General features: G+C 35.4%; 2 protein-coding genes across 5 annotated transcripts; one reads left to right on the forward strand and one right to left on the reverse strand.

Moving 5' to 3' along the window:
- Positions 1–11444: 11444 nt before the first annotated feature.
- Positions 11445–20810, forward strand: LOC120075478 (GATA transcription factor 24-like). Of its 4 annotated transcripts, none has more exons than XM_039028901.2 (12): positions 11445–11594; positions 11766–12076; positions 13171–13257; positions 13334–13467; positions 14013–14120; positions 14524–14638; positions 15699–15758; positions 17084–17149; positions 17234–17311; positions 17941–18021; positions 19807–19875; positions 19949–20394. In XM_039028901.2, exons 2-11 carry the CDS (start codon positions 11786–11788, stop codon positions 19870–19872), a joined length of 1086 nt encoding a protein of 361 aa, XP_038884829.1. In that variant the 5' UTR covers positions 11445–11594; positions 11766–11785; the 3' UTR covers positions 19873–19875; positions 19949–20394. The 4 variants fall into 4 exon arrangements, with proteins under 4 accessions (XP_038884829.1, XP_090168926.1, XP_090168927.1 ...); XM_090312800.1 differs by lacking the exon at positions 19949–20394 and adding an exon at positions 20585–20810 and having other exon boundaries at positions 11461–11594; XM_090312801.1 differs by lacking the exon at positions 17234–17311 and having other exon boundaries at positions 11461–11594.
- A 7044-nt stretch (positions 20811–27854) lies between these two features.
- On the reverse strand, positions 27855–59107 carry SAB (HYPERSENSITIVE TO PI STARVATION 4). The gene is made up of 23 exons (XM_039029102.2): positions 58667–59107; positions 57309–57420; positions 56072–56335; positions 55580–55845; positions 55110–55329; positions 52887–53057; positions 52706–52783; positions 48262–48510; positions 45541–47643; positions 41378–43217; positions 41044–41144; positions 39512–39868; positions 34632–34750; positions 33615–33864; positions 32943–33167; positions 31862–32001; positions 31273–31345; positions 30377–30478; positions 30109–30267; positions 29560–29883; positions 29294–29461; positions 28621–29002; positions 27855–28330 (listed from the first exon to the last, which is right to left on the reverse strand). The coding sequence occupies exons 1-23, from the start codon at positions 58735–58737 to the stop codon at positions 28179–28181; spliced, it is 7926 nt and encodes a 2641-aa protein (XP_038885030.1). The 5' UTR covers positions 58738–59107; the 3' UTR covers positions 27855–28178.
- Between the last annotated feature and the right edge of the window lie 12982 nt (positions 59108–72089).

Raw genomic sequence — 72089 nt, forward strand, 5'->3', positions numbered from 1 at the left:
GTTCAAATTAATTAAAGGAAATTAGTTGCATAAGATACAATTAAATAATGTATATTAATACATTACATAATTTTATGAGAGAAATAAATATTTGAATTTGATTCAAATATTAATTGTATGAATATGATTCAAATATTAATTGTATGAATATGATTCAAATATTAATTATATGAATATGATTCATATAAAATCTGTATGTCAAAATTTAATGTGAATATGATTCAAATTACATTTATATAATCTTATGAGAAAAATAAATATTTGAATATGATTCAAATATTAATTATATGAATATGATTCATATAAAATCTATATGTTAAAATTTAATGTGAATATGATTCATATTAAATTTATATAGTTTTATGAGAGAAATAAATATTTGAATATGATTCAAATATTAATTATGTGAATATGATTCACATAGAAATTATATGTTATAATTAATATGAAGATGATTCATATTAAATTTATATAGTTTAATGAGAGGGGTTGTTATTTGAATGTGATTCAAATATTAAATTATATGAATGTGATTTATATAAAAACTATAGGTTATGTTATATGTGACATAATGTAAACTATAGGTTGTATGTTATATGTGATATAATATATAGTTTAATATTTATATATATTAAATTAGTTAATATATATATATTTATCATATATTATTATTATTATTATTATTATTATTCAAAATTCAAATTATTTGAATTTTATATTTAAAATTAAAGGGGAGGGAGTTAACTCCTTCAACCCTTCGACTCCTAATCTCACATAAAGAAAGGAGAGAGGAAAAGAAAAAAGGTTCTCTTATCTTCATCAACTTCCTTTAGATTCTCTTTAGTAGAAGGGGAACTCTCCTAGATCTTTAATCAATCTCTCATACTCCTCCCTATGCCAAAATTGAGTGCAAGCACACACCTCTGCATGATTCTCGTCCTTGAGAATAACGGGGAAGACCTCGTGGTAGTGTCTGGTTGTGGTGTTTGTGAGATCGAGAGAAGATGATGTGAATTGGAGAGGAATACGAAGAATTGTTCTTCAAGGATATGTGATTCCCTTTATATTTTTTCTTCTCTGTTTGATTAACATAGTAGTTAGCATGCTTAGGTTTATGTTTTTTCATGGTTTCTGTCATTCTGAATTATGTTGCATGTTCTGTAAAACGAAATCTAGAGACCGATGCATCCAATTGCTTTCGCTGCAGGGAATTTCAATCCTTACAATTGGTATCAGAGCCAGGTTGAATAAGAGTTTTAATTCATTATATTTGTAATCACCACCATCTTTGCCACTTCATTTCCACGCCTCATACTATTCAAGGCATCATCATCCACTATCACTCACACAACCACCACCATCCACTTCCACCACACTTGTAACTAGTTATTTAGTTAGTTATACGAACAATTCTCAATGCATATTTGAAAAACTCATTGCGTTAAGATCAAGTATTAATTTCAATGCATCTTAGCCGATAGTTCTTGTATTCGACCCTGGACTCATTAAGACTCTGTTTAGGCGTACACTTGAGTATGGATAGAAAAACAATGCGCATAAGGTTCACCATTTATTCTATTTAGAGATTAAGGTACGACACAAGGTTCTAAAATTACATATCATTCTAAAGCACAACAAGCACCTCCGAGTTGTGTTACAAACATTACGTGACAAGAAACTATATGCCAAATTTGGTAAATGTGAGTTTTGACTTGATCACCTCCGAATTTTCTGGGTTTAACAGGTTATTACCGATGATTTATGGAAGGCTTCTCAAAGATAGTGCTTCCTTTGACAAGTTCAACAAAGAAGAATGTTAAGTTTGAATGGTTTGAAAGAATGAGTAAAACTTTCAGGAATTGAAGAAGAGGCTTGTGACAACACTTATATTAACTCTTCCAATTCCAAGGAAAGAGTTTGAAATTTATTGTAGTGCTTCACGAAAGGGTTTAGGTCGTGTTTTGATGCAAGAAGGAAAAGTGGTTGCATATGCTTCGAGACAACTAAAAAAGTATACAACTACTCGACACATGACCTAGAGCTAGCAGCAGTAGTTTTAGCCCTGAAAATCTGGAGACATTATCTGTTTGGTGAGAAGTATCACATCTGCATAAACCATAAGAGTTTAAAGTATATTTATAACCTATAGTTTTAATATTTCATCTTATGAAACATATAAATTATAACTCTTTTTCTATTTCATGGTACTTAATGTAAATCTCATTTACATTAATCCTCCACTTGATGTATCTTATACATCACACATATCATATCATATATAATCGAATTACCTCTTGTCAATTTGAACATTTCAAACCAACACAAAAAATTGATTCTCAACTTGAATCCATTGAGCTACCAAATGGACCTTATGAACCTGTAGCTCAAAGCTCCAATGGTACGTGAATAACTGACTAAACTCTTTAGTCACGGGATCCACCATCCATTAATTGCCGGACACTTCACTAAAGACCGACAACTGAACTCTCCCAAATATATTATGTGTCCATATCAATCAATCAACAGTGCGATAACCCTTCACAGATCGCTCGTAAGTACAATTGAGCCAATAACCGTTATTCCCCTATAGTTACATCTAATTCCTTAAGTACCACTGATCCCTCTAATAAACATAAGTCATAGTTCTACTATGATTGAGTTCTCTCTTCCAAAGAGAAGTTGTGGCCACTATGTTGAAGACCCGGAATAGTCCTTAAGGGAGCAATCTATCTACTTACTCCTATGTCGAGGAATGAGTGAATTCCATCTTGTGTAACTGAGTTCCCAGCTCCCAAATCAGACAAGTCTCCAAAAAGATAGGCATGTTAAGTTGGCAATCTGGCCACTCTCACCCATACTAATTAAAGGACCGCCTTCAAAGGCAGGAGTTCCCAAAACACTCAGGATTGAGGTCATGTTACCTATGGTCGTTTAGGTGAGATGTAAGTCTCCAGTATCAACGATGTTATATATAGAGACTAGTCATCTCGTGGTCCGATCTTATACAAACTCTTTGTATAGGATACCCCCGCTCGCATGTCTCCACATGAATGGTCAGGATCTACTATTTGTAGTAGTTTATGACACTTGCAAACCTCTACAAAGCGGGTCATATCTGTAGCGTCACTAGGATCAGGTATCCCTCTTTAATCCTTATACTACTGACCTATTTAGGTTATCACTTAAGGCATGATCCACTTATATATCTCATATACATGCTTAAGTTTACATACAATAACCATGGAGCTTTGTTTATTGGATATGAGTAAATGCCAAATAAAATAACTCTTATTTCATTCATAACAATGTGTATATATTACAAACTACGAGACTTCGGGGGAATTAAGACACTAATCCCAACACAAAGATTATGATTGTGTGATAGAATATCATCCAGGAAATACTAACGTGGTAGCTGATGCATTGAGTAGAAAGTTTAGACATTCTATGGCTTCACTTAATACTATTAGGGTGTCTCTATTGAGAGAGCTAAGGAGTTCTAATGTTGTTTTAACAATAGGAAGCCTAGGAGGCCTACTTGCTCATTTTTAGGTGAAGCCTACTCTAGTGGATGATATTATTAAAAGACAACTAGGAGATCTAGTTTTTAGGAAGCTAGAAGAAGTGGCGAGCTTGAACTAGAGATTAAGTTATGTGTTCAGGCAAAATGAAGCCCTGGTGTGTGTTCCTAACAACTTGACTCTGAAGAATGAAATCCTAAAAGAAGTCCATAGTTCGGTTTATGCTATGCATCCAGGAAACACAAAGATGAATAAGTCTTATTGGTGGCTGGGAATAAAATACAAGATTGTTGAATATATAGATAAATGTTTGATTTGCCTATAGGTTAAGCCTGAATGTCAGAAACCGTCCCGAACCCACTTCCTGTGCCTGATTGGAAGTGGGAACATGTGACGATGGATTTCTTATTTGGTTTGCCCCAAACTCCTAGTGGATTTGATAGTATATGGGTGATCATAGACAAACTCACTAAGACAGTTCAGTTCTTGTCAGTCAAGATAACATTTACTCTTGACAAGTTGGCCAAACTTTATATGGACATAATTGTGAGTCAATATGGAGCACCAATGTCAATAGTGTCAGGTAGAGACTCAAGGTTTACTTTGAAGTTTTGGCCTAGTTTGCAGGAAGCCCTTGAAACTAAGCTATATTTCAGCACAACTTTTCATCCTCAGACAAATGGTCAATCAGAAAGGACCATACAAACATTGGAAGACATGTTATGAGCATGTGTGCTACAGTTTAAAAGAAGTTGGGACGTACACTTATCTTTGATGGAGTTCGCCTATAACAACAGTTATTATTCAAGTATTGGAATGGCACCCTATGAGGCATTGTATGAGAGATACTGTAGAACTCTTGTGTGCTAGAATGAAGTGGGAGAAAGGAAGTTGATAGGACCACAAGTTACTTCCGAGAATGTTAAGCTGATCAGAGAAAATCTAAAGATAGCTCAAGACCGGTAGAAAATTTATGCAGACAAGCGATGTAGAGAATTGGAGTTTGAAGTTAGAGACCAAGTCTTTCTCAAGCTATCCTCGTGGAAGAGTGCGTTACGTTTCGATAGAAAAGGGAAGCTGAGTCATACGTTGAACCCTACGAGATTAATGAACGAATTGGATCGTTAGCTTACAGATTGGCTTTACTGATGGAGTTGGCCAGAATACATGATGTATTTTATGTTTCAATGTTGAGGAAGCATGTTTCAGACCCATCCCATATTCTTGGAGCATAGCCAGTACAGTTAAAAGAGAATTTGCCGTATGAAAAGGAATCGGTACAAATCCTATACAGGAAAGAACAAGTGTTATAGAACAAACCATTCCATTAATAAAGGTGTTATGGAAGAACCATGGAGTGGAATAGGTCACATGAGAGTTTGAGGACCTAATGAGAAGTAAGTAGCCACATTTTTTCTTTTAAGGATGTTCGACTAAATTTTGAGGACGACATTCTTTTAAGGGGAAGGTAATTTGTAAGCCCTACACCTTTTTCTCTAAATTTTTAAGTTGGAGTTAACTTTGATGTATTTATGCCTTATGATCCTTAGTGAGTTTAACATTTGTTTTGTTTGGGCTTGAGGTAAGAAAAGGAAAGAAGAAAATTGTCTAAGTGTTAAGCTTGAAAACAACCTAAGTAAAACTATGTGGAGGTTGCTTTATGTGTTCTTAAACACTTAGTAAGAATTTAAGCATGGTTGGGAAAGGAAGGTTAAGCGTGGAGCTTGGGAAGAGCAGAAAAGGGTGTGAAGTATGACCTAAGTATAGGAGATTTTGGGTAAGTGTTGGAAAAGAGGACAACCTATGCGATTGAAGGGCATAGGACAAGGAGTTTGGCGTTGAGAGGTTGATCAAGCCAAGCATTGGGTCATGAGGTGATGAAGTTGAAGCATGAGGCAATGAAATGTGGTTGAACATGGCGATGAGAAGGGTTGTGTTGGCCGAGAGAGGTGTTTGAGGTGAAAGGCATTTCCATTGGGGTTATTTGTTAAGAATTAGGAAATAATTTCTTAATTTTAATTAGTGGGCTAAATTGAAAGATCTCATATCTAATAGTTCCATGAGCGTGTTCCGATCGCTCTGATTTCACCGTGACTGAAATACATATAATACATTCAAACATACAGTTATGCAATCAAATCTTAATTAACGGCATGCTAAGAACAAGATAAATAACAAGGGAGAGAGTTCCATACCAGTTGAAGACGTTCTTCACACTTCGGAACTCAACGCAGCGGAACACTCCAAGCGATCTATCAACGCCTAGCAGAAGCGTCGACTGCAGCAGCACGAACAACCGCGAACACGAACACCATGGGGATGACACCACCATTAAAGAGCCCCGAGTATTCTCGGAGTGAAAACCCAAAGGGTGGTCTTTGGTGAATTTGGTAGAGGAAGGAGGAAACACGAATCGTGTAGGCAATAAGCAAGTGGGAGGAAAAAAGACGCTATCGTATAGCAGACTGCTTATCATTTAAGAGAAGCTACACGATTGTGTAGGATTTACTGAACGATTGCTTAGGAAAAGGTATACGATCATTTAGCTAAATCGGCACACTATACGATCGTTTATAGAAGCTATGCGATCGTGTAAGAAACAGTGTACGATCGTTTAGGCGCGAGGTAGACGATCGTCTAGACGAAGAGGACTATCGTATAGGCTCTCGTTTTATGTAAGTGATCGTTTAGATTTCTACCAATGCGCACTCTCACGAATTCTTTGGATGATCGATCAAAATGAAAACCATTTTCATTTTAACTCATTGGTTACAATAATCGACGTTGCTCCACTAACCCACGTTCAAACGTGAATTTTGGATTAATTATCATATAATTAGCCAACTAATTAATTAATAAATATAATCATATTATATTTTTATCCTATAGTTTGATATCACATATCTACTATAGTATTTTCTTCTCTACTTGATATAAATCATATTTATATCTAATTTCCTCCATAATAATGTATCTCATACATTTAGCCAATTATATCATATATAATTAACCAGTCCAATTATATCATATATAATCGAACTTCCTCTTGTCAATTTGAACATTTCAAATTAACCCAAACACTGGTTCTTGACTTTATCCAAGCTACCCAGGAGACCTAAGTGACCAGTGGCTCGAAGCTCCAATGGTCCGTGAATAGCTGACCAAACTCTTTAGCCACGAGATCCACCATCCGTTAACTGTCAGAAATTCCACTAAAGACCAACAACTGAACTCTTCTTACTATAGATATATTTCTGTGTCCATCGGATATAACTAATCATGAGTACGATGACCTTTCACAGATGCTCGTAAGTACAGCTGGGCCAAATTAACGTTATGCCCACGTAGTTACATCTCACTCCTTAAGTACCACTGATTCCTCTAATAAACAATACAACATAGTCCAACTATGTGTGAAAACCTCTCGGGCCAAGAGAAGGTGTGTGGCGCCACATCGTTCAAACCCCGGAATCAGCCCTTAAGGGAGTTATCTATCTATTTACCCTTGCCTCGGGGAAGGAGTGAATTCCATCTTGTGTAGCTAGTTCCCAGCTCCCAAATCAGACGAATCCCCAAAATGATAAGTTTGAATTGGCGACCTGACCACTCGCACCCATACAAATCAAAGGACCGCCCTCAATGGTAGGAGTTCTCAACTCACTCAGGATTGAGGTCATGTTACATATAGTCATCCTAGTGAAGTGAAGTCTCTGTCATGAATGGTGTTATATAACGAGACGTTAACACTTCGTGGTCAAGTCTTATATAAACTCTTTGTATAGGACGCCCCCGCTCGCATGTCCCAAATATGAATGATTAGGATTAGATCATCTATGACAAGTCACAACACTTGTGACCATTCCACAAAGCGGGCCGCATCCGTAGCGTTGCCAGGATAAGGTTTCCCTCCTAGATCCATATACTAGACCATTTTGGTTATCACCCAAGACATGATCCACTTGTATGTCACCACATACATGCTTGAGTCACATACAGATAATCAGGGATTTTATGTTTATTGGTTTGTGGTAAAGCAAATAAAACAAGTAACCGAGCAAAATACAAGATGTGAAAGTAAATATCATATATTAACAACACAAGCGTTCGTACAAACTATTTACAAACTATAGGACATGAGACTTTAGGACATCAACCCCAACATAAATGACATGATTTTGGACTTAAACACAAAATTTAGTGGCATGAGCTGTCAAAGTAGACATGCAATGAAAAGTATAAATAGAGGGACAGAAGGGGGTTGGTTTGCCCAAATTACTTGTGCAAAGAGAATATTTTTGCAGCCAAATTGAAGCTTGATCTATAAAGAAGAAGCAAGGGTTGCTGTGGAGAAATTCAATTGGAAAGTTGCTAAATTTGGAGAGAGCTCGAGGTTGTATGTGTTTTAAGCAAAGCCGAGCAAACTGTGAAGTTGGTGAATATTGAGCTATTTTGGAGGAATTAGAAGCTCAAATTGGAGGTAAATAAATTTAAAGGTTATTCAAGAGGTTTATGGAAAGAAAATTTGAATTAAATTGGTTGGAAATAGTGTTTTGGAGTACTGAAAGTGAAATCTGGAAATTAGGTGTTTGAAGGAGAGGCTACTAGCTAGAGGTTATAGAAGCTAGGCGGGGAGTTGGCCTGTCGGTAGTCTATTGGTGAAGTGCCTTGTGTTCGCACTAGCCATGCACAACATATCCACTATGCATGCAACAAAGTCCGACTGTGCAACAGTGGCCACGCTTGACACCCAGTTACTCGCCCGCTCGACGTCCAGATGCACGTTTGTTCGACGCTCAGTTTGCGCGCCCTCGACACCTAGCACACGCATGTGTGTTGCTAGCCTTGGCATCCATCCAGATGCCCCTGTGTGCAAGCCTAGGCACGGTGTGCGGGTCCCAGTGCTCACATCTGCCCTAATCGTGCGTCTAGTTGCCATGGGCTTGGCATTGGACTAATTTGGGAAGTTTGGAGTTGGTAAGCAATATTTTACTCCATTAAGAAGTGTTTTGGATTTTAAGCAATAAAAATGACGAAGTATGGACTCAAATAGGAATCTAAGGATTAATTAGGAATTGAGAGAATAGGCTTAAATGGTTGGAATATTCATAAGTTGTTAAGTGTTTAAGGTTGTCCAAAAGTTAACAAAGGGATATTAATTCAATTTTTTAGGCCAAACGGAAATTGGAAGAACCTACGAACCCTTGGGAGCTAACCAATAACATTGAGTGACAAAATATTTTTCAAATGAGTTCTTTGAATGTTCAAAGCATGCCTTTCTTTGGTATGAAGTATTTATTCAAAGCTATGATGAGAATGCTTTGATTAATACATGTTTTATGATTTATACTTCCAAAAGGCCACATCTGAAGCATGTTATGAAACTTGTAATTTATTAGCATGATTTGAACCCATATATTTTTTTTTTACGAAAACTAGTTATTATACATGCTTGGATGTTTTTAATGTATTTACAAGTACTCTGATATTAAAGCATAGTTTTATAAACTCTTGAATGATGTACCTTGATTTTAGAGGCTCCAGGTGCTTAACCTTTTGGGGAATTTTTACGTGCATGTATAAGAGTTATCAACGCTGATGGTATTGAGAGTACTCTACATCAGCTAAGGTTTTGACGTGGAAAGTATTGAGCTTGCTTTACCTCAACTAAGGTTTTGGGTACAAGTTGACGAACTAGTTTTGAGTAATGAGATTTAAGCATGTTTTCCAGAACTCAAGTTTCTATATATCTCTATCTTAAAGATATGAAAATGTTCCCTTGAATGTTTATGCAATTAAAGTGCTGAAGCATGTTTGATTCCAGTTTTAATTATTTCTTCAAGCATGTTTTTGTTTAACTAATCACTCACTGGGCTTCCCAGTTGACCTTTTTAAATGTTCTCTCCCAGGTAATGATCGAGTTCCTAGCGCCTCGCTTACTACAGTCAGTTTGTCACTACCTTAGATTGTAGATAGATTAGAGACTTTTTGAAGTCCTGAGTTTATGTTTTATTTGTCCTGGTGTTTTATAATCATACTAGGGAGAGTTGAGAGAGACTTTTGTATATGTAAATGTTGTGAATATTTCTGTATGTTGGACTCAAACATGTGATGAATGGAGTTTTTGTTGCCTTAAAGACTGATCTATGAGATTATGTATGTTGTTAAATATACAATTGCTTATTAGGCAAAACAGGTGAACAAGTTGAGCCGGTTACAAGTGGGCAATGAATGTCATAAGAGGGTTGACATTCGCTGTCTTCACATCCTTTTTCAGATTAAGAGGATAACCTGAGAGGGGGTGTGACAGTAAAGTTGTGGCTGTACAAGGATGTGATGTATTAGTTTGGTACAATATGTAATAGTGTTTTTAATTGTATTTTTCTTGCGCCTAGTACATTTCATACAAAATCTTATTATTACTAATTATGTAACATTTGACCTTGTTTTGGGTATTATAGACCTAACAATTTTTGTGTTGTATCCAACGAAGTCATCTAGACTTACTTAAACTTGAGAGTTTCACCTTGTCTCGTTAGGATAAGATTAGATTCATCTATTGATTTCTCGTATAGACTAGACTACTAAACAATTAATCTTGATGTCACATTAGTCTATGGCCTTTGAAGACTTGCATCAAACGGTTCTCTAATTTCAATTGACCAAGCTACAAAAGACTTTGACTCATGTGGATTTTCTTCCAACTCAACATATTTGGTAGGTTAGTAGTACTTAACTAATGATTTACTAGAACAAGGATTACACGGTAAAAAGTTTCAAACTAATTGATAACGATGTTTGTTGTTTGGGTTGAGTTGGATTGGATTGAAACACATTTTAAAGTTAACCTAATTGTTTGGGGTACAAGTTTTTTCAACCCAAACAATTCTCATTAAACAATAAACTCAACTCAATCCAACCACAAAAAAAATTTGGCTTCAATTGATTTGAGTTACTTGGCTCATTTATTTAAATTTTTGTTCTAAAAAGAAATAAAATAATATGTAATTTTTTTTTTAAAATTAATTTTAAATGTTGGATTGAGATTAACAACTTAATTTTAATGTATATTATAAATTTCTTTTTTCCAAAGTACAAAAAAAAATATTTTTTTAGAGTTGTTAGAAAATAAATGATTAGAAAAATATGTAATTATATATTTATATATATAAACAATTTTTAAACTTATAATAATTTTGGGTTAATTTGAATTATTATGGGTGAACCCTATGAACCAACTCAATCTATAAAAATTTTGTTTATTTAAATTCAACCCAATCTAAATGAGTCGTTAATAATAGTAACAACAGTGATATTTTTAGATAGACAAGAATAGAAAAAGGGGCCTAAAAGTGCCTTTGAATAAAAAGTTTACGAGAATCTCCAGAGACAAAAAGAGGAAGAGGGGAGATGGGGATGGGGATGGGATGAGGGGGTAAAATTCATGAATTTAAAACATATATATTGAGTAAATTTAAATTATATATGACTAAAATTGAAAATGGCAAAATATATTACTTAAAAAGTTTTTTTTTAAAAAAGGCAAAATATATATTACTCAAAAGTGAAAATGGCAAAATGTAGTCAACGTTAACCAAACATAGCAAAGTCGTTATTTTATCAAAGAACAGGGCCCACTTGTATATCCTAAATAATTTCAGAAACATTATCCCATGACTTTAGTAGTTGTTACCAGCCGTTGGATCTGATTATAAAAAGAGCAATCCTGAGGTGGGATTCCACTTGGCCGGCGCTTCAGTCCATTGACCTTGACACCCGCTGACCAATATGAACCGTCAAATCATGTGGGTCCCATTGTACATCAGATTTCCTAATCAAACAAACGGCTGGAGATGAGGTCGCCACAGAATTTTGCATCTATGCGTCGTAGAGAATAATACCTCCAGTATCTATGTTTATTAACTTGAAAAATCTCCGTCCCCGGCACTATTTCTCGTTATTATTATTTTTTTAAAAAAGAAAAACAAATAAAAGACTGAAAATTTGAAAATTACCCGTTTGAGTCTCTCCAAGGAAACACAAGGGCACATCTTGCAAATCCTTTAACCATTTCTGGTAGCCTTTTTTTTAATTTTAATTTTAATTTAATTTTTCTATCTTCTTGGTTTCTGAAGCTTTGTTCGAGCTCGAATTTTCGATTTGAGTATGGATTTTCAGAATTTCATGGAATTGTTCACCTTTGACACATGAAGGTGGTTGACGGTTAGGGCTTGGTTTCTGGTGCAGTTAGGGCTTTCATAAAGTTGATGGCGGCTGCAAATCCTCAGCCTTTGCAAGCGCGTCCCTTCCAGGGGCATGTCCAAGTTCCTACAATGATGGGGGATGATGACGCTGAATATGAAGATGGTGGTGGTGGCGGCGGCGGCGGCGGCGGCGGCGGCGGCGGCGGTGATGTTATGGATGATGTCGAAGAAGCTCATATGACTTCAGTAAGCGTAGCGAATCATGGAGGGTTGGTCATGGCGTCTAGAACTAGTGAACTTACGCTTTCTTTTGAGGGCGAGGTTTATGTGTTCCCCGCAGTTACTCCCGAAAAGGTACCTATTAGCCTGTTGTCTGGCATTTTTGTTATAAGTATATGCTTCTATTCTCGCAGTTATGTTTACTTTGAACAAGCTGGAGTTGTTAAGACTTTTCATGAACCCGAACTCGTGTCTTTATGCTACTTTGAGGGCCTGAAATTATTCAAAATAGGCTATAGTAGTTAAAAAGGAGTCTCAGTCTTGATTTTCTGGAGGATTGTGTTGGAATGAAATTCTTATTATCTCTCTCTCTATATTTTCTGAGAGAGAGACAGACAGACACGCAGAGACAGAGAGGCAGAGACTTTGGGTAGACTATATTAATGTTTTTGTTCAAATTGTCTGACTTGTTAGAATATTCGTACTTTTTTCAATGGATATATAGAACATTCATGTGCAGATCTCAGAATTTTAGTTTCTCTCTCTGTTTTCCTGGTTATGTCATTTTTTTTTCTATCATTGAGTTGTTGCATGAAGTTCTGTTGTAACTTGTAAGATGCTTTATCTACAGAGCTTTATGCTGTGGCAGTCAGATATTTTTCATGATGATTCCCAATTTTTAGGGGCAACCGCTCATGTGTTTCATTGGGATATCCAATGAAAGGTGTCGCACATCTGGTGCCTGCCCACAGAATTGTGGGCTGCCTTCACGATCACATGGTTGACGCCTATTACACCAGGAAATGAGATAACTGCCATACCGTTGTCAATTAGTCAACCTAGCCTATTTCTTTTCATTGAAATTTGGGAGGATTGGTTTTGTTCTCTAGGTCTATTTGAGTATGTTTGATCTCCCAGATTTCTTTTGGAATAGCCTGTCAATCTTCTTCTTCTTTTTGACTAAGCACAACAATGATGGGGTATGTTGGCAGTACTTCCTTATTGGGACTTGTCTCATGCATGTATCTTTCTCTCTTTGCGTGACTGTTGTATTAGAGCAGCTGATCTGTACATTTTTTTAAAGAACTATTTGTTTTCCATCTTAAAGAAAACAATTTGGTTAAGATAAGGAATTCTTGCCTTTCTTTGAGCAGGGTTTATTAGTTTTGGAATCCAGTCTACTTTGGAGTTTTTTTCTTTAGAAGAATTACAGGGTTTTGATGTGACAGGTACAAGCCGTGCTCTTACTTCTTGGAGGGCGTGATGTGCCAACAGGTGTACCTACAATGGAAGTGCCATATGATCATAATAACAGGGTAATGCAAATTGTGGAAATTTTACTCCATATTATGTGGGTTTGTTCATATATTCGATCTTGCCTACCGTCTTCAGGGTATAGTTGACACCCCAAAGCGCTCCAACTTATCACGGAGAATAGCCTCCCTGGTTAGGTTTCGTGAAAAACGGAAGGAGAGATGTTTTGACAAGAAAATTAGGTACACTGTACGGAAAGAGGTTGCACAGAGGTAAGATCACTTAGGCTACTATGACATGGAAGTAAAAGTTTAGTGAGAATATTTTACTTTGCGCATTAGCATTGGCATCTGTGGTTAATTCAATCCTCTTCTTCTCTCATCGTTTGATACAAGATGCTTATGGATATAGTGTACAAAATTCTAGGTCTCAGCTGCAGGATGACTTAGCTCATAGCCTCATATTATTAAGGCAACCAATTTTGCCTCTAAATAGTAATAGCTAGTACACTATCTTTGTTTCTGTTCTGCTGAATAAGTTTGAGGCCCTTGGACTTTTGTTCTGCTTCTGTTAGAATTCGCTCATTTGAACCAACTTGATAATTTAAATTTAAAGTAATTTTTATGTAGCAGACATTTATATACTCTAATAAAAATGAGAGGTATGTTGATAACTTCTTTTTTTTTTTTTTTTTTTTTGAGAAACTAATGTTACTCTTGTCTTTTGGGAAGTGAAAGTAGATCTCACTTCTTTATGGAAACAGTTTTTATAGCTATGCACGTTTAATTATTATTTTTACTTTTCATTGTTGTTTTAGGATGCACCGTAAGAATGGCCAATTTGCATCCTTAAAAGAAAGTTCAGGTGCTTCAAGTTGGGAATCAGCTCATAGTTGCCTCCAAGATGGGACTCGTTCAGAAACTGTGTGAGTTCATGGTTTTAGTCTGTTGTTTGAAATTATTTTTCAACAATATATTGTTTGGATACATACATACATACATACATACATATACACACATATATATATACACACACACATACATACATACATACATACATACACACACATACATATATATATATATATATACACACACACACACACATACATACATACATACATACATATATATATATACACACACATACATACATACATACATACACACATACATACACACATACACACATACATACACACACACATACATACATACATACATACATACATACATACATACATACATACATACATATATATATATATATATATTATTGCTGTTATATACCTCTATCAATAATAATATTCCTTCTAAAATATTTTTCAGTTTGCGGAAATGTCAACATTGTGGTGTTAGTGAGAACAATACACCTGCAATGCGTCGTGGGCCTGCTGGACCGAGGACTTTATGTAATGCATGTGGTTTGATGTGGGCGAACAAGGTTTTTATTCTAAGAATTATCAACATAAATTTTAACTTAAGACGTCCTCTTACATCTTGAATATCTTTTCCTATTATTATTACTTTTAGTATAATGTTAACAGAATAAGATATTAACAACTGGAGAAAACTGTGTGCCAAGAAAGATGTCTTTTAGTTAGTGCAGTAGAGATATTGCTGTATTTACCAAAAGGCTTAAAGTGTTTACACCAAGAATCAGACATTATATATATTCTTCAAAGGAATTCAAAAGGTAATATTGTCAGGCATAAGGACAAGGGAAAAGTAGTTGGCTCTGTGCTTCTCCATAAGACATGCCAAGGTGGCACCATTTTGGGGATGGGCACAAGTGTTAATGCTTCCCGACAAGAGTTTTCCTGAGAACACCTTAACTTTCTTCCGGTATCTTCCAAATTACCTCACAGAGATGAAAATCAATGATAACATCACTCTTTTTTGAGATCTAGGAAAAGATTTATTGGTAAAAGAGCTGTTTTTACATGCCCACAGTCATTATCTTCTGGCCAAGCAAGGAGATTTTCAGCTAGCACAGAAGGGCATAGCCATAGCCGTGGTTGAAATGCGTCACTATTCGGACTCCTCCTTGATTTAAGTGGCCAGCTGGAGTCCCCAAATCTGATCTACAGTGAGGTTTCACTTTTAAGAGAAGCTGTAAAGTCTTGGAAAGGTCACTGGGAAAGGAGGAATTAACTTTCTAAAATGTTCCTGGGATTTGACATTAGATCCATTTTCTATACGGAATGAAACATGATCATTCATAAAATTTTGAAGCTTATTATTTTGTTTTTCACTTTGCTCCAATGAGAAACCCCTTCCCGAAGAACAGCCTCCCTAAATTAAGCATTGGTCTATTTTTCATTACTTCAATGAAATTTAAGAAGAAACATGGAGAGCAGGTACCAGGTTTATGTCCAAGAATATCTTATGGATTTAAATTTTTAATATATTCTATTTTTTCATGCAGTATCTGTTGGTATTTTTCTTCTGCAACATTTCCTTTAGCATTTTGCCTTTCTTTTATTGGCTTATTGGTTGTACAGGGCACGTTGAGAGATCTCAGCAAGGGAGGGAGAAATGTATCTCTGGATCATATGGAACCTGTATGTTGAAGAAAGCACTGTTTTTCATTTTGAAATTGTTCGTCTCATTGTTTAAGGCTTACTGTACTCTGATATTGATCAAACTTGTTAGAATGCATTTTCTGGTGGGTACTGGCTTAGGATACCCACTTTTTCATTTTTTAAGTAGAAGTTTTAGATGGATGAGGGAAAAAAGAAAGTACAACTAAGATGGGCAATGCCTTTTCTCTAGATAAGAGGCCCATGTATGGAGAGACAGATGGCACACAACTGTGGGACTGGATGATCATCCCTTACCCAAGAGGATTAGGAAATAACCAAAAATTCTCAAATCAGCCATATTAGGGGAATTTCAAGAAAAGGAAAAGAAAAAGGCAAATGGGAAATCTCTTTGGTGGTGGCATCTTGAGCGATTTGATTTTTCTTCTAACAATGACCACATTCCAACCGAAGTAATGAGTCATTAGGGCAAGAGGGAAATATTACATATCCCATTCATATCTACTAAGAAAGCAATGAATACATTTTGTACTTCCACACATAATAGATGGTAGATTCCTTGGCTTATAATCTTATGTTTTTATGTGTTTTGAGTATTGACCCATCTTTTGGTTTAGGGTACTGGCATCATGTTATTCTTAGTGTATGTATGCCAACTTTTCCTTGAGAACCAAAATTTCCGTCTTAATATGATCTCCTTCTCTCTACTTATAAATTATGTTTTATTATGTAATGTAAATTGTTAAATAAACATATTGTATCCCCTTTACTATGCTATGATAACACCATTTAAATGTGTTCAAGCTCTTAACTTCCTGAATGGTTGACATTCTATTGTTCTGATCCTTTTCGCCTCTTATTGTAGACTGCTTTTCAAAATTATACTCCTATAGCTTCTGTTCATCTCTAGTACCTTCTCACAGTAAATATTTCCTAAAAACCGAATATGAAACTAATATTTTGATAGGCTGTTTCTGGCTGTTGTGTGAAACGTGAATGTGTTCACTACATGATCTTCTACTCTGACATCAATTTGTTAGTGATTGAAGTCTTGCATTATTTCAGTTTAGAATATAGATCGAGGTTGAGGGGTTATGCATGTCTGTCAGTCTGTATGTGTACATTTTTTAGTTATTTCTCAATAATACATATATTTCCCAAAAAAAGAAAAATCAATGATACATATTTATTTTCATCTCACGTCTTTTCTTTGCATGCCTAGTTTTTCTTCTTTCCCAGTTACTAGAACTACAGTTCGTGACGATTCATGGAAAGTTTGTATGCTTTTATTCATGTTGATGTATTGACCTACATTGTTTTTTCCAATGACCTCAATGGCTTTGCAGGAAACTCCAATGGATGTCAAGCCCACAATCATGGAGGGAGAATTTTCAGGCATCCAGGATGAACATGTACTACTTTTTTCCCCTATTAAAATAATTTCCATTTAGCTACCTTGTGTTATCTGGAAGCCAATGCATACTATATGCATGCAGGGAACTCCCGAGGATCCTAGTAAAACCATGACTGAAGGCTCCAGTAATCCTTCCATTGACCCTGACCCAGATGAGGAAGTATGCCCGTATCTTAGTGGATTTTAAGCCTCCTATTTTTATATAACTCTTTTTCACCTGCAGCTGAGTTTCTCTGTTGGATCTTTATGTACCCTTGTTTTCTTTTACCTTGGAGTAGGTAGCTCCGTCCATTCACTTAGATATCCTAAATTACCGAACCCCCGTTGTGAAAATCGGCATTTTCACTAAGTTACTCGTGTTGATAAATTGGTTCGTGCCAGATTGGTGCTCTTATATCTGTTCACTGTGCTTTTGTCAATGAAGGTGCTTGGCAGATGCATTCCACTTGAAAAAACTTATCCTAGATTTGCAGTTCATTTGTTTATCTTAGTCACCCTATTGCATAATTTCATGAGCTAGTTTGCTCTTGAATTGAATGCTCGATCAATAAATCGAGGATGCTTGATCGATGAGAATCTTGTTAACCTGCACATGTTATACTGCGTCACTCTGTCCATTTGCTATTCTTGAAGCCTGAGAGTATCATTGATTACCCTCAGAGTTTAGTTTTTGTAGTGATTTTAAAGGCTACATAGTTGAAAACGAAATAAATCCTTGAGCACTTTGTTTCATACTTGACAAGAAAAAGTGTGCAATTCCAAAGTAACTTGATGTTCCTTGTGGCGCAGGACATAAATGAAACCACTGGAGACCTTACAAATTCATTGCCCATGCGAATTGTCAATCATTCAACAAATGATGATGAGCAGGTATTGCTTATTTTTATTTCAAAATAATAAATGTGAATTATCTTTTATTTCAATGACTTTATTTTGGGAAGGGCAAAGCTATTTTAATTTTTCCTTGGGATATAATTTGAAAAATAAAAATCTCATTGTGTATTAACTTGAAACACTTCCTCAAACCCTAGTCAAACGCTTTAGATATCTCATCCAGGTTGCTTTCATGTTTGAAATTGTAAATCTTTTGTCATCCTGATTCCTGTATAAGTTATAAACATCAGTTAAATAATTCTTCATTTGTTAATAAAACGGCATATGGATTATGTCAAAATAATAGGCTGAAAAGAAGCTAAATTTATTCACAATAAAAAAATTAAATTAAATTATTAAATCTCTCATCAACTCCAAAGCTTGCATGTAGGTCGTGGTAAATTGAAATTTATATCAAAACTTAACACTCCTCACTTGAGCGGGAAGATTTGTGAATGACCCAACCAGTAGAAATCAATATTAGTTTAGGTGGAAATGAGAATAAAGGCTTGGATACAAGATTTTCTCCTCTAATATCATGTTAAGTTGATGGATTATGGTTTCAATATCACCGACAAACTCCACAATCCTTGAGAATTTTAAACTAAAGGGACCAAGCTATTTACAGAAATAGTAGATTGGTTGGATCATCGCATCTATTATAATCCATTAGGACATAGAAAAACAAGAGCTATTATTCCTTTATGCACGAGGTTAACCATTGACATTTTTTGTTATGCTCAAAGTCAACGGTTGTAGTATGCATTAGTAAATCAGGAGAAAGTAAGTCTGACTTGCTGGAAACTTAGACATGGTAGAGGCCTCGGAACTGCCCGCTGGAATCAGGAGAATATGTTTGATCTTTCTTTTCTTCCAAATTTTCTGTTCCTTTTGGAAGTGAAATGATACAATGCAGAAATTTGTCCAAAATGGAGGTTCCGACATTATTTATCTGAATTTTAAGTTGCCAATGGGTTTAAGCAGAGAAATGAATCCAAATGGAGCTTTAGGCATTATCTATACTGGGAGTAATAAGGTTTAAACAGAGAAATTAGTCCAAAATGGAGGTCTAGACATTGACAATTTCTGTTTAACCAAACCCAATCACCAATATATTGCCGATGTAGAAATTATTCTTCCGTTTCCTCTGTTACAATTTTCTTCTCCATTATGGTAGTTCAGTTTGTTAGAAGCCAAACTAAATGTAGGGCCCACTCTGGTACAAAGTAATCCTTGTCCTAATAGTCAGATATTCAGCCTAATTTAAATACCATTGCTGCTCCCCTTCCCTTTCATTCATCGGACAATGTCACTTCAGGCCTCTGACCAGTAATCTTGTCTTCTCGTTAGGAAAACCTCCATGATTAATAACAGATATATGAGAATCAAATAAAGTAAGCCCCAAGAGCTCAGTTAACCTTAACATTAGATGTTAAAAATTCTTGCAAGCCTCATATTAATTGAATTGAAACTTAGTGAAAGTTGTTGGTACAAGTTTAGACTAAGCTGTTAGTTATTACTATTCTTATTTGTTGTTCTCCAATGATTCTCCAAGGAGATTGCTTGTATGAACCATCTGATGGCAGCTGAGCCAACTGGCAACCTTAACTCTTTTAGATTTGGTGCTGATAGATGTAGACGACGGACCTTGATTGCATTAACAAGTGGCTTCGTAGTGCTAATATTTCCTTGCTTTTGCAACTAGTAAAATCACTAAGTGGTATGGATTTGCTGCATTTTTTGGGTTGATATTCAATTACTTATACTAGTTTTTATCTTCAGGAACCTCTTGTTGAACTTGCTAATCCGTCAGATACCGATATAGACATCCCCACTAACTTTGATTAGAAGGTAATCGTTTGCTTAGGAGATTTCAAATAATACTTTGGCTGTTAATAATTTCTTGTGCCCGCATAAATCCTAGAGGTCAAGTTACCATCAACAATGGAGTGGCAGTTAGGACTTGTATAATTACAAAAAATGTCCATGACATAAGGTTCAAGTGTGCAGTGGTCATCTTTTGGCCGGAACGTTGCACACTGGTCTCAGCTGACGTTAGATCTTCTAACGATGTTGATATTGCTGCCAGAAACTGTTTGTATTCACTGTACGAGTCGAGTTGTTAGGGGATACGGTTGAGTTCTTCCATCAGTGTATGATCTGAGCGATTCATTTGGTAGGATTACTCTTGATTCAATTTTATTGGAAGGTCTGCTTCCCTAATTTATCGTCATAATGATGAAGGGATCAAATGCTTGTGGTGTTTGTATCTTAAGATAGACCTTTGTTTTGCTTCTAATTGACAAATATTATATACAATGACTTGAGCAGTTGCTAATAGAATAAATTTGCACATTGCGAGCCCTGTAATTTTAGTGATGGCCCCTTCCCTTCAGGGACCTTTTTAGTGTAGACTGATGGATTAGCCAATCGCAAAATTGGAAAGTTTGTACTGTTCTGTTTGGTCATGTATAAAAATAACTTGAAAGGAAAATTTACAGTACGTTTTATTTTTTATTTCCATCATCAAGGTTGTGGGTGCTACTTGCAATTTTGACAGGTGAAGATTATTGGACTCGAACTATTTCTCATGGTTGAATGGAACTCTTTTAAATGCAAAATTTATGCATCAATAAATTGTGTTTGGTATGTAATTAAAATATTATTTTAGCACAATTGACATGAAGTTTGTACTATCGATTTCGGAGCAGATATTCAATTCTCACTTGTATATCGTGAAAAAAAATGTTTTGCGATGGGTTATGTGTTTGATATATCTTTTAACATGCTTCTGAGTATTTTTTTAGTTGAATTTTGACACACTCCGTTGCACCTTAATCCATTTTTTAATTTAGCCGAGTAAATATTAGTTGCAAATCCTTCAAATTTATGAATTAAATTAACAAAATTTTCAAAATTTTTATATTAAATGGATCATTTTTAATACATTGTTTTTAATTAAAAAATAACAACATAAAAAAATTTCTTAATAGAAACAATAATATTTCATATGTAAATACAATTAAAATATTTAATTCCAATGTTCATTGTCTACCCTTCAACTAAAATATTACAATGTTCATTTAAAAGTAAGTCTTGATAAAACATCAAAATCTTATAAATTGATTAAAGTATAGAAAAGTTGGGATGAAAATCTTATAAAATTAAAGTATAGAAAATCTTATAAAATATTAAAGTATAGAAAATCTTATAAATTTATTAAAGTATAGAAAAGTTGGGATGAAATCAGAAAAGGGCTTACTTGTGAGTTGTGAAACTATGGGTTTTTAAAGCAATACATACATACATTACATATATGTACATATATATACAAACACACACATATATATATTATATTTGGTGGGTGGGGAATTTGGCTGGGGCTGGGAAATATATTCTTCGTCTTATCCCTGTTTAGCCAACGGAGAGAAAGTTCTTCCGGCTCTTTCTCTATTCTTCGTCTAATCGGGGATTCTCACGAATAAATAGATATCTTTAGTTCAATTACAAAATTGATGTGATTTGAGTCTGAAAGGTCTTTAAAAAATGTGCACGGATAGTTGACAAATTTGTTTCCTAACATATTATTATCTTTATATTTCAATCGATGTATTAGATTTCTACGTGGATCCTAAACTTTTTGCTTGAATCTGAAACAATATCAAATAGATATTTCATGGAGTCAAAATTGAAAATTCAAATACCTGACCAAATAAACATAAAAAAGAAGGTTTAGAAATATGATAAACACTTTTTAAAGTTCACAAATTTATACATAGATAAAAGTTTTAGTCTTGATATTTAACCTTATAATTTATTTTAGTTAAAGAATTCAAATTTAATTCAAGACAATGTCTCTCATATTATCAATTTTGTGAGCAAAGATTCGATCTCTCCACTCCACATGTTGTCAAAAATGAGAAAAAGCAAACTTAGATATTTGTCGAAGTTTTTAAAATAGAAATAAACCTTTTTATAAAATTAAATTTTCTACGATACTTGCTAAATATTAAAAAATGTATATGTTTATACATATGTGACAAAATTAAAATATAATTAGGCTTCTCATACAAATTTCAAATCTTTAAATATTAAATTTGGACCGGGTAAAATGAAAAACAAGATATGCGTGCACTTGAGTGCAATAAAATGAAGATTGTTTCTGGTGTTATTTGAAATGATGCTTGTGTTATTAATTTTACTTAATTATCAGAACTTTGATTAAATCATTTATCTTAGGGTTTTTTTTTTTGGACAATCATTTATCTTATGTTTTACATTTAAAAGAATTTTGAAATTAATTAATTTTATTTTATAAGTTTTAGTCTGTTTGGATAAGATTACTAAATGATAAAAACATTATTTTGCTGAAACCAATATTTGAAATTCTATGTTGGTTAGTTTAGTATGGTGAGTGTATGTTTTGAAACATAATTCTCAAATACACTGTATTTGGATTTTAGGAGTACTTTCATCCGTTCTTGATTTTTTTTAGTATAAAAAGGGGTGGGAGATTTAAAACACGGGCTTCTGGGTCTTCAACACATATTTTCTTGGTCCTTAGCATATATAGATACCAATTGAGCTAAGCTCTTGTTGGCCGATAGCTCTTGATTAAGTGTTAAGGTTTTGCATTTTAAAAAATTTCAAAATTAATTACTTCTACTCTTACAAGATTTAGTTTGTTGGATAACATTTACGGAATGACTTTAGGCTATTTTTGTTAGTCCATTTGGTCAAAGCTTACTTACACAGAATCAAGATTTATCTTTGTAAATTTTTTGTAGGGAGTCTTATTTGATTCTTTATTTCTTCTTCTTGAAAACTTAAAATTTTAATGAACGATGAAGAAAGATTTTAAGTTTTCCAATTTCCATCACTTTTTTTAATATTTGACGAGATTCACAGGAGAAAAAATCAAAACACCAGAAAATATTAAGAAGGAGAGGGATATGAAGTGTGAGGAAAGATTTGAAGAGGCAATAAATAGATTTTTTTTTTATATGTAAAGTATGAGATCAGATTTCAAATCTCGAGATTGATAGTACAAATACATGTCGAGTAGTTAGTTAGAGGACATTGTCCTACTTAATTTTATTCGTAAATATTAACTTTGGCTCTTTGCCAAGTAGTTTTAGAGGCAACCGACCTTGGGGCTTTGACCCATTTGTGGTTTAATTTCTTATATATGTTCCATTGTAATGGCTTTCAAAGTTGAGTATGAGACGTCAATGGTCAAGCAACAAGTCATGATTTTGGACAATAAATGTGACCCTTAAAGGGCATATTTTGAGCACAAAACTCATTAGAATGTTACTTGGAACAAGGTGTTGAATTTTCCATCTCGCAAGATTCAATTGTGTTAGCATGCTACTCTGTTGCATAAGCATTGGGAAAGATTCAAATTCCAGACCTTTCTAGTCAAAGATATATGGTTTAACCAATTAAGCTATGCTATGTATTGAACATCGTGAGATAAGTAGTTTTTATTCCCAAGAGGAGAGAGTTACAGGGGTCCTCTTCCTTTTGAAGATAGATATTCAGAACATGGGCGTAATCATGCTACGTATGCCACATATGAACATTTAATAAAACCTTCAACAAAAGTCTCCCAAAGGGTAGACTGTCCAAAATTTATGGACATTTATTTTATATTGAGTACAAAAGAAATCTACTGAAAGGACTTTTAACGAAGGCTTCTATATCAAAGATCATATCAGTACGTCAGAAATTCAAGTTGGTGAAAATTTATGAAGGTAAATAAGGGAAAATTAAAATAATATTGTAGTTTTAAAAACAATTTATAAAAATATTGTTGTTTTGAAACTATTTACAAAAATATGGTTTTTAATATGTCGAATGTTGAAAATTCGATCAACTTTTTTTTTTTTTTTTAAAATTTTCTATTTTATAAATATGGTTGTTTTTTTATTGTTTTTTTTTAATATGTCAAGTGTTGAAAATTCGACCTATCTAGGTCGAATTTTCAACATTCGACCTTTACCCTTTTTTTTTTCTTTTTTTTTTTTTAAATTTTCTATTTTATAAAAACAATTTCTGAAAACATTTTATTATTTTATTATTTTATTTAACTTAACTCTAAAAAGAAAAAATTAAAAAAAATAATATCTCATAAAAATAAAAAAGTGTAAATTAAAATATCTTATTTATATAAAAATAATTACAAAAATCAATGTGTCCCACAAGGTGGATGTCGTCAATTTCGAGCTGGTTGTCGTCGTCGACTTCGAACTTGAGGTTGCTCTGGTACCTTTGCAGGCGCTTCATAATATAAATATTCATTATGCTCTCCACGATCCCGACCATGTCCATGCACGTATGAAGACGAGGGACCAGCCTCTGAGTCATAATGTCCTGAAACAAATGCTGACATCATCATCATCGGACTAACATAATCAGTTTGACTCTGTGTCTGCATCATAGGGGCAACTCTTCCACATTATTGGCAACCTCATCAAACTCATCCTCTTCCCGAACAGGTCCTCTACGTCTAGGAGCTAGTGGAGGAACAATAGGTATATCGTACATATAATGTATCTCCTCCATATAGCTTTGGTTGTCACTATATATAGCAAGAACCTGGTTCAGATCATTCGCAACATCACAGAGTCTACTATTGTTCGATCTCTGTGAACTATAAAACAATTATATAATATTTAAAATAAATTTAAATTAAAAATAATTAGATAATATTCATTCATTTACCAGATGACCCATAGTTGCTCCCGGACGAGTGATATAGTGCCTTGTGATATTATTATACCAATGAATGTAGTCTTGAGTGATATCCCTGTCAAACTGTTCAATAGAAATCCCCACTGCAATAAACCTTGCACGATAGTGCCATCACACTACCAAATGTGCAACTTTTTCGGACCAATTTACAGTCCTTAAGTCGATATCATGCAGTAGGGGTTTAGTATTACAAGGCGATGGGACATCCGGCTGAAAATCGAATTGTCTCATCATCCTGTCAGGAAGATGCCACTCACCAATGTGAAAACATATGAGAAGACTCATAGTCCGCCATATGTTTTGACCATTTGTACAGAAATTGGGCAAAGAATGCATAATAATTTTGTACGGCTCCTAAATAACCTGAAACACAAAATATTATATTGGAGAACATTAAAGACAAATACAATAAAAATGTGTATAAAATAATCAATTTGGTTCAGTGTTAATGTACCTGATTAGGTTGAAGCAGATCAAACATGTATCTGTACTAGCTGACTACATGTGTGGCTGTCCTAGTCACACAAAATTTGTCTCTCTACCTAAATTTTTAAATTGATAATTTAGATTCTAAATTAACTAGATCAGTGATATAAAAATTAAATTGAATTAAAATAACCTATCGAGAACTGTAGGCTCGTTCAGCTAACTGAGCGTCATTGACATGTTGTAGCTGTGGAGTCATCGTTAGAAATCGCTCCCAAGCCCATAGTTACAAAAGTATGAGAGGCCCAACTATCTCACGAACCTCAGGTCTTGTTGCTTTGCATAGTTGTCTATACAACCATGCCAAACATGCTCCACCCCATTAATACCGCCCCGCATCATAGAGGTTAGCTAATAGTGGCAGAAACATCAAATAAACAAATGACTTAATTTGTCGGAAAACAGACTTCCACCCATCATTTGTAGTATATATGCTTGCGCATATCTTATGACGGTTTCCTCGTCTGCATCTCACAGAATTGTGTTCCTAACCATATCAAACTTAACCTCAATCCTTTAATTTTTTCGGCAGGTGGGGTCACACCAAGGTACAGTTGATAAACTTGTGACCAGTCATCGTATATCACTCTAGTGACCGGCTCACCATCAACATGTAACCCCAACAACACTTCTATATCTTGTAGAGTGATAGTGCACTCTCCAACAGACATATGAAATGTATGCATCTTAGGGCCTCTACGACCAAAGCTGTGATCAGATGCTAGTCCAATTGAATAATCCCGATTTGGCAACCCCATAGAATACAGATGTGCGGAGTAGCGGTAGTATTCGAGGGTGGAGTGAGATAGTGCACTGGAGAACTGCCTCTCGACGCCTGCAAGATATTTTTCCAGTAGTACGATCTCGCTATATAACAGATGATCGATGAATGGACTACAAAACATCGGATCAACAGGTCCTGGGTTTAAAGCCATGATCTGAATGGAAAAAAATATTTATTTCTCAATTAAAAAAATATTTATTTCTCAATTAGAAGAATAATATACAACTTAATTAACTAAATTAAATATACATGATAAAAAATTATTTATTTCTCAATTAAATAATATACAACTTAATTAAAAGAATAATATATAACTTTATAAATTATAATAAAAAAATTGAATATATAATATAAGTATCTACACTTAATTAAATATACATAATAAAAAAAAATATTTATTTCTCTATTAAAAGAATAATGTACAACTTTATAGATTATAATAAAAAAATTGAATATACAATAAATTGCACATGACGGGCATATTAGGGTGCGTGATCCAGTTCTGTATTATAGTCAAAGCTTTGTGATGTGTGTGCAATCATTGATGAATCCAATTGCACATGACTTTGACTCAGTTCTGAATAAAAACATGTATGCTGCTCATCGTACTTAGTGATCTCGAACAAGCCACTAGGCGATCATGTAGTAAAGCTCGACGATCGTGTAACACTTGGTAGACGATCGTATAGGCTTTGAGAAGGCGATCGTCTAATTGTAATAGCTAAGCGATCGTGTAGGAGTTTGTGGGCAATCGTGTAGTGAGGAAAGACAGCTCTCGAGAGTGGGAGTTCGGAAGACGCTGTTGTGGAGAGGTCATTGCAGTGTGCCACTCATCGTGTACTTCCACTAGGCGATCGTGTAGCACTTGGTAGACGATCGTATAAGTTTTAAGAAGGCGATCATCTAATTGTAATAGCTAAATGATCATGTAGAAGTTTATGGGCGATCGTGTAGTGAGGAAAGAGAGCTCTTGAGAGTGAGAGTTTGACAGACGCTGTCATGGAGAAGCCATCGCAGCGTGCCGCTCATCGTCTACTTCCACTAGGCGATTGTGTAGCACTTGGTAGACGACTGTATAGTAAAAGGTATGTGATCGTATAGGTTCTGAGACGGCGATTGTGTAATAGTAATAGTTAAGCGATCGCGTAGGAGTTTGTGGCCAATCGTAATGGATTTAGTAAGCTATCGTTTAGTCATACTGAGCGATCGTGGAGAGATTGTAAATGACATTTAGCATCCCATAAGCGATCGATTAATCTTGTTTGATTCCTATCGTCTAATAAAGTTGTTCATCGTTCACTTATTCTTTTCGGAATTTTGCACCTATTGTTACGTTAATAAAGAATTACTAAACAATCGCATAGTAATTCTACTAAACGATTGTGTGTGATCATGTATAATTACTAAACGATCGCATTGTAATTTACTAAACGATTATGCGCGATCGTGTATAATTATTAAACGATTCTTCAAATTTTGTCCTCTTTCTTTACTTTCATTTAGGTCGAGGGTCAAACCCTCGATCTCTTCTCTAATTTTCGACAGGTCTAGAGTACCTCTTCAAATTTTGTCGTCTTCTTCAATTTCTTTTAGGTCGAGGGTCAAACCCTTGACCTCTTCTTTAATTTTCGATAGGTCAAGGGTTGAACCCTCGATAAAATATTTAACACAAAATTCCCGCCCTTGAAAATTCCAAAACAACTAAAGATTTCTAAATAGTTTTAGAACCACTATATTTTCCTAATCACAATATTAAAAAAAAACGGTGGTAAATAATTCAGGCTGAAATATGTGGAAATGGCAGTGCGTTGGGAACTTGAGATATACCATTATTATTATATACCATAAATAATATATGTACGGACAAAATTGGATTTCCAGTTGCTCACAAATTTATGAGCTCGTGTACTCAAAAACCTATATATATATATATATAGAAAAAAAGGTAGAAAAATTGAGGTGGCTTCATTCTCCAAGGGCATTTTGGATGTCTTGCTCTTATTGTCATCGCTATGATTTGAGTGAGGCTTCAACCAAAGATATTTTGAAATTTTACGAGCATTGTGGTAGATTAAAGTAGATGGATTTGCAGTTTCATCTGCATTCTCTGTAACGTTTTATCAGGCCATCAAGCTTCCAAAACATCCTCTTTCATTTGCTCCAGCTGTTCCTGTTCATTAAAATCTTCAAATGGTGACGACCCACTAGAACTATCACTTTCATATGGAGTGGTTTCTCTTGGGGATGAGGGAAGGGACTCCCTCTGTTGAGAAGACGAACCTGTTGCATTATATTTTCAGTGTCAGAGTAAATACCATGTGAAATAATTTATTACTAATTTCTTGAGTGAAATATTCAGAGGTCATAACGAGAGACAAGTCCTATGATCCTCAGTGCAATAGCTGCCCCTTTTGCTCGAGTATTAAATAACATTGAGTTTCATCTCAAAATTAATTGACAATGAGAGAAGTAGCTCATTTATCTTATAAAGAGTGCAAGGTTCCCTTGATTTTTTCAACGTGTGATCCTCAACAAGTATATTCTAATAAATAGTGCAGAAGTCGAGATACCTTTCTGTCTAGCACGGAACTTTTTAGTATGTCGCCTAATAAGCCTTTTTGCTTTTGTGATAGTGAGCTGCCGAGCAAACGGTGAGAATTCAGCATCAGTGTCGCTCCAGTCACCTTGGAAATCATTGTCAGCTTCACCCCTCATTGTACGCAAGACAAATGCTTTGGCCTTGCGACGCTGATTGTTGAAGAGACCCCTGATGGAGGTAACAAATCCATCACCTGCCCCATCACTTGGCCGCTTAAGCCAGGTTATTGGATGTTGATCGGATTTCCCTGCCAGACCACCCCCTTCATTGTCACTTAAATTAAAGTCACTGTCAGGAACAACCGTGTTGTTGGGTTCCTTTTGACTATGTGCTTTGTCTTTGAACTTCTTACCCTGCATGAGTGGTGGTTAAGATCGTAAATAACTGAACAAATAATCCAGAAACTCACAGTCGAATGCAAAAACACAATAAATTCCACTTTACTTCCTCTCTGAAAGCTTAGTTGTTTCAGTTTTCATCATAACCAAGCAATGCATTGGTGACTTGCAAGCTGATAAATTCAAATGTGAAAGTAACGAAAGCGAACTAAAATAGTGGAAAGGAACTATAGATGAGGTTGCTACTGGAATATGGAAACTGTATCATTCGTGTAATTATGCAGAAGATCATATCTAAAAGTTCACCTGCATTCCTGTAACAGACTTTAGAACTCCCCAGATGATATGCTTTTTAACTCGAGAAAACAACCTACGCCAAGTCCCAGTGAACTCGGCACGATGGAATGTATCCATCAGCAACTTTAGGTCATTGACGACAAATCTTGATCCTTCGTAAGTAACCAACAACTCAACCTGTCTCAAAAGTTAGTTGAGTGATCTAAAGAGGAATCTACAAAATACGGTTTCAACAATTAATTCGACGAGGAACTTTATGGAATGAGCTAGCTAACCTGGCTTATCTTGATATTGTGGAACTCCATCAACTTTCGAGGTCTGGATCTTTTCTCATCCTGGGCCTTTATTCCCTTCTTCTCTTCATGGGATGAGCGACCAGCTTTGATAGCTTTGGGATCTTTCAATTTATTACTGCCTGATTCATCTGGTTGCTCGACAGAACCCAGTTGTCCACTTTTGGTAATGCTCTGCAAGACAAGTTCAGTAGCAACAGATTCGGCCACAGTCTCTTCCCATGACCTATCGAAAGAAGATGTTCTTCTTAACTCAGGGACTGAACCACTACCAGAATTAGATTTAAGGTTCTGTGTCTTTGATCCCTGCATTGAAAGTATCCAACATTTCATGAGATTAGATGATCCAAAGATGGAATACAGCTCACGTTTGATCAGTTCCAGAGGTCTCAACACCAATGATCATAACTCCAGCAGTTCCATCTTTCTAAATGAAAAAGAAATCATCCAATCTTTCCTTTTCTTCTTTATTTACTATTATCAGAAAAGAAAACTGGCCCCATGAGCCACAAGTAAGCTTAAGAAACTCACCTGAGCAGATTCTGCGTTGCCAGATCCTTGACCACCGAGGGAGAAGCCTAATTTGGAAAACATCTCTGACTCTTTTGTGTTAGATGCAGATACTTCATGAACTGAGGAACCTTTCCTTACACGCCTTGAACCTGCAGCCGTAGAAATCTTCCATGCTTCCTGTAGCACAACGTAAGCAACTCAAAATCTATACTTGGGGTAAACTAAAATAGAAGGTTGCCTTCCACTGAGGAGTTGGCTCCCCTTAGAAACAAAGCTTTCAACTCACCTGCCGTCTCTGTGAATCTTGTTCTTCCTCTGGGAAAAGGTACTCCCACATCATCCGATACATTGTTTCAGTCAAGTGAATTTTGAGGGGATAAATATCAACCTATAAGAGTAAAGAATAACACATTAAGCAAACAATCATGTACCGAAAAATTAAAGTGATCAAGATGATTCTGCTTCATGAATATTTTTGGTAAACAGAACTACAATATTATTTTTAACTGTTGAAGTCTTGTTCATGCAACACATGCACCGGATAAAGTCAGTATCAATTCCTAGCAGGACTTGCTGTCTCAGGATTATTCAGTCTGACAAATCCCTTGCAGGATATGTTCATCTTCAAGGTGCACTTTTATTTTTCTTTATTAATGTCGAGGAGCATTTTCTGAGAAAGAATTCAAGATTATGATAAAAACTAGGGTGTATAATACACAACCAACTATCCACTGTAAAAGGGGAAAAGAAAAGAAAAGAAATGAAAAGAAAAGAAAAGAAAAGAAAGAGAATGAATTGCTGCAACCCATCCACACCCCCTATGCAACTATAGTTCAAGATATGATCTTCCACAAAGCTAATGGAACATCGACTCGAAAACCTATCTGATAACTGGTTTCCAACGCCGAATCAGCCAAAAAAAAGAAAAAGAAAACCTTCTTCTTGTTCACCTAAGTTAAGGTATGGATACAAGCTCAAAAGTCCATTTAGTTAGCACTGTGAAACATCTAAATTGACGATGCCATTATTAAACCAAACATTTCCTTATCAGTTAATAGTTCAACGAATTTTTGGTACTCAAAACTACTGTTCCCTATAGAGGAAATGCACACTATAACGATTTTTTACTAAATAATACAAATACATATTACTCAAACATTTGGAAAAAACAAGGGCACTAACCTGGAACATTTCAAGGAGTGAATTTCCATCCCTAGGAGCTCCCTGTTTTGCATCCACTCGAAGCATGACTAATCTGCAGCCATTAAAGTAGATGCTGTAATTGTCTGAAAACCATATGAAGTAATTAATACCCAAATTTCACAAGGAAAAACAGGAAGCTCATTTTCAAAGGGGAATTATGCCATTTTTCGTATATCCAATAGATAACAGAAATAATTTGTGTGTTTGTGTGCATGTGTTTTTTTATAAATGGATTTTCTTGTTCAGTATGCCTAACCTATTAACTCAGAGACACCTACACCTGTCCCAAAGCTCAAATCCATCAAGGTTTTTTCTTATTGAACTCACTCAAATATTTAGCTAACAGGACCAACCCTTGGAGGCACACTTCACTATTTTACATATTTTGTGAGGTTGAAAATGATAATCTTGAATCACCAAAAAGCATTGATTATATTAGAACTTCAGACGGAAATTAGCATGTGATCCAACAAAAACCATCCCAGGGGATAGGGATGCAACCTAGACAGACGTAGACTTTCACCGAGAATCAAGAGAAACAAATAAAAAGAGCTGAAAAAGAACGTACTTTCCCCACTCTGATGGAGGATTCCATGCTGATAGAAGCATGTCAGACTTGGCATTGGGCAAGCAATTTCGAACAACAAAAAACTTCGTAGTAAACTGAGCAATGCCAACATCTTTGTAATCCCGGTCAAAATCATAAAACTGTAGTAACAGATGGTAACCACGTATTAACTACAATAATCAACCACCACCGTAATTGTAGAATGCTAACAAAAGAAATGAATAATGTCCAAAAAAAAGTTCAACTGACAAGCATTAGTTTACAACTGCCAGGATTTCACCAATCCTTTCATCCTGGTTAATTTGTAAAAATTTGAACTATCAAACAACTGTGATATTTCTTGTCTAAAAGGATAACATGAAACATCTTGAGTGTAAAACAAACTGATAATGTGTGCAAAAAGATAACATGAAACATCTAAACCTAGAAACAAATACTAAACTTGCCCAGTTTTATTATTACAGAAACGTGAAAATGTTTTATTAAACAGAAGCATACAAAAAGGAGGAGATGAGATATCCCACAGCATCAACTAGCCTAGTTGTAACTAACAAAAATTCTTGATAATAGGATTTTTAAGATCGAAGCTTGCTGAAAGAACGTCTATATAGAGGAGCATTTTTAAATTCTTCTACTCTTCTTTATAGCAGTTTTCAAGTATGGAAGGGGCAACTGAATAGCGTTTTTGGCATGATTTGTGGGTTTCCTCTGAAATTAGAAGTCTCAGTTTCCTTGTTTATTCAAGATCTCTACCTCCCACTTTGGTTTGGTCTTTGTTCCTTGGGTTGGCTTTGTGATCTTGGCTTATCTCAGTTTGCAGTCTATTGGTTTCTCCAACATACTCAAGGATTATCGTTCTCAGTTGCTAGCTTTTCTCTTGTTTGGCACTGGCTTTTAAGTTCTTTTGATCTTTAGCAGTGGGATATATATATATATATTTTTTGGTCTGTTAGGTTTATAAGGTATTTCTCATATGGAGATGTTTACATTGTAGTTCATTTGTTTTAATCTGTTTCTTTCCCCTCTTCAGGGTTTTTGTATCTTTGAGCATAAGAAATGAAGGGCATTTTTAGACTCTCACCATGTCATTTAGTTCAGCTTCTGCAAAAGATTTACCATCAACAAGCATGCTCCAGACTACTTTATCAATTTTCAAAGAAATCCGCATAGCATATGAAGGACTTTTGTTCTTCTCCTTCTCCATCAATCTTATCTGAGCAGCTTTCTGAAGAGCCACCCTCAACGATGCAGATGCCATCTTCCTAGACTTTTGTGCATTTACAAGCTCTCTTTTTAATCCTTGCACCTGGAAGGATGCACTTTGATTATATACCTCTGTCAAGCTAAATAGTAGTGCGCAAGAACTAAGATGAGTATGGTCATGCACTATCAACTTAAATGTATATGCGAGGAATATCTTATAAGCAAGATATCACTAGCTAAGGCTACCACTACCACGAAAAGAAGGTTCAAGGATGTAGATTGTAACCATATGACATTTGCAAAAAGATAAAAAATAAAATAAAAGGACGTAAGTTATAACATAGAAATAATGAAGTTCTACTTTGTCAAAAAAATCATCAACAGGTGACAATCAACCATACCACATGCATGCTCACAAGCAGAGCTAAATTTTCAAATTGAAAACTATTCCTAAATTTAGAGAAACAACATATATTAAAATTACCAAACTCACAATCCACGTTTAGGATGATCAAAAGAAATAACAAAAACAGTCCAAAATGTAGCTCACCAATAAGGACTTTCCACCAGAAATCATCCACATCTCACCATCTTTTTCTGGATTTAGGTCACTACCACCGTCACAATAGAGAGACAATTTTCTAATATCATTAACAAGTAACCTCTTTTCCCGTTCTTTCCTTTCAAGGTTGATTTTTGCAAGTTCTACCTCTTCAACACCATCAGGTACAACCTCATCGGCTTCCTCTTCAACATCTTCACCATCTTCCGAAGGAAATGAAAGACTACTATTTCGAGGCCTGAAATTACATATGCATCAAGCATTAACTCCTAGTTTACATTTTTTTTTTCTTTTTGAAACGAAACTCCTACTTATACATGCACAAGCAAATTAATCAAATAAAATATACATTTGTATATCATGTACTGTTGCTATTTTAAGAACTTCGCAGTTCATGTAACTTTTGTATAATAATGGAAAAAGAAATAATAATAGGATAATCCAAAATTCTATCAAGTGTTGCTATCAATAATTTATTTTTTGAAAGGAAATGAAACTTTTCATTGAATTAATGAAAAGAGACTAATGCTCAAAATACAAGGAAATAAAAAATTCGAAAGACAATATGAGACAATCACGAACACAAGTTTAGGAACAACATTCTATGACATAAAATTATTTAAGCTGAAAAGACGATACTCCCCATCCAAACCTTCGCTATCAATGATCACCTTGCCATATATATATATATATATGTATATATACATATATATATCTTATATTGGAACAACTTTTATTGAGTGAAGATAAATGAATACATGGACATATAAAAAACCAAGCTCACAAAAAAGAAAGCTGGACTATAAGAAAGGGCTCCAACTATACAAAATAGAAGCTATGGAGTAATTAATCAAAATATACAAAATATACCTTGCCAAATCCTAGTCTCAAAAGAAGAAGAAGAAGAAGAAAGATGTAATTCCAACCAAAAATAGCAGAATATAATCATTAATACTGTGATTCCAGAAAAACTGAGAGCCATAGACAAAAATTCATCGAACATACTTGGGAAGCCGTGCAAAGAGGAGGTTTGTTAACACGTCAACCATAACTTGAAACTGACGAGAAGTCATTGTTGCTGTTATATTTTCAGAAGTGAAAGTGAGCTCTTTTAATGGCTTCACCTGCAACAAGATCATTCAAACACATTAATAACACTAAATTCAAGACTAATACACAGACTAAGCAAATTAACTCTGCAAGCCAAACATTTAATTAAGACATCTGAACTTGCCCCAATTTAGGTCAACTCTCTTAAAACCCCATCTATAGATCAAAGCCTAGGCTCCAATGGTTCGATTAAGTTGTTGAATTACCACTAAACTCAATCTTAAGCTTGTGGCCATAGTGAATTTAATTTCAAATCAAAACCTTCACATACCTTCTTGCTTGTGTGCTTCATATTAGCACAAAGCTTAATATGTGGTTCTCAAAATTAATTAAAGAGCAAATAAATTATAAAGATTCAAGCACACAATCTCTATCTTTGATATTATCTTAAAGCTCTACTAAATCCAAAAGCTTGGGATAATGGGTCAGGTAAATTTAATCTCATTGCAATAATTTAATAAAAGTGTCATGATCTGGAGCTTTAGGCCTGGCAATACTCTTTACATAATGAATTACCAATATGTAACCAGCATTTCCTTGCTGATTCCAATTTTTTAATTTTCTTTTTTATAAAAGGAAACAAGACCTTTCATTATTTCCTTGCTGATTCCAATTTTTTAATTTTCTTTTTTATAAAAGGAAACAAGACCTTTCATTGAATAAATGAAAATGGACTAGCTCAAAAGACAAGAAAACAAAACAAAACAAAAACTTACCAAATACACTGAGAGCAATACCTAGGACCAAACAAGATAATTAAACTAGTAAAATAAATATATTCTCGTTTATGCGTAAGACTTAGGAAAAACTGCAAAAAGTTGGGAAAGAGAACACCAAGAAGAAGCTTTAACTCAGGCAACTTCAAATTGATCAAACTAAGGTCATTGCTTGTCTTGAAAAATTCATTTGGTTCGATGAGATGGAAAACATTCTTGAAGACTTTAAACTTCAGCAACACAAAACAGGGTGATCAACCACTCTTTTACCCTCTTATGAACTCAAAAAGTGCTGAAAATCCAGCACTTCATCATCCTCTAAAAACCGTCTAAAAGAGAGTAACTGCAAGCCAATGGTCTGTTGTCATCGCTAAGCTTAAACAAAACAAGAGATTCAACTGGCCATGCACCCAAAAAAAGAAAAATCCTCTTCAAAGAAAAATTTTAGCCCCAATTGGCCAGTAACGCCAAATTACTATTTTCCAAATCACCAAAACTGAGGGCTCCACAACTTACCGAAGGGGGTTGAACTTAATACCATTATGCTTGCTATATTCAACTCTTGTATGAATAAATCCAAGCCTAGAGCAGGTAGGTGGAGACGTGAGCTAGGGTAACCAAAATGGCATTCTTTTCCAACCATGTTTCAATTGATTTTTTCTTTTTTCTTTTTTTCTTTTATTTTTTATTCATTTATTTTGGTAAAAGAAACTATTCATTAACGTAAAATTAGGCAAAAACCCCAAGACTTACAAGGCATTATAGGAGGGAAAGCCAATTACTGACTAAAAAAGATAAACTGAAATGAGTAAATGGGTGCTTCCTTTTACACCAAGAGAAAGCTGTAGACAATACAATTTCCATAAAACAAGGAAAAGAGGAAAAAGAATCATGAAATAGCCGCCTGTTCCTTCCCTTCCTTAAGCTCCAAAAGAAAGCACGAATAATGGCCAACCAAATTGTCATTCCTAGTACCACCAAAAGGATGACCCACCAGCAATGATGCCAAAACATCAGAGATGCTATTAGGGCTAGAATAGGACCATCCAAAAGCAGACAAAACAATAACCCAAAAACTAGCAGCAAAGGAACAGTGCAAAAACAAATGAACCGGCGTTTTAGTATGCCTCTGACACATATGACGCCAAGAGGGAGAAAGAGACATATAAAGCAAACGGTCAGTAGTATTAATGACACCTCCCAGAAGTAACAAAATACGGAAAATAACTGCAATATGCTAATCAGTCCCCCATACAAGGAAGAGCTAGCCTTCACGTTTAAAAGGATAGCTGGAAAGTATGAATGGGATGGTCCTGTAACAAGTTGAACATAAAATGTTCACACAAGGAAGAACTCGCCCATGAGTTCAGAACGGAGGACTGTCAGAGAGTGAGGATTGTATGGAAGCACACAATTTAATCCCAACTTCTTCCAAATCAACATTGATCTCAACAATAGAGATCTTTGACTCATTAAGAGATAATCTTGCTCCTTTCAAAAAGATAGTAAAAACATCCTGCCACTCTTGAAGGCAGCCTTTAGTACTTGGACAAAAGATGAGTGTATCGTCAACAATTTGTGGGTGACTTATCAACATCCGGCTTGAATCCACCCTAAAGCCTTGAAGAACTCTTTTTCCACAACAATAGCAAACTGAACAACCAAGAGCATCACCAACAAACGTAAACGAGAAAGGGGAGATGGGATACCTTGCCTAATCCTTCTTTCGACATAAATCTTCCCTCTTATAATCAAGATCGAAAAATTGGCACTTGCCAAGCAACCACCAAGTACTTGGACAAAAGATGAGTGTATCGTCAACAATTTGTGGGTGACTCATCAACATCTGGCTTGAATCCACCCTAAAGCCTTGAAGAACTCTTTTTCCACAACAATAGCGAACTGAACAACCAAGAGCAACACCAACAAACGTAAACGAGAAAGGGGAGATGGGATACCTTGCCTAATCCTTCTTTCGACATAAATCTTCCCTCTTATAATCAAGATAAAAAAATTGGTACTTGCCAAGCAACTACCAAGGTACCCCTTATCCACCTTTGGCAAAACCTATAAAAGCAAGGATCGAATAAAGGGCTCCAAGCCCTCTCACATTCCAAGACAGAAGCTTCATGATATAACCAAAGAACCATTATTACTCCTAACATCCTTTTCTTCCTGACTCTCTCCACTAACCATCTTATTCTCCCATGTGCAAAGCTTACTCACAATCTCCCTATTTCATTTTTTGCTAACCACACAATCCTTTGATGAGATTGGGAAAATACACATTTTCCATTTCCTCAAAGAATGAACAAACTTTCTAGAGAAAGGGTAACCCTGCTCACTATCCGAGTCCATGACAGGGGAACTAGCTTTGCAGGGTGATTCATTATCTTCCTCCTTCTGACAACCATAGCAAGATGATTGGATCTAGACCATGTATTTTGATTGCAATCTGGACAAGTATGAATATGTTGGTGACTCGAATAAGCACAGAATTGGAAACCAACATTCCGTAATTATTTGATAATTAGCCTTGTGACCTATACAGATTCTCCATGGGCTATTTTGATAGGAGTTGAAAGTGCTAGAACAACGTAAAAGATCCATTCTAACTGTCATGGTCCTTATCAAGTAAACCTTCGACTTGTAGGCCCATCACCTTCTCCTTGGGGTTCATTCAAAAATGAGGTAAGTTGAGTCAACTCTAACAAGGCCAATATGATGTTACACATCGAGCAGTAGAGGAAAGCTTATTAACGTTCATTAGAAATGAAGCCAGTAAATTATTGAAAGAAGACAATAAGATTGGTATGAGAAGATATAATAATCGAGCCTAGTGCTTCAAGCATCCATCCAAAAGAAGTCTGACGCTTCTACTAAATCACTAGGAAATTCTTTACTCAAAGTGTGTTATGAGATAGGAGCTTTCATTTTTAATCCCTTGGTAGGACGTCATCTTGGGGGTACAAGTAAAACCTCTTGTCCTTCTATGAGAGTTCACAAGTGTTCACTTTTTCTTGGTGAAAAAATCCCAAGTTAAACTATCAAGGATGATCATTCTGGACCATGGCAGGCATTTAGTTTCATGGAACTAACAATTGTGTCCGTGCATAGCCTCCCAATCCAAGCTGCCTTGGGCTGATCTCATGAACTATGAAAGCAGACCCATTTTTGGTCTAGACAAAACGCAAAATTCAATGTTTTTAGGCAGAACTCCATTGCCATTTCATGCATGGCTAAAGCCCATGAGGCCATGCTTTCATTACTACTATTGTTGATATAATGTTACATACCTCACCTTTATCACCAAGCAAAGAAGTGCTATGTCGTCATCTTTAGTCTCATGTGCTTCCTCAACCTCAAGAAAGCACTCTTTCAAACAATGCACATTTTCTCCACATCTATGACAGTTTAGCTTTGGTAAATTGGCTAGCTAATGATGCTCGAGGCTTCTTGGATAAGGTCTTGATAAGGTTCAATGCTTCATGGGTCACATTCTTACTAATTGGTTTTCACTGATTACCTTTTATATTTCATTCTTTTGAACTAAAACTCTTCGCTGTAATTTTGTAGTTTAGCTATTTGTTCTTTGTTTTTGGCTCATTTTGTCCTGCTATTTTTTGGGTTAGACTCATTGCGACTTCTTTCAGTTCTTCCCGAGAAAAAGTTGGGTTTTCATTTATTATGATTATGTTTTGGAGGAAATGGTAAACTAGTAATGTCGAGTAAACTTTCAAAGACTGTTCTAGGAAAGACCACTTCACTGATTTTAAGGATTAAAGTAATACTCACAAAAAGATTATTTTCTAATACTATTTTAATTTTTTATACAATTCGTTCTAGTTGAGAGGTTTTTTTTTTTAAGCAGTTTAATATGTTGTCTTCAACTTTGTTTGAGTTAATTTTCCATGAAGGATAATGGAGGTTCGTTTAAAGGTGAGGTATGTGACATTACGTGGAGATGCTCTTCTACATGTAAAAACTGTATGTTCTCATCACGTAGAAATGCTATAAAAAAGATAACTAAACTAAAGTAATGAAAGATAAACAACAAACCTTTAACTCTGGAGTTCCACCCTTGTGCCTTGTGTATCGGAAGTACATGTCACAGGGCATGAACACTCTTTCAAGCAAAGCTCCAGTTCGCTTTACTTTGGGAGAACTTCTTAGAATTTTAGGAAGCCACTGCAATCCAGCCCCTGGATCAACATCAGTTGGTGCAACATGAGCCTGAACATGCTCCAACATCACTGACAACTCCATCCGTTTCCATGTCATTTGGGGCTCACTCTCTGAAATTTGCACATTTCCAGTGCCAAGAGCTTGCTCTATCATGTCATGGCCAACTTGAAGGACTGAATGGAATGATCGTGCTAAAACACGCCCGCTAGCAGCAGCAAGCAAGAACCTACCCTGTTTCAGCAACAGAAACAACATGAATCATCACTAAAACATCTTTGCATGTGATGGAAGCGACAAAATGTAACAAACCGATAGTAAATTATTGTTCTTTTAAATATAGGAAAAAAAACATATTTCATTGATGTGATTAAATAAAGAAAAGGGGAGAAGGTTTCCCAATTCAAAAACGATCTAAGTGAAACCTGAAATTTAATCCAAAGAAAATGAGAGAGGTGTAAGATGTTAAATATGGATTAAAAAAAAAAAAAAAACTGTGTATCCCATCTACTTTAAGTTTTTGGGTGAATTTGTGATTTAACAATAGAAGATCCTATGTTCAAACCCAAGTAATGTCATTTCTTCTCCAATTAAAAAAAATATTTTTTAATATTGATTTCTACTTGTTAGACCTTCCACAACCAAGTGAGAACAGTGTTAAACATTTATGAAAAATTAAATTTACTATTACCCATCCACTTAAGTTTTGGGTAGATTGGTGATTTAACACAAGAAAAGGTTCTTATTCCAAACATTCAAACTATTTAGGCAGAATTCAAAGGAATAAAAGGATTGAAAATTCCATTTTATTTAAGATAATATACAATAATATGATTGACCGCTTGGGTTTACATTTTCATGTTGTACATAAACTAATTTTCTAGAATTTTTCTTCTGATAATGGAATGATGACAATAAAGGCGCACAGAAGAAAATAAAAGAAATGAATGGCAATACATGCATTGGATTCTAAGCGTACAGCATTCTGAAGCTATATCAAAATATAATGGAAGGTTAGATCTTAAATGACCTTTTCACCTCTCTTCCACAGAAAAGGAAATTTTTTATTAAAAACAAATCTTCCTTTTGGTAAGAAAATTTCATTGAATGAAATCAGGGGAGAATCCCAAACATGAAAAGGTGATTATATAAGAAATCTTAATACAGATGGATATCTTCTTGGTGAGTAATATCCATATCGTTGAACAATGAAACAAATTTTATCATGAAATGTCCAGAGAAAAAGCATTAATCACCGAAGGGAACAAGACAATCTCATTTAGCAGATATTAGTTGCGTGGTTCACAACAATTACTTGCAATGTTTAGACAGAAAAAACGATATTTAGAAACCGTTGTGAATTTAATCCTCATGATAAAGTTGGAGTCTGAAGGTACTCTTTAACTTACATTAGCTTCTTCTGAGTGAAGATTGAATTGTGGCCCCACCACATTCACCTGGAAGAGACGAGTCCCCTCATCCTCTTCGTCATCTAACTTTCCATTTTTTCCTGAAAAAAAAAATTGCCTCTTAGCCCACAAAATATTTGTCAACAAATGACTAAAATCAACTTTTTTTCCAATATGACCCCACATGTCCCAGACACATGCTTCAATCACAGCAAGATTCATCATCAAGGTAGAACTATAACGGCATTGCCTTTTTTATAAGAACTATAATGCTACTATTTCTGTTACAAACAAATGCCATTATTTCTGCTATAAATGAATGCTCAAGACGTACCAGGTGCAGGAGACGATAAGTTCTCCCCTTTATCTGTAGATGATAAATTCTCTGTTTTAATGCAATGAGATGTAGCTGGCTGTAATTCTGAAGTCTGTGGCTGTGATGTGGAGGAGGCAACTGTGCCATCATTGTTAGGGGGCTTAGAGATCCCACCATCTTCGCACACTTGATTTTTATCATGTGGCTCGTTCTCCTCAAGTAATTTCCTTTGTGCATATTGCCTTGAAGGGGAAGGCTTTGGAGGTTGAAATGCCTTGGATAGACCACCAACAAAAGACCAAACAGCATCTCTGTTCTCAATTGTCCATAGAAGTTTGAGTCCATAAACAAAAATACGCTGGCAATTATCAGCTACGACCACATTGTATCCATCATCATCACTTGGATCAGATCGTGTATGTTCATCACTCTCACTCCCATTTTCAAACTCAGACCTTACATATGTCATCTCAAGGTTTCTTCTTCCAGCCTCTTGCCAAGCTAATAACCTAGCAGGGTCAGCCTTTGGAGTCTGCCGCCTAATTGTGAAATAATCAGATGACAAAAGGAATCCATCATCACGATGTTTTTCAGTTGAGCTGCTCGTTATGTTGCCTTTCTCCACAGGGACTTTATCCATGGAAGCAGATTGTGAATTTTTTCTGGTCATTTGAACTGCTTTTGCAACACTGCTGCAATTTTCTTTATTTATAAAAGCCTTTGGCATATGAAGATCGAGTCCTTGATAGACAAGATCGAGGGTCTCCCGCTTGCATTCAAATGTATATTTCTGCTTGCCTCGACTGTAACCAAGTTCATATTTCAGCTTTGCCATGCTAAAAGTCAATCCTTTTGCTGGATCATCATCATCTAATGGCACGTGTCTTATCTCAGGAGTAGTAATATCAATTCTGAACATAAACTCAGTCATTACTTTGTCCAAGGGCAAATTACCAGATCTTACAGCCCGAGGAACACCAAAACGGGCCCATCTAGAGAAGGTACGGAGTTTGTGAGGAGGTAAGTAATTCAAATTCCAGAACTTAACAATCCACGCAAGATCATGAGCTCCAAAATTCAGTCTTGTAGAACACTCAGTAGTTTTCTCAATATTATCCAACAATTGTTTATCACCCAAAGGAAGAGGAGGCCTAAGAGAGAAATTCCACTGGAGTGACAGAGATGTGGATCTAAATGGATCAAACACTTTTTCACGAGCTTTTCCTTCAATGGGAAGTGAATGTAGATAATGGTTCAATGGTGTTCCAGAATCACATTCCCAGTCCATGTTTACTTCAAGGGTGAAAACCGGTGTTTCAAGTAATGGACCAGATATGCCTTGAGGAAGTTTTAAACCACGAGTATTAGCCATACTCTCCAAACTGCTGGTTAAAATCTTAAAATCCTTAGCAGAAAGAAAGACACGACCATCTGACTGCTGGATCTCCATTTGACCAGATAATATTTGAAGTTTATCAAGCTTTTCATAAGGATCAGTAGTTGCAAGAACATTCCACCATGTCTCAGAAAAGCATAAAGTGATATTTCCATGAATGTAGTACCTCATATCATCCCACCATGGTAAGCTCTTCTCTTTTTTTGGAGGCACAATAAGTGGACCAGGATTCCTGACACTAAGATTAGCCCTTCGTAAGGCCACAGTGAAAGCATAACTGACGTCAGCAAAAACTGGTTCATATCCCACTCCAAAAGATAGCTCCGCTTTCTTAAAATGTATGGGCAAGTTTGAATATGTCTTCATAGCAGGGGTTGTGCCACTAGCAGAGCGTAGCATCTGCACCTTCCTCCATTTCCCAACAAACACCTCTTGTTGCATTTGAGGTTGAAAACTCGTAGCCTGGTTGAAAAGTGAAAATATAGCCATAATCAAATGGAACAAATTCATGAATCTTAGATGCAAGGTAGCATATGACTGCTACATGTGGAATCTTACAAGGCCAGGTGACTGGAAAAGATGAGCAGTAAACAAATGTAGGGTAGAGATTCTTAGGGTTCAGTAATCATGATAACATTAGAAGTCTGAATACCCTATTAACATGTTCCTTCAAGTGTTAACATGCTAACCAACCATTCAAAGGGAGAGGGTCCTCTAGAAAGAGACAAGGTTTAAGCTACACTATTTTGCTCGCAAGTATTTAAGGAAGCTTTAGTTTTCACTTCCCTATATAAAACCCATCATTCTTCCTCAAGTAATTTGGTTTTTACCCCCTTTTTCCTTTTCTTTTTCTTGAAGCCTCCTTACATTCTTTGTTCTGTTTCAAAATATAGCTCGATAGAGGTTAGAATCAGTAGAATTCTAATTTACTGTTTCCTCCATCCCCACCGTCTTTCCTGACCTTGTTAAGAACTAATACTCTCTTTATCTCTCTGAATGCAAACAGCCTCCTCTCTCTCTCACACAATAAAAATTAATTTCATGGATAAATGAAATTGAGGAAACCTCCAACAACAAAGGCAGAGTGAGGAAACCTCCCATTGGCATACAACAAAAAAGATTATTACAATTTTAAAAACCTCGTTATGGTGATCTCTCTCCAAAAGTTTCAAGGGATTTTCGATTCAAGACATTTATCTAAGTTGGGAGAGTTTTATGGTTCATTTTCAGTTACTCTTGCTGACATTGATATATTTCCTTTTATATTTTTTGTAACTTTTGTTTATGTGGTTTCTTTTGAATTTTGGATTTTGTAGTATTAGTCTCTTTCCATTTTCTAAATAAAAAGAGTGGTTTAAAAAAGTTTTGGTATCTAATTTTTCATACTTATTCTACTCTAGTCAGGAAACATTCAAGTATCATATTTTCACCCCTAAAATTACTTGTTTTTGCTGTTAACTTTTTTTGTGAATCATTTTGAAACTTGACACCCAACCCACCACGTATATAGCTTCAAATACTTGTCTAACATACATCCACTTATTGAATGAATGAATGATAAGCATGTCCTACCACACTTTTTTTTTAATGTGGTATGAAAAATTAATAGTAAGGACCAAAATGATATTTTATCAACGTTTGAAAGTGTAGAAACCAAATCAGAATAAGGACCAAAATAGCATTAAAATGGAGAAAGAAAAGAGAGATCATAGTTACAGAAAAAAAGTCGATCAAGAAAGCATCACAACTTAAGATATTGTTCCATTTACGGGCTCTAGTTGGAGTGCTCAACACATGTTACTTTGTAACTATACTTCATACCATTCTCCTTGATGGTAAGATCTTTTTGTAATAGTGTGTTGAAGGAGGGTGCCAACCAAGCTCAAGGCTTCTCTTAATGTTGTTCGGTGTTCTCTATCTAATCTCCTTTTTAGATTCTCTATGCAAGACATTTGTTTGAACTAAGAAGTGTGTATAAAACCATTTGTTTGAATAGGGATGTATGTACGGAACCTTGTTCCATTTGTTGTTTTTTAGTTTATTTCACTTTGTATCTTTTACGCATTAGTCTCTTTTTATTTCTTCAATGCAAGGTTTTGTTTCTTGTAAAAAAAATAATAATAATAACATTAATAACATAAATAAATAAACTGCAATTTCTTTCTGCCCCTTTGGCCTTTTCTATTCCTCTCAGGCCAAATTTTCATAAGATTCATTTAAAGCCATTTAGCTCGATGGATTTGCCTGTATTTGAAAGATGACCCCTAAAGTTAAGTGGATGAAATTTATAGTCCAATCTAACTACTGCTTTTTCTTTTTTTCTTTTTTTCTTTTTTTAACAATTCACTCACTACCGAAAGAGAGACAATATTCTGTTGAAAGACAGCTTGTAGAAGTCTTTTGAAAGAATAAAAGAGGGGCATCTCAAAAGCATATCTCCAGCATACTGTTCAGCCAAGCAACAGCAGCTGGGATGAAGGTACATGTCAGAAAACCTAGCAAAGGTGTATTTGTCCCTGCTTCACGATAAACTTTCACTTTTTTCAAATACTATATTTGCAAAGATGGAAGAAGTATATACACATTAGTTAAGGAACTACACTTGTCAAACTCCCCACTCTGGCATGTCTATGATGAACAAAAATACCAGCCTGCTGCCCTCTCACGTTCCCCACCCTCCAAAAAAATAATAATAATAATAAAATGGGCATCTAGAAAATGAAGGTGTCATAACAATGGTGAGCAGGTTATAAAAGTGTATATTGGAAATGAGTAGAAAAATTACCTGTTGCGCCATCACGAGACAACCTTCACATTTACCAGAAGTCGCAGAAAATAAAGGAAATGTGTAATCTCTCAACAAAACTGCAAGAGAACCTGCATTCAAGAGTATATTTCTCCCATAGAGTCGCGAGAATGGTATGTTTTCCTGAAGACAGACAGGATCAAGTTTATTTAGAACATCTATCATTCCAGCATCTCCACCATCAATTTTTGTCAAGGTAACATCTAAATCTGCAGCAGTAATGGACATAAGAGAAGTTCTGGCAGTGCTAGGTTTAAAACCAGACTGGAAACCTTCACTGCAGGCACCCGAACTTTCTGATGGTAATAAATTCTGACAGGCACGATAATAAGATTGAAATGACTGTCGATATATCTCTTCTCGCATTTTGAGCACATCTGATGGATTTTGCGGATCGACTTCAATGCCATTATAGTATATCTTCCTTTCTTGAGTAGATTCAGTTGTTTCAGTAGTTTTCGGAACCTGGTTTGCTTTAGAAATTAAATCGTCAAGAAATTTTAACCTAACAGCTAATTCAGAAGCTTCATTTCTCAATAGTGGATAGTGTTCATCAAGCCATCCCTGCAATGGCTCCTCCTCAATATCAGCAGTTAACTTGCGTATGCAAAACTTTAAACTCCCAACTTTGGTTGAACTAGGTTTTTTAGCTTTTGAGCTTTCTTTCTTCATTGGAAAAATAAGAGATGTCCTAGCAGCAATGATAAGCTTTAAACAACGCAGCATATCCTCAACCGAGTCATCAATGGCACGTAACTGCAACCTGTATGGCATGCAAATATGTATGTCCAAACCTTGAATAACCCAGTCCCAAGTGGTAACTGACACTTTTGTATCACACGTACCAGTAGACACACGAGGAATACGTGAAATCTGCATTCTGCTACTTTTAAATACTCTAGAACCATTGAAACTAAGTAAAAGTCCTTCTAGAAGTACTCCTATACGTGCATTTTCAGAAAAGATCGACTGAACCTGAACAACTACATCAACTCCATCTCCAGCCTCAGCATAAACTCTCAACATTTCAACATCAACAGCAAATATTGATTCCTTTTTCTTGTGCTTATCAGGTTGCCCCGATTCAGATATGGTTTCTGTCCTTTGTTCAGCATCTCTTGAGTTTGAAGCATCTTCAGTACGTATGTTATCTCCCTGAACCTTTTTGCTATGCACAAGTAATTTCAGCTGAAGTCCGAATTCAACAAGAGATAGATGAACGTCAGGGTCCCACCTGACTGAAATATCAGTAGCACTAAATAGAGAGCATACAGAAATCTCTTTGAGACCCCCAGAACGTCGAACAAATTTAGCATTTTGCATGTCAAAAAATGTCAATTTTGTATCTTTCCCGTGTTCCTCCAAATGCTCCTGATACGTTGACCGAACTCTCTCAACTGCAACCTGTGTGGACTGTTTCTCCTTGTTCACACATAAACTGAGATGAAAAATATCAAGAACTACAGAATAATTTAGCCTTTTGCATTCATCAGACACTGTAGACATCACATTTGCACAACGAGGTGTGCCATCAGCATTGACGCTTATAACAACTTGACCACCTTGTGATCCATAATAGACACGTTTAGGGTCTGCAACAGTCGTGTTCTCTAAACCCACATCCCCACACAAGGTTATGGAACATCTTTCAAGATTGAGTTTCAGAAGTTTGGTCCCTTTCCCTGATGATTTAGTTGAACGGTCTCCTCTGCTCTGTGTGGTTTTCTTTCGAGAACCAGAGAATTGTTTTAAAAGTGATTGCAAAATCACAGCAGTTGAAACAAGTGATTCAATACGCTTGAACGTAAAATAGACACCCATACCAGTCACATCAACAGACAAAACGAGTTTGCTTCTAAGACCCTCTTCTTCAGATGGTTCAATGTCCTTTTTTCCCCAATCCAAACTTATCTTAGCTATGTGTATCAAAGAACCTGCATTTGATTCCACTGCAAAAAGGCTTTCCTTGCATTCTTGGTATTCATCAGCCAGGTGCAAATTCAATTCACCCAGCTCCATGTGTACTGCAGTTCCAATATTTGATATATTATTGGCGAATACATGTGAAGATTGTGAGCAGCCCTGCGACAACATAAACAAATGAACATGGCACATGCTCAATGTAATTAACTTATGGTGGATTAAATAATATAATATGAACAAACGAACAGATATAAATATTGGTGGCCACATCAACCAAGGTAGAATGCCCGTACCATGTAGCATTGTATAGATCATATTCATCTATTTAATCAACCCTCAATGAAAGATAGCACATATCTGATTTTTTGGGAAACAGATATAGTTTGTTTGCATCATTTTCCATTTTTTCAGTACAAGAAGCGTAATTAGATTTTCGAGCACATATCTCATTATTTTAGTTACAGTTTGTTTGCATCATTTTTCATTTTTTCAGTACAAGAAGCATAATTAGATTTTCGAGCACATATCTCATTATTTTAGTTACCACCAAAAAAAACACACACACAGAGAGAGAGAGAGAGTATTGCAGACAACAATGAAGTTGCAATTGCTTACAGATCAAAAAATGAATCTATAAAGGACAGTTATTCCTGCAGAATAAATATCTCAACCTTCCAACTATACCGAAAATAGCACATATCTGATTTAGAGCACATAATAAATTCCCTGGTAATTCCAAGATGAAAGGAAGAGGATAGATATAAGCACATTACTTACATGAAACAATGGTGAACCACTTATACTATAAAGCACAATAGTCATCTCAGGGGCCGAGACTGTACATGTCCACATGATGGCTTTGGACTCGGAAGATTGTGGCTTTTCAGAAGGTGTTTCCTTCTTCAGAACCATCTTTTTATTTTTGGAAGAATGGAGGCGCAACCATGGCTTCAGTCTACTCATTATTATGTTGCATCGAGTACCTCCCAACTTTAAGTCCACTTCGGCCCTAATCGGTGATGCTGACTGAAACATAAAAGAATCATGAGGAAGAAAGAGAAAGTTCAATCAAAGTTACGCTTAATGATGGGTGTCACCAATTAAACATTTAGCTGCATAGCTACTAAACATTATAGGCAGAATAACAAAGAATAGACAACTCCAACGAAGTAATAGCACATCTAATTTGTAATATAAGGAAACTATATCTTCAAAAAAACACTGTTGCGTTCAATCAAAGTTACGCTTAATGATGGGTGTCACCAATTAAACATTTAGCTGCATAGCTACTAAACATTATAGGCAGAATAACAAAGAATAGACAACTCCAACGAAGTAATAGCACATCTAATTTGTAATATAAGGAAACTATATCTTCAAAAAAACACTGTTGCATTGACATGTCATCTTCTAAAAGACAAAGGTTGGTAACAGCTCAAACAGTGGGGAACACAAAAACTAGAGGCCCTTGTTGTAGTTTGCCTTCTCCGTTTGTGTTTGATGCCCCCATAGCATAGGGACATCTGGCTTGTCCCGGCTGTCTGTGTTTGACTTGCTAATTCAAAACCTCTCATTTTTTTTATAAAAAAAATGCATATATATGTTAATATATCATATGCATTGGTTGTCATGTTGTTTTTGGCAAGCATATGGGCAATTGGTCATATTTGGGCATTAGTGAAAACTACATTTCTTAGATCTGCTTCCAACTTCACTGCTCATATTTATCAACATCTAATGTATCTGACTCTGACTCTGACATAGAGTCAGCTTACCCACATCCAGAAAATAAGTTGAATTTTCTGCTCTTCTCTGCACCACAATACTTGAATTTACAACAGGGGGTAAAAAACACTCCAAGAAGGGCTAATAATTCTCCAATGAAAGCCTCTTTACATATAGAAGAAACATTAAACTTAAAAGATATACAAAATGACTTAACTTTATCCCTCTTCTTACCATGCAAGGGAAAAGAGTGCAACCACCTCAAGTATTACTTTATCTAAAAGAAGCTACTAACCAAGATGTATAAGAAGAAAAATGCACTCACTTGTTGGATTTTACCAAAAAGAATCCCAATTTTAGAGTACATTTCTCAACTATCATCCTTCAATTTATCTTTGCCTCTAGCTGGTAGTTGTCTCATTAGAATAAGAAACAATTTCATTGATCGATGAAATAACGGACTAAAAATCCCAGCACCTACTGATGATTACAACGACATTCTCCAATTGGAGATTAAATAAAATAAGGAAGTAAAAACCCCAACAAAATTTCTAGCTGATAATTGTCTCTCAAGGAGCGTGTTCTATTCATCAAAAGAGCCAACAAAAAATTCAGGATTTTGGATGATTTGATTCATTAATAATGATGATTGGGAGCAAAATTTTCCAATTGAAAATGGGCAGAGAAGATTTCTTCTGATGACCCTAAAGAAGGGGTTCTAGACAAGCCAGCAATAGAAGCTATGCCCCGCCTAGTCATGCGTGGGGTGTCGAAGGATTTGATCCTTTTGTTCCGGGCGGGCCGACTTTTGTCTCTGTTTGACCAGTCGGTCTCACAGTCAGGCAGGCTTAAGAAGAAATAGGGGGGTATGGAGCGTGGAAAACCTTTGCAATATTTTTGAGATAGAAATTGTTCGATAAGTCGCAATCACAATGTTCTCTTCGAAGACAAGTCTGAAAGTAAAGACTTTATTTCATAAAGATGCGTGAACTTGAGATATACGAACTTTTTCAAGTTGTGGTTTTTGAAGTACTAGTTTTTAACCCTAAAAATAATGGATTGAAGTGTAAAAACTTCTAACCAAATTGTCAGCCAAAAAACTGTAAAAAGTTTCCACTTCAGAGATAGGCTAAGGTGCCTTTCCTATATTCTTACAATTGGGAGGTGAATTGTGCTTTCATTAAGAATACCTCTGGAGGACTACACCGCAAGACTCGAAATACAGCAACTGTCTCCACACCACGAGACTTAAAATACAGCAACTGTTGGGAGGTGAATTGTGCTTTCATTCAGAATACCTCTGGAGGACTACACCGCAATAATTAAAATACAGCAACTGTCTCCACACCCCCCTAAGTGAACGGGAAAGAAAGAAGATTTCTCGGAGCAACCCAATCCCCCAGGTTACACTTTACTCGGAGCATTACTCTTTTTTTGTGTCCTTTTCCTTTTTACTTGGGACAAAATTTTCATTGAATAAATGAGAAGAGACTAATGTTCAAAGACATAAACCTCGCAAGAGAGTGAAAAATAGAACATAAAGAATACAAGAAGAACCACTACAAAAAACCAAAAAGAACAAACAACTGAAAAGAAACTTCCACAACAAGAACACACTAAGCAAACAAAGCAAAAAGAAACTAGCAAAGGGAGAGTCTAAAAGGCCAATGGTAACACAAAAGGCTGCACACTGAAAATCGAGTCAAATACAACACCCAAAACCAAAGCTTTGAACATAAAGCAAGAAGAAAAAAACTAAAAGAAACTAAGCCTTGTCCAAAAAGAAAAACCATAAGGGAGAAAAGCATAACTGAGCCCCAAAACACCAAAAGTGTCTAAGAAACCAATCGCAAACACAAAAAGTCGCACACTGAAAATCGAGCAAAAAACAATCCCAAAAACCAAAAGCTTTGAACTTAAAAGTATAGGAAAAAAAAAACTCAAAAAATTGAGCCCCACCAAAAAGGAAAACCATCCGGGAGAAAAGCATAACTGAGCCCCAAAAAACCAAGTGTGAACTACTGAACCCAAGCCTCAAACTCAATAGAACAATCAAACATCAACAACAGGCCTTGGGAATTTAAGGGAGGAATTTCACACAACTCAAGACCATAAGCTTCATTGCCTTAGTGTCCTTACTCTTCTTTCCTAAAAAGGAAAGAAACTTTTCATAAATAAAATGAAAAGAGACTAATGCTCCAAAGTACAAAGTACCCAAAGAAAAATGACAGAAAAAAGAGACAATCACAGTGTACAAGCCAAATAAGACAAAAGAAAAAGCCTACAATAAAAAGCACCAAAAATTTTGAAAAAGAGCCCCCAGAAGAAGCAAAAGAGACGAACTGACCCAAAACAAATAGACCAACAGAGCGAAACAATGAACTGAAAAATTGGTAAGATTGCATAGCAACAGACCAAAAAACCTTGAAAAAATTCCGATGAGAGGAAAATGAGACTTTAAGAATCTCTGACTGACAAAAAATCCAGCCCCAAAAAATCCATAAAAGTGCTAATGGTTCTAATTGAACAGGGCGAACACCATTAAACTGTAACTCTCAAAGATCTAGGAGGAAATGCCCACATCTGAAGACTGCAAACTTTTACCAGAGAAGAGAATTTTTCAGAAATCAAAGGAGAAGACACTGGCGTTGCTTCTGCAATTGCCTCTGAAAATCCTCTAAAGCATACATGGTGTGTGTGTTGTGGAAGAGAAGCTGAGACACCCTTTGGTTCCTCTATAAGAAATTTTTCTTTCTTACTGCTTACACTTACAATTGATTCCTCATCAACATCAAAAGATTATAGAACTTCTTTAGAAAAAGGGGCTTGGATCCCCCTTAATAACCTGAACATCTGACCTAAGGAAAAAGAGATGATGGATTGCTTAGAGAGGTTGACAGGATCCCAAGACTGATGTTTTGAAAAGACATTATGATGCGTTATCGAGTGTGAAGAAGAAATCAAAAGATGAGTACAAGATTCTTCTAAAGCATTAGAATTACTCTCTAAGCTTTCAGGGATAATGGGGACTTCTTTCTTTCGAGAATGATGCAATGGGAACGCTTTCATAAACTTTGGCTTCACCCAATTAGTACTCACTGTAGGCTAAGGAGATATGCTTGTCTTCTTCAAGTGGCTATTCTTGTGAAAATGTAGCATCTATGGGAAGGATAGGACCAGCCACCTTAGGACCATAGTCACCCGAGTCATTTAAATTAAGAAGCAGATGATGCTCTAAAGAAGTCTTTGAACAAACATCTTCATTCAACTTACCATCATTCCACAAAAGAAAGCTTCATCTTCCATTACCTTTTTTAGCCTCTTTAAATCAATCAAATTAGAAAGGTATTTAAATGATAATCTGAAGATGATTAAACTTCACTCTGACAAGACAAAGACCTAACATTCGTTAAAGCTGAATGAACACCAAGGAACAAATTATGATTATGAACGAGGTGAAGAAAATAACCTTAAATCTGTAATTGAGGATACTCACTTGTATTGGAACATAAACAAAGGTAACTATATCGACTTTCAGTATCTCCAGAAAGGAAGTGCCAGCCTCCCTGAGTAACTGAGATCGTAGGAAACATAGTCAAAAAGATTGAGCAAGCTACATGACAAATATTTAAAATGAGAGCTGCAAGTTTCCATATCAACAAAAGATTAAACAATACATGAATCTCACTGAACTCCATTTGAAGATCAAGACGTGCAGTCTCTCCTAAATCCTCCAAGCAGCGTGATTTGATTATCTTAAATTGAATGCCCATGATGTTGTTTTCAACAACAAGCTCATGCTCACGATGCATAAACATAACATTCAGTTTAGGAAGACTGAAGGAAACCTGTCAAAGAAACACTCGTTTATCAGTTTCACTATAAAATTCACTGCGCTGTGATAAATGCAACCAGAAAAATTCTTACAGGAAGACAGTGAAACAGAGCTGACACAAGCTTACAAAATATTAAAAATGATGTCAAGTGTATGCTAAATGTAAATAAATAATTAAAGGTTCAAAACTCAGATTTTGCTTTTAGTTATTGGTTTTTAAAATTAAACTTATAAACACTACTTTATCCCATGAATTTCTTTGTTTTATTATCTACTTTTCAGGAGTTCCAAAATCTAAGTCAAGTTTTGAAAACTAAAAGAGGTAGTTATTCAGATGTTTCTCTAGGAAAGATGAAAACCATCGTCAAGAATTGTGAGATGCAAACAAGAATAATTTTGAAATATCAAATGGTCATTAGGCAGGGTCTAAAGAATTAAATTCATTCATAAGCACGTGCAATATTAATTGGCTGTTTGAATATTTTCCTTTATCAATGCATTTGGGTTGCTATCAAAATTACAAATTGAAAAGAGAAGAGAGAGTGAGAGAGAGAAAATAGATATCTTAAAGTATGGGTTAAAAGAAGGAAAACCAAGCATGACATGGGCCCCCCTGGCCTTTAATTTGCTCCACCCATGCATCAATTCAAAATCAAATTATGATTGGCCAGTAGGGAAGGATGGTTGTAATATGTTTCCTAGTCAAGAAAACCAGGCTGGCCGCAAATATTCATCAAGGAAAAGATAAATTTTCGCCATAAATCCAAACTCCTAATCACATGTATCTTCCACATCAGAAGGGTCCCGGATGATTTTCAACAGTTCTAAAGCAATATATCAAGCCTGCTACTATTTTGCCCAACTAGCCTATTGTTGTCCAAGAAGATGCCTAAACTCAGTTAGGAGAAATGTCCCATTATCTTTTAGGAGATCTCAAGTGATAGAAATAGGAACATTTCTTTTAATGTTAAAGAGTGATGGCTTGTTCCTTTTCAATTTAGCTGGTTGAAGGATACTTCTGTAATCACCCTAGCCTCTTGGCTTGGTCAGACACCAAATCATTTGTTCATAACGAATGCAATTGTTTCTTACTAAAAGAACATACATATCAAAGAATCCTATATGGTTTCTTCCCATACGTCAACTTCACATATTTATCAGAAGTTTCAATCAACCTTCCTTTCACATTCCTACAATTTTTTTCTAATCAGAAATAATAGAATTAGTATTGGTCACAAAGGGGCTCATACAAAGCAGGGAATGAGCTACTCTCAAACAGCTAAAGGATTACAAAAAAGAGTTCCAGTTGACATTAATATGCACAAAGCAGTAATACAAAAATTAATGGACAGAAAAGAGTTCCAGTTTTGCGTTGTGAGTTTGTTTCTACAGGTTGGAGGATTCTTTTTAGTAATTTTTGGGGTGGTTAGTTGTCTTCCTAAGAAGATTGATGATTGGATGATGGATGGTCTTGATGGTGGAAGGTTTTGTGGAAAAGGAAAAATCCTTTGGAGATGTGCTACTCATGCACTTTGGTGGTGTCTTTGGAAAGAAAGGAATAGTAGGATATTTGAAGATAAGTTTGCTTCTTTTAGTTCTTTTTGGGCTTTTTTTCAGCTCTTGGTAGCGTACAAATTACACCAGTTTCTTTTGTAATTATAGCCTTCTTATGATTATTAACAATTGGAGGACTCTTTTTAATTAGTTTTGTGGGAGGGGGTTTCCTCTACCCCTGCCTTTAGTTCTTGTGGCTCTTTTGATGAATATACATCTTTGATTCATATCAAAAAATAATATTAACAATAATGGACAGAGCGCACCTACAAAAAGATGTTTGCTTTTTATCAAAATTATAACAAAAATAAAACAAAAGAAAGCTCATGACCTAGATTCCTCAATAATAATGAGGTAAAATCTAGTGAACTGTTCTACGGCTCTACCTTTATATTCTGAAAACAGAGCTCAATAAATAGAGGAGTGCAGTGAGACTGAAAACCACTCAAATACTAAAATGCTTACTGATCTGAACAAGACAAAAATACATAACAACGAATCAGAATACAACCTTTTCTGGGAAAGCAGAGGAATACTTCGAAAGAGATGCAAGTGCTTGCTTCTTCTGTGGCTTCACTGCAGGGAGAGAATCAGCAGTTGAATCTACCGTTTCTTCCGAGGCAAAAGAAGTGTCTTTCCCCTTCTTGCTTTTTGAAAATAGCTCCTCATTCAAGTTCAAATTGACCTCCCCAAAAGTGACATCAACCTTCTTAACGATTATACCAGCTTCCCTATGTCAAAAAATAAAATAAAATAAAATAAAAATGTAAACTTTCTATCAAATAGACTACTTTCAAGATCACGATAATGAGAATATTACGGGACATCAAAGAAACTAAAAGACAAACACAAAAGATAGGAAAATGCCATAGAATTTAATGGGCACATGCTTATCAAATGATTAAACTACAATTTGACAAGATAAAGGCCCACATTTGTTAAAGCAGAATGAAAACGACGGAAACAATCAAAAGAAAGTACCTGTCGTGACCAAATTCACTATACAAAGAGAATTCTTCGCAACTAAAAGGAGCAGAAGATTTCTCCATAGTGGCAAAAGATGAATTGACAGCAGATATACATCCCCCACTGCTTAAGTTGGATGACTGTTCACAACTAACTCGTGGTTCACCAATATGCACAATTATAGGCAATATTTGTAACTTGACGAACAAATTTGATCTTGTTCCACCATTTTTTGATATATCAATGCTAAAATCCTTTACTTCAACGGTAGCTTTGGGAGTCTGCAATGTTCCAAGATCCAATTGCACAAACAAAAAAGAAACAGAAAAAAAAACTACTATAAACATAACAAATTAATCAGAACTAGTATAAATAGAAGACAAAATGGCACAGTAATCAGCTCTACAACATATAGATCCAAATATATAAGTAACTTTCAGAATCATGTGTTTCAATTGAAAAATCGTAAAAAAACATTGCAAACATCAGTCTCAGAACTATGCATACCTTTAGAACCAAATCTGTTATTGAAACTGATAAATATCTAGCAATATTGGCTACAACCATCCACTTTCCTCTGCCTGAACTGCGGGTTCTCCGAGGCTTCGACGACTTTGGCCTACCTTTACTTGAAGGCCTCATACAAACTTCTAAGTCACATATCAATATCTGTAGTTTCGGATCCCTAGAAATAAACCCCACACCAAGCTTTACCAAGGACTGGCGCAAACTCAATTTAATTTCACCAACTGATATTGATTCAATAGCACCCTGAAGATAATCAGATAACAACAAGTCTCACAATCCCATTTGAGTAATGACCTCCTAATACAACAGAATACCATCCATTCTTCTAGCAAAAGTACAATGTGCATAACATAGCAATGGAAAGCACATAAAAAATAGGTGGTAACTGATAAAATTAGTCAACTTTGCTTAGGAAAGCTATCAGTCTGTATAAAGAAATAAATAAAAATACTTGATCGAGGAGCTGGAGTCAAAACCACATAGATTGTTGTGAAATATAATATCCCGAAATAAAATCAACAGAAAAAAGAAATCTATCTGAAAGTACAGAATGTCCAACTTAGCAAACATCCCTTTCATTGTTCTTTGGAACCTTCATAATGCAAAATTTTGATATCAGGGTACCCCATTAAAGTTGACAGTCTAGATGAGACTTTTGTGTGCGTGTGTCTGAACTGGGAGGTTGGAACAGCCAGGGAAATCTATACTGCATTAAAAAGGATGAAAACAAAAGAGGACACACGAGGCAAACAGCTGGTTTTCTTCATTCCTTTTTTCATTTTTTGGGTCGGGTGATCAACGACTACATCTAATTGATGATACCTCCTCTAAACTAAGAAAACCGATAGAAAAACACAACTTATAGACCATTAGGCAAAATTAGCTTCCCAAAATCCTACTTCTAAATTCAACATCACACCAAACAGTTTAAATAAATTTTTATTCAAATAAATTACGATTAAATTAACCATATTTGTTCAGAAACCAAAGGGAAAATGCAGCTTTGACAATTATCCCTTCCCCAGCTTTCCTAACCCATCCACGCATCACGAAGCCACACAGGAGAGTGGAAGGCTAATGACTGTTACTAATACTAATATATTCTTGAAAGGGCACGAGGCTTTTCAAGAGCATTTTATTTTCCTTGTTCCTAAATTTTAGGTCACATAATTAAATATTAAATTAAATTTAACAACTTTACAAATGTAAATGAAACCTTTCGAAACTTGATCACAACATCCCTTAAACATTTCCACCCTCCAACACGAAACGCTACTGATGCTCCAACAACCCTGCTCAAGATCCAAGCCACCAGTCTAGAAGCGAACCTGAAAAACATTAATAGATGTTTTATACCTACGATGAATCAGAATCCCAACTGAAATTATCAACATTGATGCAATCTTAAAGGAAGTTGATGAGAATATTGGAAGTTGGAATGGAATCATAAGATCTTGATGAGATAGCAGCAATTAAATCTTAACCAGAAATCAGTAACAGAATTGTCACACTAAAGATAGATAAATTTCTCTAAACAAAACACAAAACCATATTTCTTGCTCAGGAATCCACTAGCACAACTATTCTGAATGCCCTACTTATTTACTTCCATTATCTACTTATGTTTCTGAATCTACCGAGCTTCCACTAACACATGTACCAAAAGATTATTTAACAGATTGCTCAATGCAGTGAAATAGTGTCAACTATTCACCCTCTGATATATGTTCAAACTGGAGAGCTTTCTCATAGGATGTTTCCTACTTTTTTTCCCCTTTTATTTTTTATTTCTTTGTCTACACATTGTATACTTGGCACTTTTGTACTCCTTATGTTTTGTTTCTTGTTCAAAAGAAATAAAAGAACAAGCCATTTCTTGAGGAGACTAAATTACTTCTAATATGTTTTTATAAACATCACAAGTTGGAGAATCAAACTTCAGGTGATTTTTTCATCCAAGCAGTTTGGAGGATCGAGCTTCATTCAAGAGTTGGGTTGGAACTGTTTCTGTCAGCATGGTTCAAACTAGGACCTCCGTTCACTGTGTAGTCTAGATAGATAAATTGATGTAGTTTGGGTTCTGATTGGATGGTGTTATTTGATGACTCTGAAGTTGGCTCCTTGTTTTCAGTTTAGAAAGAATTGATTAATCTTCATTGTGGTTGATGTTCAACGAATCCTTCACGGAATTTTTTGGGGTTATTTTCCATATCTCAGAATAGAAGTTTGTATGTGACAAATTCATCTTGTATTGCAACGTTCAGGAGGTCATAAGTCCACCATATACAAGCTAAAAACAACTCATCTTCTCCCTTATATACAATGACCGATTAAATTATTAAAAAATAACTCATATGGCGTCAATGACATTCCCCACCCTTCCCAAACCAGGGGAAGAAGTCATAGGAGTACAATAATCTACTTGAAATTAAAACAATCAGTTTCTCATTCCTAAACGTTCTCCACCATTACCCCTACAATGCAATGGCATTGAGCTTGTGAAGAAAACCAAATTGACTTAAACGATCAAACAGGAATAAGTGAAGCAGAAATGTAAGTAATTCAGGGACTTACATGAAAACCAGCCATAGTGTAATCGAAACGAGCAAGAACCAAAAGAGAAAATTAACAGGAGAAGCTGCCATTGCTGATGGGGAGAGTGGTAGTATCGGAAAATGCGTGGGAGAGAATCAGATAATCGAATTCCGACGAATTAAGCAAAGTGCATTCACTGCACATAACTTCATATCAAAATGTATGCATCAGACACAATTAAACCCTAGGATTATTGAAGTCCAAAATTGTGGAACGATCAGTAGGCGACTGAGCCAACAAGACCGAGTCTTCAAGGCGTTGAGATCGGAACATTTCCATTTATAGGATACGCAGATCCGATCCGTGAAGTGCTCGGCGATCAGAAAAATGGACCGGCTGGCATTTTCTCTCTCGTTTCTTTTTTTTTAATCTTGGATTTTTTTTAATGACCAAATTATGTGGAGGGGGCGGGTTGGGATCTGATGTGGTTAGAGTACGGTATGTCCGTGTGTTCCGAGGTCTGTATATCGAAAAACGTGCGGGAGTTGTCGCTGTTTGAGAATTTTAAAATGACGAACGTGTCCTCTACTTTGTCAACGGGCGGGTTTGGAAGTTGTGATTTCGTGGCGGGAACCTTCTTTACCCGCCTCCGCATATTGGATTATTACCATTACTATTTCTCTGGCCAATTTTTTGTAAGTAAATGATAGATATTACGGTTACAATTATACCATAAAATTTTTAATTATAAAATTAAACCTTCAAATTTATATAAGTATTAAAATTAAATTCTTAATTGTAAAAGTTCTATAAGTTTGGAGATTCAATTTTTATCCTTTATATGTCCAATTTCTATAACTATTATAAGTTTGAGGGCCCGATTTTAACATTAAATTAAAATTTGAGGGTTTAATTTTTTTAGTTAAAGTTTGAGGGTGAAATTGCAACCATCGTCGCACTATAAGAGTGACTTTTGCAATTTGCTCATTTTTTTTATCTATTAAAAAAAATTTATAGTAATCTTGTAAGTGCTTATAAGTTGTACTATCCTTTCATGTAATATAATTTTAGGGGTCATTTTTTAGTGGGAATCCAAAATTCTTGTGAAAATAGATATATGGATTATCATATTTTGTTTTGCGGTCACGTAAAATTTCTAGGCACATGGAGATGTTGGGGCATCCTAGTATGCTTTTTGTAAGCCCTCAATTTCTTTTCCCTCCACTTAGGTTTAAAGATCACTAAACAATCATTGGAGTTAAGAATACTTAATTGGAACCCATGCTGGAATTTTGGAGGGTAAGAATTTGGCTAAATGTTCAAACTACACTTTGAAAGAAGCAATGATACTTAGGAAAATTTCTAATTGTTGGGACCATGCAGTTGAACTTAGGAGTGAAGTATGCAATGGACTAGAAGAGAAGGATAAAAATTTGGTTAGGTGTTAGTAGGAGAAGATCGGAGGAGAAGGGTTGAATACATAGTCCATCGGAGAAGTGAAAATTTGACTAAGTGTTAGTAGGAAAGGAGTATGACCCAAAATTAGTAGCGTGGTCGAACAAGTTCAACCCATCATCCTAAGGTTGGAAGTATAGTGGAGAAGATTCAACTCACGATCCTAAGGTTGGAAGCGTAGTTGAAGTGAGTTGAGCTCAAACCTTGTAGACAAAGGAAGTACTTACCAAAGGAACTAGTGTTACTTCTTGGAAGCATTGGACACAAGTTTTGATCGTGGAAAATACTACTTGGGCGCATGTAAGCTATCTTGGGCACATAGAGAAAGTATTGGATACCTAACCTAAGATGTTTGGACACGAGATCACAAGAGAATGATCTCATATACATCATTTGAATAAATGATGCATTAGACCCATCTTAGATGCATAGGGAGGGTATACTGGACGCATGGTTGGTCAAGGAGGAGGATTTGGTTAAATGTTATGGACAACACATAAGTAGGCTCAACTCATCAAGGTGAACAAACCATAGAAGGTAGTTTGGGGACCTAGAAGGTTATTTGTGAAGGAACTCTAATGAGAACCTTGAGCGAAAGCATATCATCCAAATTCTATAATTTATTGAATACAACATTTTACAGTAAACAAGCAAACAAATATACATTTAAATCTAAATTACAGCATGCTTTACAAGAAAAAAGGTTTCAAGAAACCTCACCTTTGAAGAACTTTTCTTCGCGTTTTTCCCTCGAACAATCATGAACAACTTGAAGACCTTCTTCAAGATAAGCCTCAAACAAAAATCCGGACACTAATACAATGAAACCTTGGTATTCTCAGGGTGAGAGCCCATGAGTGGTGAGCTCTGACTATTTTGGTTAAGAGGGAAAGTTTAATGTGGAGGTGGAAGAAGATTGAGAACTCTATCACAAAACTCAAAAGACACAGAACGCTTATGGTTTTTTCTCTCAGTCGTTCAACTCTGATTAACATAGAAGAAGAAGAAAAACATATTTTCTTTTTATTCTTCTTGCCATAATTAACCACCAACCGCTAAAGTGGGTGGAGAGAAAAGATAGAGAAACTCTCTTCCTTATAATAATAATAATAATAATAATAATAATAATAATAATAATAATAATAATAATAATAACAACAACAACAACAACAACAACAACAACAACAACAACAACAACAACAACTAAGTTACCATATTATTTATATATATATAACATAGAACCTATAGTTTTAATATTGTATTACATACAATATAAACTGTAGTTTCTTTTCTCTATTATATGACATTTAATATAAATCTTATTTATATTAAATTTAACAACTATGAATCTAATTCATAGAAACTATATTTGAATCTCATTCAAATATTTATTTCATCTCATTAAGCTATAATGTATCAAATACATTATGATAATTATATCACATATAATTGAATAACTTAATTATATCATATATAATTAAGTCTATCTGTTAATTTGAACAATTCAAATTAATCCAAAAATTGATTCTCAACTAAATCCTATTGAGCTACCAAGGGGACCTCATGGACTTGTAGCTTGAAGCTCCAAGGGTACATGAATAATTAATTAAACTCTTTAAGTACATTATTCACCATCCGTTAACTATCGGGCACTCCATTAAAGACCGACAGCTGCACTCTTCGCACTACAGATATATTTTTGTGTCCGTTGGATATAACCAATCAACAGTACGATGACCCTTCACAAAATGCTCATAAGTACAGTTGGGCCAAATTACCGTTTTGCCCCTGTAGTTACATCTAACTCCTTAAGTACCATTGATCCCTTTAATGAACAATAGATCATAGTCCTACTATGACTGAATTTCTCTCAAGCCAAGGGAGGGTGTAACACCACATTGTTCAAGATTCGGAATCAGCCCTTGAGGGAGCAATTTATCTACTTACCCTTGCCTCGAGGAAGGAGTGAATTCCATCTTGTGTAGTTATGTTCCCAGTTCCCCAATCAGACGAATCTCCAAAATGGTAGGCTTGTTCAGTCGACAATCTGGCCACTCTCACCTATACAAATCAAAGAATCGTGCTCATAGGCAGGAGTTCACAACTCACTCAGGATTCAGGTCATGTTACCTATGGTCATCCTAGTGAAATGTAAGTCTCTATTATGAATAGTATTATATAATGAGACTAAACATTTCGTGGTCCGGTCTTATGCAAACTCCTTTGTATAGAATATCCCCGCTCGTATATCTAATACATGAATGATCAGGATTAGATCATTTGTAGCACTTTACAACAATTGTAACACCTACAAAGCGAGTCATATTCATAGTGTCACCAGGATAAGGTACCCAGCCTTATCCATCTACTACAGACCATTTAGGTTATCACTTAAACATGATCCACCCGTATGTCTCCACATACATGTTTAAGTTACAAAGATAACTTTGGATGTTAGTTTATTGGTTTGTGGTTAATGCAACAAAAATATCATATATTTTATAGATAATGAATAAAATATTATATATTTTATTAAATACATAAAGAGTTTGTTCAACAATGTTTATAAACTGTAGGACCCTACGAGATTTATGGCATCAACCCCAATAATTTGAACTCTATCTTGGGCACATGAGAAGCATAAACAAAGCATGAAACAACTACCTTGAGGAGAATTGTATCAAGAAACCCTAGACATCAACACCAAACAAGAGAATGGAAGGTAATCTTGAGAGAGAATGAGAGCTTGGGTGCATATTTTGAGGTGTGGCAATATTAATACTAAACAAGAGAAAGAAAGGTCATCTTGGATGTATGACCTCAATGAGTTAACTTTGATACATCTTGGATGCATAGAAGACATTTTGGAAGCGTAGGAGAACTGAGCTTGGACGCGTACTTGGAAAGTAAGGATGGAGAGTGGCCTTGAACACTTGGAAAAATAATCAAGTGGAAAAACTATGCTATGAGAAGGAGACAAAAACCAAATAAATGAGAAAACATGGTAGGTTGGGCATATGGTATGGGAACCATGCATCCAAAGTTAAGCATAGGGGTCAATCAGCAGTTGAAGCCATGGAGGTTGGAGATGAAAGTAGGAGCTAGAAAAAAGAGAAGAAAAGTTGACAAGTATAGAAGAAGTGGCCGACTTTGAGGTGAGAAAACCTTAGGAGTTGACACCTGGAGGGTGAGTTGGTGCATGCATGGGAGATGGCCAACTCTGAGGTAAAGACAACTTTAGGATAAGATACCTAAACATGCATGTTGAAGGGATTGAATCCCAAAGCGGAAGCGTTTTAACATTGTCTCTTTGATTTCTCAATGAAAATTCTTTAAAGACTAATCCTTCAACGAACTCCACCATTAGGCTACCCAACTATGTCTCCAGGAAGGATCACATGTGGTGGGATCCAAAATGGCAAGGAAATTCTTCTTGGAATTTTAGAGAGAATGGAAATAGAATTTTAATTGTCAAAGAGTGATTAGAGATCTAGCATAAAAAACCTTATGTGTTTCTATGCTTTTAACATAGAAACTAATGTGAGGTGAAAGTAACCCCTCATCCCACTCTCCCTTCCCCAACATAATTGTAGGGGAGTTAATTTATTTTTAAGTAATATATATATATATATTGAATATAATAAAATAATTAAATATTTTTTGAAAGGTCTTTTTAAATATAATAAAATATTAAAAAATATTTACACTTTGTAGTAAAAAGTTTACTTTTTGTTATAAAGTCTAAATATTTTTTGAATTTTTCTATTTATAAGAATTTTCCTATATATATATATATATAATCATACTTAATATAGAATAAATAATTAAATAAATATAAACTAATTAACTATTAATCAATCAATATAAATATCACATATTTATCTGATCATGCATTATTTAAATTATATAAAAATACACATTTCTCTCTTAACCTATAGTTTTAATATGAATCCAATTCATATTAAATTTTACTATATAGAATTTATATGAATCCAATTCATATTGATTTAATATTCAAATCTTATTAAAATATTATTCTCTCGTATTATATAGTAATTATAAATCATATTTATAATTAACTATATACTATATTATATCATTATATATTATACTTTATATTAATCAAATATATAATTCCCTAAGATAATTTGAACAATTCAAATTATTCTAAAAATCAATTGATCCTTGTTTTACCCTTAGTGTTAGTAGGGGACCTAATGGACCTACAGATTAGAAGCACCAATGATTTGAAATTAAATTAATCAAACTCTTTAATTAATATAATCAACATTCATTAATTATAGGTCACTTCACTAAAGATCTACAGCTACACTTTTTGCACTATAGATATATCTATATGTCCATGGATATAACTAGTCATCAATAAGTCGATCCTTCACGGATTGCTCGTAATTACTGTTGAGTCGAATTTATCGTTTTATCCCTAATTACATATTTCTCCTTAAGTTTCATTGATTCTCTAATGAACAACTTGTTTATGGTCCTTGATAACTTATAGAAATATAAGTTATTATAGCCTCTTACTTAGAATAATGAGAGTAGATAAGCAAAATATGCGTTGATTATACTAAGAATTCATATTAGATAATACACTTGCGTTGAAGTACACTAAAAAAATCCATACTGGCCGCATATCATGAGTTAAATTGCGCCAAAGTATATATTTTGTAGTTGATCGCAACATCTGTCTGCATACACCGAGCTTCTACCCGATGAACAAATATTTGATTGCATGCTTCGGGATCTCTGACCTAGTGCCAGTGGATCTTCTGCCATAGCTTTAGAATGTTGACCTTGATAGCAATGCTGATATTTTCACCTACCACATCAGAGTTGATGGTTGATCAGAGCGGGAATCCCAACGATTGTTAGTGTATGGCTCTGTAAATAGAGCCTTGACGCCCATGAAGAAAAGGTCAAAGAGTCGAATTTTACCTAAGAACACCCTTAGGTACGATACTTACACCACAAGCAAAGAGTGAAACAGAGAGTATTTATGAGAACTTCAACTTCCAATCTCTACCCCGATTTATCACCGGAACTTCACCGGAGTAAGAGCTTGAGAGGATCTTCTCCACTTCATACTACCATTTTGTCACTAGCAACCTTGACATCACATTTGTTAGAAGTAAGCAAGAAATTGCTTAAAATTGTCTTTTCCTTTACTCTCTTATTGTCTTTTACTGTTGTATTGCATTTGAAATGTCAAGAGATTATTCACTAATGTAAACAACAAGTCTATTTTTATCTCATCATGTCTACTTCTATTATCTCCCCCCTCTCCATTATCGCCTTTTCATTTACCATGAATAACTAATCTCAATGGGGTAAGGGGGAGTTTAATGCTATAAGCTAAGTTGAGTCTTTAAGGGTTAATCCTATTGTCTTAGTATATGGCTATTTAAATACTTGCCTATGATCACTTATTGAGTCAAGTAGCTATAACCAATTGTCCGAGGGGGTAAGTAGTTGTGGATCTCACTAAGCAAAATAAGAAGTATTTCTAGAGATAGAAACAACCTTATGCTCAACACAACATCATTCATGCGTCATAGAGATATGACAAACGTGGCTAGCCGCCAAGAGGTGTGTGATGAACGAATATTGCGAGCCTGGATTATCTTTGAAGCTAAACTTAGGAACTAGGCATAGACTTCTCCTAAACCTTGCTTCTCCATACATTTTTTTACACACGTTAAAGTTGTTATCTAGCTAAGTTTTCTCAAAATTAAACTCGAAGTGTTCATTATCTGTTTAGATAATTTAATCACATGATTTTTTACTCTACTACAATTACTTTAGTCCTTGCCACAGACACGCTACTTTCCAAACATTCGTAGTGAGTTCGATCTCGACTTACATCGAGAAACTTGTATTTTGTTTATACTTGGCAAACTATAAGAAAACTTGTGATCAGTGCATGATTAACTACAACTCGATGCATAGTAAGTTCAGTGCATAGTCATTCTTGTTGGGGTTGATGCCTTAAAGTCTCTGTCCTGTAGTTTGTAAATTGTTTGTACAAACGCTTATGTTGTATAATATATGATATTTACTTCACATCTTGGTTTTACTTAGTTGTATGTTTAGTTTGCTTTACCACAAACCAATAAACATAAAATCCCTAATTATTTGTATGTAACTTAAGCATGTATGTGGTGACATACAAGTGGATAATATCTTAAGTGATAACCAAAATGGTCTGCAGTATATGGATATAGGAGGGAAACCTTATCCTGGTAACGCTACAGATGCGACCCGCTTTGTGGAATGGTCACAAGTGTCGTGACTTGTCACAGATGGTCTGATTCTAATCATTTGTGTAGAGGACATGCGAGCGGGCCGATGGCGGCCTACTGCATCACAGAGACATCCCATCAATGTTGGGCGTGCCTCATTACACAGCAAATATGGGGCAAATTCGGCAAGCCCTGATGACAACTCTTCTTTCCATGGACCATCCCAAGCCTTTGCTTGTACGTAGGTTTTGGTGTAGGCGAAAAGCCCTTGTCAAGGGTAAACAGGATTATTACTAATAAGATCTTGCGGCAATTGTTAAGGAACTCCCCGTTTTTCCCTAAACCTGCCAAAATCCTTAAGTCCTCAACTCTCATTGACCTGAATGACCCTCAACCCCACCAGCCAAAAGATAAAAGTCCAAGGCCAAATTTGAGGAACTGGTCGGAACTAGTCCTGAGCGCCATAATCTAGCAGATCAGTTCCATACTCCATTGCTGCTACAGACCCTTGCGCCTCAAGAGCCTTTGCCTCTACTTTCCCCTTTGTTTGAAACTTTAAGTTTGCTTCCACCTCCCATTGATCCAAAAAGCCAATCTTCTACTGAGCAATAAAGAAGCTCCCCTTCACCGTAGAAGTCTCCCTCCGCTGACCCTAAAGAAAAATCTCCTTCGCCATATCTCTTGGAAAAATTTGATGACCCACTCGATTTGGGCGTTAGCCCATCCAACTAGCACCAAACCGAAGCTGGTGAGGATTTGGTCATCTAGCCGCACCAATCCCTTCAACACATTTCCTCACCACCTCTACTCACCCCAACCATCAACCTCGGGGAGTTAAAGGACTTCATTCATGTAACACCCTTCCCCAAATTACCCACTTAAACTGAGAAGAGATGTGAAAATAACAATTGCCAACCCTCTTATGACAACTACTGTCCAACATACTCCTAAAAACTTGTACCCTTAGCACCTGTTAAACCTGATTAGCAATTTATAATTTTTTAGGACTTAACATATAGTTTCAACAACAACTTAATGCATATAATTACTGCTAATCAAAGATATCAACTGTTGGGTTTTATGTCCTAAAACTCGTGGTATGTAAACAATGGAGCTTATTCTGAAAATTCAATAAATGTGTTATTGAATAGATCTATTACTTGAATAGAAATCCAATAAACCTAAAAGTCCCTTGACTATTGGATGAGTACTTGAACTTTATGTGGAAACATAAAGGTAGATCAGGTTCGAGTAAATAGTCAAAATGATCTATAGTACATGAAAAAGTTGGGTACCTTATTCTGGTAACACTATTGGATACGGCCTGCTCTGTAGTTGTTACAAGGAGTTGTAAAGTGCTACAAACAAAGTGATCCTAATTCGTTCATGTTGGACATGAGGAGTGGGAGTGTCCTTATGCAAAAGAGTTTGTACAAGATCGGACCACGAAATGAGTCACTCTTACTTTATTTCACTGTTTACTATTTAAGACTGACTATTTCAAAACGATGACCTATGTAACTTGATCTTAATCCTGAGCTAACTATGAATTCCTATTTATCTGGGATTTCCCTTAGATTTGCATAGGTGACGATTGGCTCAATAGCGCCAGCTCAATATGACTGCCATTTCAGGGGTAAGACTGGATAGATAGTTGGGGACATAGGATACAAGAGGGAATTCACTCCTACCCGCCTTAGGGATAGTATAGAGTTTGTTCCCTTAAGTGCTAATTATGAAGCTTGAACAAGGGATCCTGCCCTCTCATTTGGCATAAAAGGGACTCGGTTTTGTGATTGGATCACAAAACAATTATTAATTAGGGGATCAGTGGGGAATTAAGGAACAAAAGGTAATTTTGAGGGTAAAACAGAGATTTGACCCAGACGTTATTACGAACAACCTGTAAAGGGTTAACTTACTAATCATGGTTATATCGAGTGGACATAAAGTATCTACAGTGAGAGGAGTTCAACTACGGGCTTTAGTGGAGTGAACCATCAGTAAACGAATGAGGGTTAGATCGGTCTAATGAGTTTAGCCGATTAATCTCGAATCGTTGGAGCCCATGATCTGTATGTCCATGAGATCCCCCTACTAGCTTGGAAATGGATTAGCTCTAGAGTAGTGTGATAAGTTAATTTGAAACGTTCAAATTAGAATCAAACGGGAATTAGAGAAAATATATTTAAATATGATTTAAATATATGAAGATGAATCGGTGTAAAAATTAATTTAATATTAGATATTAAATTAATTAGAATTATTTAAATTATTTAAATAATTATTTATTAATTTTATTAGAAAATTAATTTTTGAAATTAATTTTTAAAATTAATAAATTTTGATTTTAGAAACAAAATATGATTTTAAAATCAAAATAGATTTTGGAAATTGAAAATTACACAAAACTTGAAAATGGGTTTTTCAAAGTTCATCTTCAAGTAGCTTACAAGAAATCCACCTTCTCCTTTGGTTTACTCTAAGCATGAACTGCATCCCATGCAACACATCTCTTTGCAAGATAGTCTGCAATATATTGAAGAGATTGGAGTGAAGAAAGAGTGGAGAACCGACTGAATTATTGCTGAAAAATTTGGATGAAGAAGGTGTTCTTCAATGGGTTTATTCAGTGAGCTTTCTCCATATTCTCTTTGATTCTAGCTTATTTTGAGTCCACAAACTCAATCTAGAGCACCAAGAGGATAGTAAGGAAGATCCTGTGGTGGTCTACACAAGGATTCAGAGGATTTTATAGCTGGAAATGGAGATTTTGTTGGTTCGACCAAGGTATGTTCATGAAATCCATTATACTCTATTTAATATGTTTCTTTTCAACCAAAATTAATGAATTAGAATGCTTATGGATACTGTTCCCTTCCAATGCATGTTGGTGTCGATCCAACATCAACATGAACATACATAATAATTTCTAGAAGCCAAAGTCATATACATCTGTTCAACATGACTTCCCCTATTTCCCTTGACACGGACATAAAAATAAATAACAGATCATAATGAGCCACCTAACCTTCCACTCTCTATGGGTCTGAGAAGTGACTAATTGGCAGCTGCTAGGTTTTGGGACATCGATTGCTAATTGAGGAGGGGAAATATTTCAAAAGAGTGAGCTGAAGAGCCCAACGAGTAATTATCTTATGTAAAACGTACTTTAAATCATAAATAACACAAACATGCCTATCAAGGAAAACATTTATAAAATCATGATCAGGGTTTTGAAAATGGAACTGAAATCATAAAATACATCATGAAAACCCTGTAATAAAACTCATTAACATCATTTTGAAAAACTACATTGCTTCACTGGCTAAACATGTGGGAAAGCCCTTTTGTTCAATCCTTAATCACCTTAGTTGAGAGAGAGACCTTTTGCTTGATCTCATCAATGTCGATAATATAGTCATACATGCATGCAGAGCTGAATTGGCTTGATCACCTTACCATACCTTCGGTGTCAAGGATCCCTGACGTCATTGAAATTTGGGTACCTTACCATACCTTCGGTACTAACAATGGAGTAGAATTTGTACAAGGAACAAACATTTAAGCATTTAAGAACATACACAAAATATACATATTGGAAATAATCATACCTCATGGTTTCATATCAACACATAATGCTTTGTAAAACATGGAGTGTACTTGATCAATTTCATCATGTGATAAAACACGACATAGCTACTGGAAAATACATGTTAAACTCTTAAATAATTTCATCATTTAAAAACAAAGATAATGTGATCAACATTCATTTTAAGGAATGCTTTGAAGAAAATCGTAATATAATAACTTCATATAAAATGCCTATGCGTTGAAAATCATTCATAAACTTGCATTAGAAAACATTTATTAAAACTTGTCACTCACTATCTTAAGCTACTTATCCAAGGGGTTGTATGCCTCTCCTATTTGCATCTGCCTTGGAAAGGAAAGGTGAATTGTGAAGGAAATCAAACAAGAGGATTTCCATGAGCAGTGGAAGGGATCGTTCCAAATTCCATTCGAATTGATCACAGACAATTATAGTTTAAAAACAAAAACTAACAGGTCATGCATATACAAAAATTATAGCATGCTATACGATGATACAAGGGATAGAGGATGCATACCTTTGAAGAAACATTCTTCAAGAATCCCTCGATCAGTCTACAAAGCATCCACAATAATACTCGAATGCGACGATCGGACCACCACGACCACGAACACAATCAACATAACTAACAACTCCTCTAACCCAATTGAGTCCAACTTGATTCACGAACTAAGTAAAGACACCACCACAAGTGTTATCTTCGTATTCTCAGTGTGAGAATCCAGAAGTTGTAGGCTCTGTATGATCTTGGCTTGAGCAAGTTGGAGATAAGAAACTGGTCTATCTCATAGACGATGTGCTCGATCGTTTAGTAAACACAAGCCTATCGTATAGACTTTGCTACTCGATTGTGTAGTAATGATCAGTTGAATGACTATCGTATATTCAACTCTACACGATCGTTTAGTCTTTGTCAATGCCATCGCTTAGTGAAACTCTTTCACTTGATAGTTTATCTTCTTGAGAACTTTTCGAATGAAGCAACTACTAAAATTTAGGAAAACAATTTTTCTTTTATCTCACGGTTACCATAAAACTTCCAATAACCTCCCACTCAATCGGTTATTAGAGAAAAAAAATTAATTATCATATAGTTAATATTATAAATAAATATGATAACCAACTTACCATATTATATTTATAACCTATAGTTTTAATATTTCTTCTCATGAAACATAAAAACCATTATTCTTTTTCTATTTTATGGTACTTAATGTAAATTATATTTACATTAATTCCTCCAAATAATGTATCTTATACATCATATCAATTATATCACATATAATTGAATTTCCTCTTGTTAATTTGAACACTTCAAATCAACCCCAAAATCTGATTCTACCCTTGAACCCATTGAGCTACTAAGGGGACCTTATGGACTTGTAGTTTGAAGCTCCAATGGTACGTGAATAGCTAACTAAACTCTTTAGTCACGAGATCCACCATCTGTTAACTGTCAGACACTCTACTAAAGACTAATAGTTGCACTTTTCTTACTACAGATATATTTCTGCATCCATATTAACCAATCAACAGTGCGATAACCCTTCACAAATCGCTTGTAAGTACAGCTGGACCAATTTACCGTTTTGCTCCTGTAGTTACATCTAACTCTTTAAGTGCCACTGATTCTTCTAGTGAATAATAAGTCATAGTCCTACTATGATTGGGTTCTCTCTTCCAAAGAGATGAGGTGGCTACTATGTTTAAGACCTAGAATCAATCCTTAAGGGAGCAATCTATCTATTTACCCCTACTTCGGGGAAGAAGTGAATCCCATCTTGTGTAACTGAGTTCCCAGCTCCATAATTAGACAAATCCCTAAAAAGGTAGGCTTGTTGAGTTGGCAATCTGGCCACTCTCACCCATACTAATCAAAGAACTGCCTTCAAAGGTAGGAGTTCCCAAAACACTTAGGATTAAGGTCATGTCACCTACGGTCGCTTTAGTGAGATGTAAGTCTCAATTATCAACTGTGTTATATAAAGAGACTAATCATCTCGTGGTCTAGTTTTATACAAACTTTTTGTATAGGACATTTCTGCTCGCATGTCTCCACATGAATGGTTAGGATCAGACCATCTATAGTAGTTTGCAACATTTGTAAACCTCTACAAAGTGGACCGTATCCATA

The sequence above is a fragment of the Benincasa hispida genome, chromosome 4, assembly GCF_027475165.1.
Source record: "Benincasa hispida cultivar pf3 chromosome 4, pf3_genome.v1.1, whole genome shotgun sequence".
Classification (NCBI taxonomy): domain Eukaryota; kingdom Viridiplantae; phylum Streptophyta; class Magnoliopsida; order Cucurbitales; family Cucurbitaceae; genus Benincasa; species Benincasa hispida.

Excerpts from the sequence above, each read along its gene's own strand:
- LOC120075478 (XM_039028901.2), top strand. The coding sequence starts at position 11,786 with ATGGCGGCTGCAAATCCTCAGCCTTTGCAAGCGCGTCCCTTCCAGGGG. Across the intron at positions 14,121-14,523 it reads GGGACTCGTTCAGAAACTGT|TTTGCGGAAATGTCAACATT; the intron begins GTGAGTTCATGG and ends AATATTTTTCAG. Across the intron at positions 17,312-17,940 it reads ACCCTGACCCAGATGAGGAA|GACATAAATGAAACCACTGG; the intron begins GTATGCCCGTAT and ends CTTGTGGCGCAG.
- SAB (XM_039029102.2), bottom strand. The coding sequence starts at position 58,737 with ATGGCAGCTTCTCCTGTTAATTTTCTCTTTTGGTTCTTGCTCGTTTCG. Across the intron at positions 41,145-41,377 it reads CTTATCGTCTCCTGCACCTG|GAAAAAATGGAAAGTTAGAT; the intron begins GTACGTCTTGAG and ends TTTTTTTTTCAG. Across the intron at positions 30,268-30,376 it reads AAGATTCACAGAGACGGCAG|GAAGCATGGAAGATTTCTAC; the intron begins GTGAGTTGAAAG and ends GTTGTGCTACAG.